The sequence below is a fragment of the Magnolia sinica genome, chromosome 16 (genome assembly GCF_029962835.1).
Source record: "Magnolia sinica isolate HGM2019 chromosome 16, MsV1, whole genome shotgun sequence".
In the NCBI taxonomy this organism is placed as follows: Eukaryota; Viridiplantae; Streptophyta; class Magnoliopsida; order Magnoliales; family Magnoliaceae; genus Magnolia; species Magnolia sinica.
This window is the reverse complement of record NC_080588.1, coordinates 7,872,455-7,944,543: the sequence shown is the minus strand read 5'-3', so window position 1 is coordinate 7,944,543 and position 72,089 is coordinate 7,872,455. Positions and strand designations below refer to the sequence as shown.

Sequence of the window (72,089 nt, the reverse complement as noted above, 5' to 3'; positions counted from 1 at the left end):
AAAAATCTTGATAAGTACTTTTCCCTTTTGAGTTTGAGGACTCTCCTTTAACAAACATAGGAGGAGTATACTTTTGTTTAGGAGATAGATTTTTATCATACCCCAACCCGGATCGATCGCCACATTTTCTTGATCCGGATAAAAGTTTTCTAACTTTGGATCACCTTGGGCATATTTCCATGTGTCCTTTAGACTCAAAAGAGAAGATACTTCAGTTTTAAGTTTCTCAATTTCATATTTTAAATCAATAATTAGTGAGTTTTTGAATTCCAAATCGCATTTTGATTTTTCAAAACAATCCGAAATTTGTGATTTTTCTAAGACAAGTGATTCAAAACAATTTTTGAGTTTAGAAAACTTTTCTTTTTGAAGTTTAAGTTTGTCACAATTTTACAACTTTCCTTATATAGGGCATTGTAAGCGTCTTGAAGATCATCTTCATTTTCACATTCACTATTGATTTTCTTCACTTATTGAGTCATTATCTGAAAATGTGAATTTGGCTAGAGTCATAAGAGCTTTAACCTCATTGCCCGACTCGGTTTTAGAATCTTCTGATAAGTACCTTCAGAATCAAATGATTCATCCCATGTAGCCAACATACCCTTCTTCTTGGGTTTGTCCCTTTTAGGACATCTATTTGCTAAGTGCCCATATTCTTGAGATTGTAACATTGACTATCTTTCAAAGATTTTCTAGATTTGGGTCTAAACTTCTTTTTATCATTTGATTTTTGAAAATCAACCATTTTCTTGCTTTTGAAAATCTTGTAAAATTTCTTAGCTAAAAGAGCCATATCATCTTCAGAATTTTCTTTTGAATTACATTTAGAAGATTTTAGTGCGATAGATTTACCTTTAGGAGCTTTAAAGTTTAACTCGTAGGTTTGTAGTGAACCAACTAGTTCTTCTACCTTCATATTATCCGTATCACGAAGTTCCTGGATCGCGGTTACTTTAGAATTGAACCGTTCGGGAAGTGAGCGTAATATTTTTGCACATACTTTACTTTCCGGGATTTTATCGCCAAGACCCCACATTGAGTTTACAATGTCATTCAATCTAGTGTAAAAGTCCATAAACATTTCATTTTCCTCCATATGAATTTCTTCAAATCTGGTTGTGAGGAGTTGGACTTTAGATTTTTGACAATTGTAGTACCCTCGTGTGTCATTTCTAATATATCCCAAGCTTGCTTTGCGGTATCACAGGAAATGATTCTTTTGAACTCATCCGGTGATAGTGCGCAAGTAATTCCATTTAGTGCTTTAGCATTTGCACTACTCTCACTTTTCGAAGAGTGGTCCATTGGTAATATGGTGTGACTTTCATAGATTTTGAACCATCGACCCCAGTAACTTCCATGATAGGAGGATTCCATTCAGTCCACTGTGGCTTGCCACACATTTTCATCCATTGATTTGAGGAAGATCCTCATTTTGGCTTTCCAATAAGCATAGTTGGAGCCATCAAAGGGTGGAGGCCTTGTGGTGAAAGGCTATCAAAATTTAACATCTTAAATAGCTTAAATCGTTAGCTTAAGGAATTAAATCCAAGAACTAAAAAGAGCTATTAGGCTCGATACCACTTGAAAAGGCCTAGCTATAGGTCCTAGAGAGGGGGTAAATAGGACAATGCCAAATAAAACTTATAACAATGAATTAAAAAGAATATGATAGCCAAAATAAATTACAATGCAAGAAAGTAAAATAACCTCAAAATTCAGATCTTGAGAGGTTGATACAAATGTTGTTCTAAGGACAACCTTACACCAAAAACCAGAGTTTATGGTAGGACAACCTTATTTCTAGAAAGATCTTTGTATCAAATCTCAAACCGAAGAGGAATACAGAAATAAATACAAACTGAATTGAAATAAATTGTACTCACAAATGTATTATTCTAGGGACAGCCATACACCATAAAAATGGCAGGGCAACCTTGCTGGAATAACTTTTAAAAGAAATAGAAAATCAAGCTGATAAAGGAATAGCAGAAAATAAATTCTAAACTATTACAGCATTCTCACAATGCTTGAATTAAATGATTACAACATTCACCACCATACATACATCCCACAAAAGAATAATTAAAGATCAGAAGTATAAATCATTCAACCACAACACAAGGGATTATAGTGGTTCGCCTGTGTGTTCACCAACTGTTAAACAACAGCCACACAGAATGCTACTCCACTCCTAATATCCTCACACAGGGGATATTAGCGTTCACTAACAAAATAGGTTTTCCCAGGTTCACCCAAAACCTTTACAATTGTGTCTTTGTCCTTGGGCTTACACACTTAAAAAAATCCACTTCTGAGTTTTCCTGGCTCTCCTCGAGATAACCAATACAACAAGATTTTTCCGCAAATCTTGAAAGAAACCAAAACAAAAAGGAATTTACAATTAAATGTAAAATACGATTATCTCCTTCGATGTAGCCGGTAGAACCAAATCAGAGTAGATGATTGAATGTCCAAGTTCAATGTCCAGTACTCAATTACAATGGTTCTAATTCTAATAGATTTTAAATTAAACCAAATAGGGCTTGCCTTAATTGATTTTGATTCCAAAGAAAGGGAATAACAATTCCTCTTATCAAATTAGATTGGAATAGCAAAAATAAAATCAATTAAATAAAGCTAAGGAAAGAGAATATTAAATAAGCACACTTAGCTTAGATGAAGCAGAGAATTATCTCTCAGAAGTTCGACGAAGATTGGCTTGAATGGATTACTTAATTCAATGATTTTTTCTGAGATTCGTGCACTATTTATAGGTGAGCAAATCGCGTTTTTGACTGGTCTAGGGAGCTCTTTGACTAGTCGAAGAAATAACAGATTTTTGAAAGATCCGGCGGGATAAGCTTTGACCATTCTACGACTGGTCGAAGGTCTCCTTCGACTGGTCGTAGGTCACCTACGACTGGTCGTATGTTTCCTTCGACCGTCGAAGAACCTATAAAATATCGTTGGATTTCGAGTCGAAGATTTTCGATGGTCGAAGATGCGTCGACATCGCTTCCTTCGATCGGTCGAATGCATTCTGGACTAGTCGAAGCCTAACAGATTTCATCCGAAATTTGTAACAAACTCTCGACTGATCGAGAAATTTCTTAGACTGGTCGAAGCAACTCTAGGACTAGTCGAAGAAGGCCTAGGACTAGTCGAAGAACAGACCAAACTCATGTAAAATAAACCTTCGACTTTTGTATCCAAAATGACCTACTTTTAAGGTCAACCTATGGTCAGTCAAACCTCAATCATGAAGTAAGGACATTGAAACATTAGGAACAAGTGACCTTGAAGTATGAGCCTTGAAGTCTTGATGAAGTTGAAATCTTGATGTAGCTCAATCTTGAAAGAGTCTTGAGTTCTTTATAAACTGCCTTGTACTCTTCTTGAAGTCTTGCAGCTTGAGTCTTGTCTTGTGAGCAGTTCTTGCATTCAAGATTGATCCTTGTAGTTGTGAGCTTTGCTTGTTGTGACTTTAGCTTGTTTATGAATGTTGATCAATGAGAGAGCTTCACTTATGCAAGTCATATATAACAGTGATTTTGGCACCACAAATTTGACAACAGACAGGGATATAAACTATAGCACTTACAAAAGCCCTTTGGAGTTTTGTTATTCGCATTATCTTGTATTTCCCTTCAGACGTATTGTACTTAAAGTTTTTGATCATAGTGGATTTTGTGATGGTGTTCTTGTGGTTATTGTTCGTGAGTTATGCTTTTGGTTATGCTCATTATAATTGAACTGATGATTTGAAATCCTCCTTGTAGCATCCTAGGATCAGAACCTGGTGTATAGGTACCGGGAACCGAGAATGGGTTACTACGGAGGCAGTCGGTGTCAGATTCAGCGATCAGAAATTTTGTGAGCCTGGTTTTCGAGTTTTGGGTATGACAGAAGTTGGTATCAGAGCATAACTTGGGAATAACCGAGAACAACATCACATGTTTGCTATGAGTTTAGGGTGATTAAGTTCCGAGTGCGAAACCTACCGTTTGAGTTCCCTAATGTGTGATTCTCAAGGTTGATTGGCATTATTGTTCTTTCCTATAGGACATGCCGCCCAGGAGAGTGACCCGAGCCCACCCCGCTCCACCACCTGATGCTCCAGCTTTACCACCTGTGCCTCCCGTTCCACCACCAGAGATCCCTGCTCCCCTGCTTGAGGATGACGTTCCTTCACCAGAGGCCGGTGCGGATCTGACCATGCCTGTGAGTGTCTCTCAGTTACAGCAGATGTTGTAGGCTGTGATGCTGCGCTTCAGGGGCAGGGCAGGCGCCCAGTTGTTTCTCCAGCCCAGGCTGACCAGGAGCGCGCGAGTGCCCTACTTTGAGAGTTCCGACAGTTTGATCCTCCGCGTTTCCAAGGCGAGCCAGATTTGACAGCAACTGAGAGATGGTGCTTCGATGTGGAGAAGATCTTCGATACCATGTCATGTACGACTAAGCAGCGAGTCCGGTTGGCAGTGTTTCTTTTCCAGGGTGAGGCCGAGCACTGGTGGACCTCTGTTACCCATGTCGCAGGACCTGACTATGTCTGGACATGGGAGGACTTTATCGACTGATTTGAGGAGCGGTACTTCCCCGACTACATTCGACGTCAGAGAGCACTGGAGTTCGAGACTCTGGTTCAGGGGGACATGACCGTGGCGCAGTACGCGGCCCGTTTCATGGCGTTATCGAGGTTTACACCATATATGGTTGATGATGAGGGGCGAAAGGCCTACCGTTTCGAGAACGGCTTGCGTTACGATCTTCGAGGCCATGTGATTGGGCATGAGCTTCCGACCTTTCAGGCAGTAGTGCGGAGGGCTCAGATCTACGAGACTGAGTGGGCCGGCTCGCAGGCCGATGGAGATCAGAAGAGGGGTTAGAAGAAGCAGACCCCCTCTAGTAGCCCCCAACAGCAGCGACGACTACAGAAGTATAGGAGTCACCCACCTGCCAAAGCACCAGTAGCACCGTCGGCACCCCCAGCAGCACCACCATAGAGATAGCTTTCTGACACTTGCTATGGATGCGGTGGGATAGGACATCGTAAGTGGGAGTGTCCCCGACCTCGGCAGCAGCAACCGAGAGCACCACATCAGCCTCCACAGCAGCAGTTGAGAGTACCGCAGCAGCCTCCGTAGCAGCAGTGACAGCAGATTCCACCACCGAGGCCCCCTCAGCAGCAGCACGAGTCTCCGAGACCCCAGCAGCAGAGGCAGGAGTTTCGAGCGCCTCAGCGACATCAGCAGCAGCACCATCAGGGACCTCATAGGGGACAAGCACCTCCCCAGCCAGCTCAGGCCAGGTTCTACGCGGCTCAGTAGGACCCGCAGTGATCCGGAGGAGTCGTCGAGGGTATACTTCCTGTCTCTTCATGCATCGCCCAAGTATTATTTGATTCTGGTGCTTCTCACTCATTCATGTCTGAGGATTTCTGCCGATTGACTGAATTTCTATTAGTGAGGGATTGACCGTATCGAGCCCTTGGGGAAGACCATAGTGTTGGGCCGTTTCTATTCATCTTTTCCTGTTCTGGTCGGTGATATCTTTTTGTCCGCTGACTTATTTGTGCTGCCGATGACAGATTTCGACGTTATCTTGGGCATGGATTGGCTTACCGAGTACCACGCTATTTGGACTATTCTGCGAGGACAGTCATGTTCTGCATACCAGGCTTGTCGCAGTTCCAGTTCATTGCCGAGCCCAGAGGAGAGCCGTTGTCATGCTTGATGTCCTGCGCAGTCGAGGAGCCTGTTGCCTTGTGTATTGATCGGTTGCCAGTGGTCTGCGACTTCCCCGACGTGTTCCAGGAGATTCCGGGATTGCCTCCGCGCCGTTATATTGAGTTCCAGATAAATCTTGTGCTTGGTACCGCGCCTATCTCGAAAGCCCCGTACCGTATGGCACCGATGGAGTTGCGTGAGCTGCAGTGACAGTTGGACGAGTTACGTGAGTTGGAATTTATTCATCCGAGCAGTTCTCCGTGGGGAGCGCTGGTACTCTTCGTTAGGAAGAAGGATGGCTTGTCGAGGCTCTGTGTGGATTACCGCGAGCTTAACCGGGTCACGATTAAGAATAAGTACCCGCTCTCAAGAATAGATGATTTGTTTGATCAGCTACAGGGTGCACAGTTCTTTTTAAAGATTGACCTGCATTCCGGTTATCATCAGATTCGTGTCCGAGAGGAGGACATCCCGAAGACGGCTTTCAGGACGCGTTACGGTCATTTTGAGTTTCAGGTCATGTCCTTTGGACTGACCAATGCACCCGAAGTCTTCTTGCAGTTGATGAACAGGGTCTTTTGTCCATATCTCGATCAGTTTATTGTGGTCTTCATCGACGACATTCTGATATATTCGAGGACCCGTGAGGACCATATGTAGCATCTGGAGATCGCCTTATAAACCCTTCGTGCCCTCTAGTTATATGCGAAGCTGGAGAAGTGTGAGTTCTGGCAGGAAGAGGTGAGATTTCTCGGTCACGTGGTGACGAGGGAGGGTGTCGCAGTAGACCCCTCGAAGGTTGAAGCAGTGCGTCAGTGGAGCCAGCCCACGACTGCATCCGAGATCTGTAGTTTCCTTGGTTTAGTGTGATATTATCGGCGTTTCATTGAGAGATTCTCCCGTATTGCAGCCCCATTGACCAGGTTAACTCGGAAGGGCGCAAAGTTTATTTGGAGTGACACCTATGAGCGAGCATTTATGGAGCTAAAGGACCGTCTGACGTTCGCTCCTGTCCTCACTCTTTCCTCTGGGAGTGATGGATTCGTGGTATTTACTGATACTTCGCGTATTGGATTGGATGCTGTCCTGATGCAGCACGGCAGACCTATAGCATTTGCGTCTCATCAGCTCAAGGTTCATGAGCTGAACTACCCCACGCACGATTTGGAGCTGGCAGTAGTCGTCTTCGCACTGAAGGTGTGGAGACACTATCTCTATGGAGTTAGGTTCGAGCTCTTCTCTGACCACAAGAGCTTCAGTATTTATTCTCTCAGTCCGAGCTGAACATGAGACAGAGACGCTGGATAGAGCTTCTGAAGGACTATGATTTTGACCTCTAGTACCACCCAGGTAAGGCTAATGTGGTGGTGGATGCCCTCAGCCGTCAGCCACGAGGCCTGGTGGCACATATGATGATTCAGGAGTGGAGGATGCTCGAGGATATAGAAGAGTACGACTTTGATTTTGGTCTACAGTCTTCTATCGTTCAGCTATCGAGCCTATCGATTCAACCCTCTCTTGTCGCAAGGGTGATCGAGGCTCAACAGACAGATGATTCGTTATAGGATTATCGAGCAGAGGTAGCATCTGAGAGTCAGACAGATTGACAGATTAGTTCTGATGGTGGACTTCGCTTCAGAGGTCCATTATGTGTCCTGGATATTCCTGAGTTGCGCAGAGATCTTATGATCGAGCACATCGATCGCGATTTTCTATCCACCCTGGCTTGACGAAGATGTACCGTGATATGAGGCGACAGTATTTTTGAGCAGGGATGAAGCGCCAGATTGCCAGTTTTATGGCCGAGTGTGACGCATGCCAGCGTGTCAAGGCCGATCATCAGATACCCCCTGGTTTATTACAGCCGTTGAGTGTCCCGACGTGGAAGTGGGAGCATGTATCTACCGATTTTATCATGGGTTTGTTGAGGACTCAGCGCTGTCATGATGCTATCTAGGTTGTCGTGGATCATCTGACGAAGTCAGTGCACTTTCTTGCGATTCGTGCGACTTGGCCTTTGGATCGGCTTGCGAGGTTATTCATTGAGGAGATTGTGAGACTACACGGCGTTCCAGTCTCCATCGTTTCTGACCGAGACTCGAGGTTCACGTCTCAGTTCTGGAGGAGCTTTCAGAGAGCTATGGGCACTGATTTACAGCTCAGTACCGCGTATCATCCGCAGACCGATTGCCAGACCGAGAGGGTTAACCAGATCCTTGAGGGTATGCTTCGGGGTTGCGTGATTGACTTCGAGGGTAGTTGGGATGAGCATTTGCGACTGGCTGAGTTTGCATACAACAAGAGCTATCAGGCGACCATTGACATGGCTCCTTTTGAGGCATTGTATGACAGATTGTGTAGATCTCCGAGTTGTTGGACCGAGGTTGGAGAGCGGCGTCTCCTAGGTCCCGAACTTGTACAGGAGACGTCAGAGGTTATCGATATCATCAGGCAGAGGATGCACATAGCTCAGAGCCGACAGAAGAGTTTTGCTGATCGCCGACATTGTCCCTTGGAGTTTGATGTAGGGGACCACGTGTATCTCAAGGTCTTGCCCATGAAGGGTGTTGTTCGATTTGGTGCGAAGGGCAAACTTGCCCCGAGATTCATAGGACCTTTAGACATCACTGAGCGCATTAGCGCTGCGGCCTATCGGCTTGCCTTACTATCTCAGTTGTCTGGCGTCCACAACATTTTTCACGTCTCTATGTTGAGGAAGTGTGGGTCAGACATAGTTCCTGTTATCGATTGGCAGCCATTGGAGGTTCGTGAGGACGCTTCTTATATTGAGCAGCCAGTACGTATCCTTGATCGGAAGGAGCAGGTCTTCCGAACCAAGGTCATTCCCTTGGTGAAGGTTCAGTAGGGTGACCATTCTGTCGATGAAGCATCATGGGAGCGCAAGGCCGAGATTTGAGAGCGTTATCCCCATCTCTTTGATGATTGATTGTGTATTGTATCCTGTATGCTGTCTTCGATTTGATATGACAATGCCTTGCTTCCTCTTCTATTATAATTTATGTTTTCTTACGATGATTGTGTGAATTTCGAGGACAAAATTTTTATTTGGAGGGGAGAGCTCTAAGACCCGTATCCTAGTCTGTACCGTTCCGTTAGCTTTCGCGGTCCTTCCGGTCAAATTCTGGCAACCTTCACACCGTATCCGACGATTGCGCGCGATCCTAAACCAAGTTGCGCATACCGAAGTCGGTTCGAGCTGAAACTTGTATCATAGTGACCGCATCGTCGCCGCGGTTCAAACGCTATGACTCGCGCACCAATCCGATACCCAGACCAGGAGATGTGGACCTGCGTTCATTCCGAAGAAACACCGCGTGTTGCGAATTTCGAGGGAATCTCTACCAAATGTCTCATCAATCAATCAATCACTCATGTCAAGTACAAGTCAAGTCAAACCTCACCCAAGTACAACAACCCATCCCTCTTTCTCCACAAAGTCAACTCTCTCTCTCTTCACCCATTCCTCTTTTCCCAAAATTTCAACCCAACCCATACCTCTCCTTACATCACCCATCACCCATCACACTTTACCCATCCATATCACTCCCATCACTTCTCTCTCTCTCATTTCTCAAATCTCCCAAACAACAAAAAATTTCACACATTCGAGCTTCCCTCTCCCTCCCAAGTGTGGTCCACCTTCTCATCTTCCATTTACACCCTCTCATCTCTCATCCACACCATCAATCTCTCATCAACCTCCATCAAAAGGCAAGCTTAGGAGCAAAGGAGTTTAAGGGATCAAGAAGGAGGCCAACGAGGTGGGTGATCCTCCATTAATTTCAAAATTTAGGGTCCACTTGTTGTGGGACCCACTTGATGTATGTGTTGTATCAATGGAGGGCCCATAGTGGCGGGGTCCCTCCTCTCCATCACCGTCTCTCTTGTCTCTCTCTCTCTTTCTCTTTTTCCATTGTGATGGTGTGGATCCCACCAAAATGTGTTATATCTACTCCGTCCACCAACATCAGACGGTATGACCCACCCTATTGCAGGTGGTGATCCACACCATCCATTGTTTAGATGGACCTAATATACCATTACTTCTATATATTATATATAATATATATGATATAATATATATATATATGTATATACATGCATGTGGGCCACGTGTATGTGGGACCCACCATGATGCTGTAGCCGTCCAGCATCTCTGGACGCTAGGCAGGGGTGGCTAACACGGATTGTGTGTACTTATAGGGTGTGTACTTTCAAGCTAACAAAGAAAGAAGGGGCTTTTTGGGTGGGCTACTTAGGTAGGCCCCACCTTGATGTATACATTTAATCCAAGCCGTCCATCCTCTTCCTCAGATCATTTTAGGTGTTGAGCCGAAAAATGAGGCTGATCTGGTTTTCTGGCGGGCCATGGTATAGGAAACAGTATTCCTACCATTGATATACTCCCTGATGCTCTTGTACATCAAAAACCACCCAATATTGGACTCGATGGGATTGTATCGAGCCACAGGGACCAGTCAGCTATGCGGGCCCCATCTGCTAAAAACCACAAAAAAACATTAAAAAAAAACCAACATACAGTAGTAGCTGACGCTGCTGCTGTCAGAGCACGTGCAGGCATGCCTACGCTTGGCAGACGGACGACCGAGCTGGGGCTCACGGCCCCAACTGTGGGCCTCACCTTGATGCATTTCGACCATCAACACCATGCATTTGATGGGTCCCCATGGACCAAGTGGTCACCCAAAAAACCAGCTGTATACGGAACTCAGGTGGGCCACACCATCTAAAATCATGTGAAGACATGCCAAAAACATATAAAAACACTTGGTGGGGCCTACCTGAAATTTGGATATAGCTGAAACTTGGTCTGAACAGTCAGCCAAGTGGGACTCACATAATGGGTGGGCTAGATCTGTGGATCACATCACGGTGGGCCCCCCAGACTGTGACCTTATGGTCAGTTTGGATGGCAAATAAATATTACAATGGGCCATAGGTCCACGTGACCCTCAACAGATTGGATGTAAATAAATATCACGGTGGGCCCATGGTCCACGTGACCCGTGAACTATTTAGATGGCAAACAAACATCACGGTGGGCCCCAATTCCACCCAGGTCCACGTGGCCTTGTGAACAGACTGGATGTAAATAAACGTTATGGTAGGCCCTGGTCCACGTGACCTTATGTACAGCTTGGATGTAAATAAACATTACAATGGGCCCAGGTGGGTGGAAAATAAACATTAATGTGGGCCCCAGGTTTGAGTGGCCTTATCAATGGGTTGGATGGAAAATAAACATTATGGTAGGCCCCACATGGGTATGTATTGTAATCCACACCCTCCATTAGAGTGGGCTCCATCATGATGCATGTGTTTCATCCAACTGTCCAATCATTATTGGAGATAATTTAAGGCCCATTGTTGAGGCCCATCTCGATGTATTGGTAGTCCTTGTTGAGGCCTACCTTGACTTGTATAAAGCCCATATTATGAGGCCCATTGTGAAGTATGTAAGGCTCTTGTGATTAGGCCCAACTTGATGTCTTTGTGGCCTGCCCACTAAGGCCCACTTGAGATATATGAGCCCATGGTTTGAGGCCCATTTGATGTATTTGGGCCCTTGGCTCGACGCCCAACAAGATCTATATAAGGCCTATTACAACGTGATTCTACCATGGTTCATGTGTTCACTATGTTGCGGGCTATGCCTTAGGAACAATGTTGGTTTGACGTCCACATTGTAAGGATGATGTTGGTTAGATGTCCACGTTATCGCTCTCCCTAAAGCCCACTGATAGGCCCATACTTGTAGTAAGTAGGCCGTCTAGGCCCATCTCCGTTATACACAGAGCCCATCTCTTTATACATGTTTAGTATAGATCCATGATTCATGATCATTCGCATCATATGTATGCCTGATGTTAGGAGTGACCGATCATAGCATATGCCTTCGGGCGGACTATTTATGGGCTCCCTGATAGGCGGAGTTGCCTTATATAAGTGCATGGTACACGCAGGACTGTTGCATGACTGATAGTGTGACTCATGCACTTGCATTTGTGTGATTGTAGTTACTGTTTACCCTAGCAACATCAGGGCCATAGCCTCCACAAACACATCGTGGATGGCAGAATTGGATACCAAAAATATTTGGTTCTAGCATACGGGTGCCATAGATGTCCATGGATGAAAATCTCTAAACCCGATGGTACCAGAGGATGACTCCAACGTCGAGATCGAGTGGATATACGAGCGCGCGAGGGCCGTATACCAGTAGTCTGCATCTCCCACTATGTCGTGGTCGGTTGGAAAGGGGTGTGACCTTACCCGCTTGAGTGAGGGGGAAATTTCTAGGTTGAGTTTGACCAGCTTGAGGAATCGGTCCGCTATCGACGAGAGCCAGGCCTGATATTGGCAGGTGGATAGTGAGGTCTCTTCCACCCTCCCAGTTGTGCGTCCGGATAGGGCAAGCTGGCGTAGAGTGTACTTGACCCCGGTGATTATCCATACTGAGAACTGCATTGATTTGATGCTCTCATGAGGAGCTGCATTGATATGTGGATGAGGATTGACATGCTTGACTTGCATTCTGCATCGCATGGCTTTGATGTGGCCGATCGCATTCATGTTTTGCACCGCATGACCTTAGTATGGCTGATTGCATACATGTGCCCATCAGCATGATCCCGCATTTCTCTGACCTTGTTTCCTGAGCACGCTCATATTGCGCACACACTTACACCACCCTCTAAGCTTTCTATAAGCTTATGCATGATTGATACGTGCAGGTGACGCCAGGTCACAGCCGTAGCATAACAGCAGCAGGAGTGTGCGGTCGAACCCTTTGGAGTTTTGTTATTCGCATTATCTTGTATTTCCCTTCAGACGCATTGTACTTAAAGTTTTTGATCATAGTGGATTTTGTGATGGTGTTCTTGTGGTTATTGTTCATGGGTTATGCTTTTGGTTATGCTCATTATAATTGAACTGATGATTTGAAATCCTCCTTGTAGCATCCCAGGATCGGAACCTGGTGTATAGGTACCGGGAGCCGAGAATGGGGTACTATGGAGGCTGTTGGCGGCAGATTCGGCGATCGAGAATTTTGTGAGCCCGGTTTCCGAGTTTGGGGCGTAACATCTACATTTGGAGCTAGGTAGAATCCGACCCGATCCGATCCGAATTGAAGGCCAGGATCATGTCGGTTCGAGTAGCCCACTCAGATCTGAATGTACATCGAGTCGAGTTCGGATCAGTGGCCAATCCAGACTGATCCGATCTAATTTGGTCATGTACTATATAATCAATATTTACTTTTTTATTTTCACTTTTTTACTATGCGCCTCACTCGAACGAAGCTCTAATCCCTCCCTTCTCTTTCTCTACCCGAACGAGGCGCCGCACTCACCCATCTCTCCTCCTTTCTTTCTCTCTTTCTCTCCTCCTTTCTCTCCCGATTTCCCACATCTCCTTCTTTCTCTCCTCCTTTCTCTCCCGATCTTGATTCAGCCTAGTCCAAATTGACTGGACAGACTTAACTCGATCCGACTCGATTCAGTTTCCTAGACCAAGTCAAACTCGGTTTGGGTCAGGCCAGCAAGGATTCAGATCGGATCGAGTGAGCCCTGCTGGACTTGGTCCGAGATCGGATCGAGTTCAGGTCAAGTTCTTGAAAAATTGGATCGAGTTGAGTTGGACCCAATACAGTTCGACTCGACTCGATGCCCACCTCTATCTACATCCCACACTGCGCGAGTGCGTACCGTCTCCGTGGAGATTTGAACCTTGGTTTTCAGTAGCAAAAATGCTTCCTCTTACTACTATCTAATGATTATTTTTTTAAGAAAGTTTTCATACGTAGTAAATACATTTATTTTCAAAAAGTAAACCTTTATTTTTAAATTTTATTTATTTTTATTATAAAAATATAAAAGTAACCTCTCAAAATTAACCCAACTTAACCCAATCCAACCCTTGACTTAGTTTTTAAATGGCTTCTATTTGGGCCACACTAAAATGAAAAATCTAGGGAAGTATTAGTTAATAAGAAAAGAGATTTGTCTGTGCTTTCAAAACATTATAAGTTATAGTTGCATTGGGATACTTGGACAATCTAATCCATTGATCTAGATTGTTCATTAGGTTCATTGTTTAAATCATGGGCTAATATGTAAACATCACATGGATTTCACAAATATGAACCATTTCATCAGTGGTCTTTAATATGGATGGTTAAGATAATTTATACAAAAGTAGGTCCAATCAATAATTGGATCCATCTATTTTTTTGGTCCATGTATAGCTTATAATTCTAAAGACTTACTTCTATTGGGCAATTGTAAACATTCCATCCATGGCTTTAAAAAATGGATGGCAATAGAAAAAAAGGTCATGTATAAAAATGCATTAGATCATCGGAACAACAAGGTTTTTGTATGGTATCTTAATGCATGCATTTAGGATGGACAATTTAGATTATTCGACTAAAATTCCAAGTGAATCAATGCAACTAGGAGCACTATTATAACTTATAGTGCTCTAAGAGCACATGTGCATTTTTCTAATAAGAAATGTTGTTGATGTCTTAAATTTGTAAACAATAGGGCCTGTAAATGCCATTGACAGATGCTCGATGCCATCAATTTTTTTTGAAAATTTCATGTTTTACCGCTAGAACATTTTGGTGTTTTCTCAATGCCATTGACAGACTGAGAATACCATCGAAGGTGCCATCGAGCATGCATACAGAATTGCGTAAGTGCGAGATTTATTTCCTATTTCGATTGTGATACGATTTTATGCTATATATAGCGGGTGTAATCGGGATTTGGGTAGCAAGAGAGGTGTTCTAGGTTTTCTAAATTTGTTCATAAGGGTATCAAGGGCATAGGTTGGCCTGTGAGGAAGATTCGAGACTTGTTCGAATCAGTAATCTCAATCTCTTGCAATTTTCTGCTTTCATAGTGCATTACTGCCACTTTATGCCATGATTTTTTCCTGCAATGATTTTTCCACGTAAAATTCGGTTTGTTTGTGTTTGAACTTGGTTGTGTGATTGGAGTACTTTGCTTGATTCATCTCTGTCTGCTTCTGCGGTTTCTCAATAAGAGGTATCAAAACTTAACATTAGAAATCAGATTGAATATGAAAGCATAGTATCAATGGCTTATAATCCTAAGTTTGATGTTGAAAAATATTTTGAAAAAAATAATTTTGAACTATGAAAGGTCAAGATGACCGGTTTCCTAGTTTAACAAGGATTGGATGATGCTCTCCTTGAAAATTGATTAGAATCTATGAAAAATGATGAATGGAATAAGATGGATAAGAAAGAGAGAAACTTTATCCAATTGTGCTTAACGGATGATGTCCTCTATAATGTCATGAGAGAGAAAACTGCAGCGAGTATATGAACGAAGTTAGAGAACATCTATGCGAAGAAATCTCTTGAGAATCGCTTGTACTTGAAGCTTTAGTTATTCAATCTGAAGATGGCTGATGGGGTTGATGTTGAGGCCTACATTAGTAACTTCAACAAATTAATTTGTAAATTGCTGGATGTGGAGGAAACGATGAAAAACGAGGATCGGGCATATATCCTGTTGAATTCTCTTCCGATTTTGTATGAGTCGTTCAAGGACTCGTTGTGCATCGATAGAACTACCATTAGCATTGATACCGTCATATCATTCCTTTAGTAGAAAGTTGTAGTGCCTCAAAATTCGAGGACCGAGTAGCAACTCGGCTCCCGAATTCCCAAGTGCCACGTGTGCATAAATGAGTCACAAATGCATACAATTATCAGATATTAGAAACAATGAAGAATTAAACTAAGCGTAATTACTATTAGATCATTTAGAAAGGATTCAAGTGTCACTATGTTAAATAAACATCTCAACATAAATTCATAACTATCCATAGACAAATAAATCCAATAATCTAGAATGTCATTGCCTAGGGACACTGTCCCTTCTACATATCAATCCCCAAAATGATTTGGGCTCTGGCCCAATCCCGCAGCCATCCATCGCGCTAATAAGGTCTGTCAAATGCTTGAAAATACATTCGTTCCTCGTCGTTGTCGGCACCGACATCGTCCAGTGCGTCCTGCTCAAGGGTACCCGCATCTATATCGGATTCTGGTTGGTGTTTTAGAATACTGTCCCAGACTGGGAGTGAGTATCTAATTCAGTGGTACCATTAGCAATAGGCCACATAAATTATCATATATAGAATACATTTAATAAATAGCAAACAATATAGAATCCTAAATACTATTGTTAATTCAAATGCATGACTCAATGATATGGTGCATGCTCCTCACTACCAACTCTCCCTCAAGCGCGACATCTGACGTTCACAATGACCAACTCTCCCTCAAATTACGACCTTGACTACCTAATCACCACAATAATAATGCAAATGTCATGAAATATGTTAGCCTAGTTGATTAATTAGATTCATTCGTCTAACAAGTTGGGAAAATCAGAATACCCTTAGTGAAGTTGTTGCCCTAACTCGATCGCGTGGCTCAAGGGCCGTGGTCATACGACTCTCGTGATCCTTAGCCTCATATGGGGTCGCCAATCCCGAAAACCATAATCTCAGACGAAACATAATTAGGACTTAAATGTCCTACTCGCGGTCATTATGAGAGGTCGTCACCCCAGCACAGGCTGACGGCACGGGCACAGTGTCCCATACCACCGTTCCCAGCTCACGAGTCTAAGTGCTCACTGGACACTATGGGAAGGCTCGTCACCCCAGCATAGGCCGACAACATAGGCATAGTGTCTCATACCACCATCCCAGGCTCATGAGTCTTTGTGGGCCGTAAATTATAGCTAATAGTGGGCGCAATGGTCTTAGGGTACTTCGGGTTCATACAGGTGTAATCAGACATAGTTAACATACAAGGATGGTTGACTTAAGAGTCAATATGCCCCGACAGGCTGAACCGTAGCTAATCGGCCTGAGAACACTGTCTCGTGTAGTCCAACTATGACTAACAACCTATAGTTCAACTATTCAGGCCAGATTACTCGCGGGCAGGTCCAACGAAAGGGGTTGCCCAAGTAATTCTAGGTAATCGGCCCATCCATAAGGGTTTAGCAATAATACACAACATGTATTGTCAAATTCAGAGATAGTTCACCCATATCAGACATAAATTAGCAATTTAAGTACATGGACAACAATATATCAAGTTCTGCTAACCCATACGGGTCATGTTCATCATGTTCCAACATATACAATCATAAGGGCAGCCATGCACCAATATACAACAACTAGTCTTCCATAAGTTAACATAAATTACATAATTCAGCTATAAATCGAGGAAATCAATCAAGTTGTTCAACAAATTAGCAATGTGACAACATTTCATGCCTTTACTCCTAGCATAATTGACATGTAGCAACAATTCAACAAACAATCAGCAATTTACAACAATTCATGTCATTGTTTAAGCATAGTTAGAACCAAATCAGAAAATCAACAATTAACTCACATAAATTTGGGGAAAGTTAGATATTTTCACCCTACATGAGCATGCAAATGCACAAGTCACGGATTTGGGGTATTAGGGTCTAATCCCTTCCATAAATTCAGCAATTTCTAGTCCATTATCATAATTATGCAGCTCAAATGAAAATTCAGCAACATGCACTAACAATGCACCACACACATTCACTAAACCTATGCTAGGCACGATAATCGGCCACCTAAAGGTAATGGTCCACATCTATTGTTGATCGGAAGTTGCTGAGATCGTCCTAACAGCGCTGGTGCGCAAGCTCGACGCGCCGGGGCCTTGCATTGCATGAAGTGGCGGTAAGTTACATGCGTGTGGCTAGAATTTAGGGAGAAATGGTCTGAAGCTCCATCTTACCTTAGATTGAAAGGGGTTTCGCTCTAACGACAATTGGGTCGGCGCTTTCCAACAATTGGAAGGTCTGGGTGCGGGGATTCCCAAATCCCAAGCACCACAAACCACAATCACCACCCAATCTCCTCACTCTCCCTCCCCCTTCTCTCTCTTAGAATTTCTTTTGCTAAAATTTCAGCGAAATAAGGGAGAGGGCTGGACTTTTATATATCGAGAATTATATCAGTCGACCCTGCTGTTTGATAATTTCCTCCAATGGCCATGTGGGCCCATTTTTTTTTATCATTGGGGCTGTCCTGATGGCCCCCTAGCCCTCTGATTCATGGAACACGTGCCCCACAGCCCGATGAAGGGTTGGGCAAAGTTTGATCGCAAACGAATGCAGGGTTTTGCTGCAACGGCCTGATTCGCGATCAACGGTCATCGTTCCACGATCAATGGTCAAATTTTGTGGGCAAGGGCAGAGAATTATTTCTGAATTTCGGTGTGAATTTAGAAGAAATCTGATGGCTGAAATGCCTGGATTTGCTGACTCAAGAAATAGGGCCAATTGATTTAAATTTCAGAATTTTCTTCTTTAGGCCTGGTGACTCGCGAGTTTCAAGTGCTGGTTATATGACACAGTTCACCCATTTCTGGGCATCGTCTGAGCCTGACATCCACGTGAGATCACAAGCCCAGTGAGGCCCTTGGCCTGCTAAAGTTTCAGAGTTTCTGGTCCTTCCTCGGGTGATACACGGTCCGTACGAACAGTCGCAAAGTGTAGCTTGGGCATCTGGCTTTATGGCCCGACCACGATTTGATTTAATCACATCAATGACTAAATTTGGATTAATTTATCAGTAATAGACCCACACATGCTGTCGAATCATTTGGTCTTGCGTCGGTTTGCACGTGAGCACCTCAGGACACTTCCTTTTTGGACGGAGCGTTACAAAAGTGATGAGAAAGAAAAGCGGTGACATAGGTGCTTTTATAGATGCACTGGTTACGAGGGGGGAAATTCTGAGTAGGACAATGGATCTTCACAATCTAGGTCCAAATCCAAGGGTAAGGGCAAAGGCAAGTTGAAGTTCTAGAATTGTGGGATGTCCGAGCACATGAAAAATGATTACACAAATACTAAGGCAAGGAAAGAGAATTCAGAAAATTCTTACAGGGAGGCCAAACACAATGGAATCCAGTGAGGAGATGAACGGTAGTGACATGCTCATCACATCAAAATCCAGGTACTTTGATGAAGAATGAATTTTATATATGAGGGCTTCGTACCACATGATCCCTTATCAGAGTTGGTTTACCAGTTACAGTGAGTGTGATGGTGGGCAAGTCTTTATGGGCAATGATAATGCTTATAAAGTAGTTGGTGTTGGATCGGTGTGTATCAAGATGTTTGATGGCAATGAGCGTATCTTGACCTAGGTGAGATACGTTTCTGATTGAGGAAGTGCACAATATCTCTAGGAGCACTTGAGGCACTTGGGTGTAGATTTATCGATTTTGATCGTGTCCTTAAAGTTTCAAAAGGGGCACTCATAGTCATGAAGGCACAACGGAATGGAAATCTTTACAGGTTGATAGGGAGCACTTCATCAGGTAGAGTTGTAACGTCTGTAGCGGATTCCACATCTGCACATATGTGGCATGCACGCTTAGGCCACATAAGCGAGCGGGTTATGAAGATACTTTTTTTTTAATTGTTGTTTAATTCCAGTCTTTAAAAGTATTGATTTTAATATATACGAGTATTGTATATATGATAAACATTTAAGGTTATCTTTTAAGTCTAGTAAACATATTTGTAAGGGTGTTCTTGATTATGTGCATTCTGATATATGAGGGCCATCACTCATGGTTTGTAGTGGAGGGTCGTCATGGTTTGTCACATTCATTGACAACTATTTCAGGAAAGCGTAGATTTATTTTATGAAAAGTAAATCTAATGTTTTCATCAACTTCAAGCAGTAGAGGGTGATGGTAAAAAAATAGATAAGGTGAAAGGTGAAGGTATTATGGACAAAAAACGATGGAGAATTCACTTATGGGGAGTTCAATCGGTATTCCAAAGATGAAGGGATTGTGAGACAAAACACAGTGCGCTACACACTAAAGCAAAAAGGTGGGACTAAGTGGATGAATCAGACTCTCTTGGAGAGGGAATAATGCATGATTAATAATGCTGGGTTGGGTAAGGAATTATGGACTGAGGCCGTTAACACGGCTTGTTACTTGGTGAATCGGTCTCCTTTTACGACCATTGAATGTAAAATTCTAGAGGAAGTGTCGAGTTGTCAGCAGGTAGATTACTCAGGAATGCGAGTATTTGGTTGTGATGCTTACTTTCATATACCGACAATTGAGAGAGATAAGATGGACCAAAAAGCTAAAAAATACATCTTTGTCAGGTATGGTGGTGGTGGTGGTGTGAAGGGTTACAGGCTGTATGACCAGGTCACACGGAAAATCATCCTCAGTCGAGATGTCAAATTCGACGAAGGATCCTTGTTCTATAAGGATGATCACAAGGAACCAAAAAAGTTGGTTGTGGATGTTCAGTTAGACAGAGATGATACACAGGCAGATACAAACACGTAGACAGAGGCACAAGAGTAGGTGGAGTAGACATCTATGAAAAGAAATCCGCCAAGGGATCGGGTTATTGGCGAGATACATGGATGACTCAAATGTCACATTTCACCTCATTATATATGAGGGGGATCCATCTACTCTTTAGGAGGCTATTGATGAGCCGGATGCCGAAAAGTAGAAAGCAATGATGAACGAAGAGATGAACTCCTTATACAAGAACGAGATGTGGAAGCTGTTGAAGCTTCCCTTCATTCGTAAAGCGATTGGGTGCAAGTGGATATTCAAGAAAAAACATGATAGGTAAAAGACAAGGTTGGTAGCGAAGGGATATGCTCAGAAAGAAGATATCGACTTCACGAAGATATTCCCATAGGTAGTAAAACAAGTATCTATCAAATTTGTGTTGGCACTGGTTGCCAATACAATCTCGAGCTGGAGCAGATGGATGTGAAAACTGTCTTCTTACATGAGGAATTGGAAGAGTAGATTTACATGAAGCAACTAAAATGTTATGAAATACAAAGGGCATAGAATAAGGTTTGCAGGTTAAAGAGGTCCTTTTATGACTTAAAACAATCACCTAGGTAGTGGTATAAAAAGTTTAATTGTTTTATTGTGAGTCAGAGATTTACCTGAAGTAAATATAATCATTATGTATATTACAAGAGAAAAATTCATTATCTTGGTTTTGTACGTCGATGATCTGCTTATCACCAGTCATAGCATGTCTGAGATCAACTTATTGAAGACACAGTTATTAGAAATATTAAAGATGAAAGATCTGGGGGCTGTAAAGAGGATTCTCGGCATTTACATACAAAGAGACAGGAAAGGAAGCATGTTATAGTTATCTCAAGCGGAATACCTTGAGAAGGTATTGATGAAGTGTGGGATAGACAAGGCAAAGTCAATCACCGTTCCCTACGTGGCTCACTTCAAGCTATCTTCAGAATATTGTCCTCAAAATTTATGAATAAAAGTAGGATATATCTCTTGTGCCTTATTCGAGTGCAGTTAGCAGCTTGATGTATGTCATAGTTTGTACTAGTCTAGATATTTCACATGCAGTGGGTATTGTTAGTAGATACATGTCTAATCCCGACAATCAACATTGGGAGGCGGTGAAATGACTACTTTGATACATTCGAAGTACATAGGACTACGTCCTACCGTTTGAGAAATCAAGGGATAAGGTGGTAGCTTATGTGGATTTAAATTACGTGGGCAGTGTGAATAATAGAAGGTCGACTTCCGGTTACTCGTTTGTGTTAACGGGTGGAGCAATCGGTTGGATGTCGAAGCTTCAGTCTGTAGTGGTTCTTTCCACAACCAAAGCTGAGTACATGGCGGTGATAGAAGCATTCAAGGAAGGTGTTTAGTTAAGAGGGATGATAAATCAGTTGGGGCTTCAGCGGGAGGCCGTGCTGGTTAATTGTGAAAGCAAAAGTGCGATCAATTTGGCTAAAAATTATGTTTATCACTCATGTATTAAATATATTGATGTATGTCACCATTTTATCCGATAGGTACTTGAGGAAATAGGCATAACTCTTAAGAAGATTCACGCGAGTGTGAATCTGACTGACATGCTCACCAAAGTGGTTCCAATAAAGAAGTTCAAGTTATGTGCAACTTCTCTGGTGTAAGACCCGTATTCTCGCCCGTACTGTTCCGTAAATTTTCACGGTCCTCCCAGTCGAATTTTAATGACCCGCAGGTAGCATTTGCGCACGCTCTTGAGTCACATCCTATAAACCCGAACTGACTCAAGCTGAGACCTATGTCATTGCGACCGCGCCGTTGCTGCGGTTCCGACGACGCGTCTCGTGCATCAATGCGACGCTCAGATTATGAGATCTGGCCCGTGCATTATCTCAGCCTTTGATCGCTTGATCGCGGGACCTACCTATCCCTTTGGTTGTACTTTCCTAGAAACATAATTATTATGATGTCACCCTAGGGGTGATGTGGTGACATCACCCTACCCTACCTTAGCCATAACTCATAAATAACCACCCATTCCCTTTTCCCCATAAGTCAACTCATTAATTACCTATAAACCATCACCTCTCTCTCTCTCTCTCTCCTATCTCTCTCCCTCCCTCTTTCTTCCTCACTCTCCATTGCAAAAGCCATGGACGTCCAACCATCCCAAAAATCCAACCACCATCTACCTTAGATCCCCACCAATCCAACCTCTAGATTATCATCTTCACCGTTGAAAGAGCTTCATAGAAGCATTGGAGTATATGGGAAGAAGAAAAAGAGTAAAGTGGGTGATTCTCTCTCTCTCTCTCTCTCTCTCTCTCTCTCTCTCTCTCTCTCTCTCTTCTTCCTTTATTTTGTGGCCCACTCAATAAGATGTGATGTATATTTGTCCATCAGATGGACCCCATGGTCGTCCAAGCTATGTGGGCCCTATCTTGTGGGTGATGGAAAAACCACAAATATCAAGTTGATCCTATAAGGTGGGCCACGTCAACGTAGGACCCACCTTAAAGAACTTTCATATTGACTTCGTCCGTCCAGCGCCATCCACGGACGCTGGACGTGCTTCACACAGCGGTTAAAAAAAAAGGAGGAGATTTTAAGGCTTTTGGGAAGGGTTGCCTATGCAGGCCCCACCTTGATGTATCGGTCTAATCCACACCGTCAACCCCACTTCCCAGATCATTTTAGGCGTTGAACCAGAAAATGGAGTCAATCCGATAATCGAGCGGGCCATACCATAGGGAATAGTGAGGATAACCGTTAAAACTCGCCTTGATGCTTTTACCCACCACAACACGCTGCATATTAGACTCGATGAGTCTGTCTCGAGCTATGAAATTCAATGGCTGGATTGGATTTATCTTAGGTGGGCCCCACCTACTAAAAACCGTAGAAAAACAAAAAAAAAATGCATGCAGCAGCAGCGCTGCTGCTGTCAGAACGCAGCAGACGCTGCCTGCGGCTGGCGGACGGCCAGCGAGCTGGGCCTCACGGCTCCAGCTGTGGGCCCCACCGTGATGCGTGTCGACCATCAACTCCGTGCATTCGATGGGTCCCTACAAAATATATGTCCATTCCAAGAATCAGCCTTATAAGAGACTCAGGCGGGACACACCATCTAAAATCATATGAAAACATGCCTCAACATATAAAATCATTTGGTGGGGCCTACCTGAGTTTTGGATGTGATTGAAACTTCGTTTGGACCTCTAACTTTATGGGACACATATAATGGACGGAGTAGATCTGGTTAATGTGGGTCCCACCTAGGATAAAAAATAAATAAATAAATAAAAAATGCATGCATGTACATTGACGTCCAGACTCTCTGGACGTCCAACGTTAAGTAGGGAGGGTCCCATTGGCCCCAATGGTGGACCCTACCATGATGTATGTTCTACATCCACGCCATTCATTTAATAGGTCCCCTTTTTTGATACGTTGGTTCTAAAAATCAGTTATAAAACGTTCTCGTATGGCCCACACCATCATCTTTCATGCGGTGGTATGTCAAGCCACATGGAATCAACTGCTGGGGTCCACATGCAGCTTGGATCCACCTGAAACTCTGTTTGGACCCTTAAATTGGTGGGACACACACAATGAATGGGTTGGATTTGTGAACTACATCCTGGTGGACCCCAAGATCACATAATCGTACCAAAAGTTTGGTGGACAAATAAATATTACAGTGGCTTAGTCCACATGACTTTATAAAGAGGTAAAGAGGTTGTATGGCAAGTAAACATTGCGGTGGGCCCCTGGCCCATGTGACTTTATCAACAGATTGGATGCAAGTAAATGTTGTAATGGGTCCAATGTCGTGTGACCCTAATAATAATAATAATAATAATAAATAAATATTGTAGTGGGCCCCAGGTCTATATGACCTTATTAACAGGTTGGATGCAAATAAATATTACAGTGGCCCAGGTTGAATGCAAATAAATATTACAGTGGCCTAGGTTGGATGCAAATAAATATTATAGCGGGCCCTAGGCCCATGTGACCCTATCACCAGATTAGTTTGGATGGAAAATAAACATCATGTTGGCCCCAGTTTGGATGGACAGTATGTTGGGCCCTAGGATGGGTGGAAAATAAACATTTTGGTGGGTCTTACTTAAGACCCATTTATGCATGTGTTGTGTCCACAATTGTGGACCTCCATGGCGGGATATGTGACTTATCTATGCCTTCCATCCCAATGGGACGCACCACGATGCATGTGTTTCACCCAACCGTTCAACCATTTTTGGAAAAATGATTTTAAGGTTTAGGATGAAAATAATACAGATTTATTTATCAAGTGGACCATAGTGCACGGTGAGGATTGAACGGCTATCTTTGAAATCTTGAGACCTTATGATTAGATTAGATGGGAAATAAATGTTATGGCGGGCCTTGAAAATTTTAGTAGTGAAAATCATTATCACCACTTATATTTGAGTGTGGCCCATTTGGTATATATGGGGCCCATTGGTGTGGCCCATTTGATGTATGTATGACCATGTTATGAGGCCTACTTTGATGTATGTTGTGGCCCATTTGTCAGGCCCACTTTGATGTATTTTTATCCACGCCATCCAGGGTAGGCACCCCATTATGATATATATCAGGGCTCAAGGGTCGAGGCCCATTAGTGCTGCCTATTTGATACAACCCACTTGATGTGTACGAGGCCCATTAGTGCGGCCCATTGATGCAAGGCCTATTGTGACATGTATTGGGCCCATGACGCGTGACCCATTTGATGCGTATAAGACCCATGGGTAGGGCCCACATATTATGTATTTGAAGCCCATGAGCAAGGCCCACCTGAGGTTTATATATGGGCCCCATTAATGTGGCCCACTTGTATTTGAGGCCCACGGGTAGCGGCCCATGGGTCGTGGCCCATTGTGATATATACTCGGCCCATACGTTGTGGCCCATTGAGATGTGTTTCCGACCCATTTAGTGAGGCCATTGTGAAATATTCCTACTCATGTGATGAAGCCCATCGAGATGTATTTCTGGCTCATTGATGCGGCCCAATGATGCCACCCACCGTGATGTGCATATTAGGCTAATGGAGCGGCCCAATGTATCGACCCACGGTGATGCGTAGGCCCACGTGCTGCGCGTGCAAGGCCCACCTGTGATGACTATTTGAGGCCACCTGTCGGATATTTGGGCCCACCTTATGTTTGACTCTACATGGGCCACTACTTGGGGGGCAATGTTGGTTAAATGTCCACTTTGACGGGCGATGATGGTTAAATGTTCATATTGTGACCTTCCCATAGGCCATGTTCAACCAATCAATGAGGCTGATTATTGACCGATTCTGATTGACATGACTGATTTGCCGATTCTGGTTATCGACTACCGATTATGATTGTTGTGGTCGATTGGCTGATTATCGACCAAGGCCAATCATCGTGGCCGATTGTGGATTTCGATTGTGATGTATATTCTGCCCGTAGGTTGAGGTCCACTATGATGTATAAAGGCCCATGGACGTAGCCCATTGTGATGTATATGTAGCCCATGTGATGCGTATTAGCCCCATGTGACGCAGCCCATTATGATTGTACAAAGCCCATTGTGGTGTGTTTGAGGGCTAGGCTATGGAGCCATTGTGATGTATGTTAGGCCCATGTGAAAGGCCCATCGTGATATGTATTAAGCTCTTGAGTAAGGCCCATGGTGTTCTATATTTGGCCCTTGTGTGAGGTCATAGGTCCACTATATATTAGGATCCATGAGGGTCATTCCTTGGGGGGCAATGTTGGTTAAATGTCCACATTGTCGGGGTCGATTGTCGATGCCGGTTATTGATACCGATTGAGTATGTGACAAAGATAGCATCATGATACATGCCCATACGCATCATCTGCATGTTTGTTATGAGATGTGGTTGATCATTGCATATGTCATTGAGCATGTTGTTATGAGACTCCCTGATAGGCGGAGGTTATCTCACTTGAACACGCAGTATGCACAGGATTGATGCATGACTGGATTGTATGACTCATGCTTCTTGCATTATAATTACTGTACGCCCTAGCAACACCAGGGTCGTAGCCTCCACAGGCATATCGTGGATGGCCAATGGGACACCGAAAATGTTTGGTTCTAGCATACGGACACCATAGATGTCCCTGGGTGAAAATTCCTAAACCTCCGTGGCCAGGAGAAGCGCCGACGTCGAGACCGAGTGGATACATGAGCGCCCGAGTGCCGAATACCACGAGGCCGCGTCTCCCACTGTGTCGTGGTCGGTTGGGAGGGGGTGTGGCCTTACCCGCCTGAGGGTAGGGGGCAATACTAGGCTGAGTTTGACCAGCTCGTGAATGGGTCCACTATCGACGTGCCGGATAGGTATTGAAAGACTATTGGCCAAGCGGATAGTGAGGTTTCTTACGCTCACTTGGACTGTGCGGCTGGGAGAGCGGCAGTTTGGAGTGTACTAAACCCGGTGATGATCCCGGAGATGAACCGTACCGATATGTGGATTTAGTGAGCAGAGTTGCATACTCATTCATGCATTCATTCATTCACTATCTACTCGGGTTGGTGGTATGCAACTAGTTGTTACGTGTGCCTTCGCAATGGCCAGGATTTCGGTTGGGGCGCGCGACTAACCTGAGATCAGGAGTTTACCACATTGAATCTGACTATCCAAATTTAGGTATGGGACTGGTTTGGATAGAAGTCCCTTGTGATAGACCCCATAGCCTGTGATACTACGCACTACCATCCCGACTTCACACTCCAGCATGGTCATTCCATTCGCACCGCATATTGCATTACATCTGCGGCATACGACATCTTGGGTTACTGTGCTTCTGCATTTATATGGTCTAGATATGGCTGACGTATTTGTGAACAAATAAGGAATTATATACCCCATTGCATTCTCGGCATTTGATATTTGGTTCTTTATGACTCCTCGTTTGCGTAGCTGTTATATATTGCGTATTCTGATATTGATTGGCTCATGAACTTGCTCGTATTTCCGCTTACTCTGTTATCGTATGATCTATGATCTTGTGAGTATTTCTGTTTACTCTGATAATTCCTGCTCTTGTCAGTATTTCTGCTTACTCAGATAATTCATGATCTTGCTAGTATCTTTGCTTATTCCGATATTGTACGATTTAGGGATTACCAGTACTTCCAGTTTTTATGATAATGACATTGTATTGAATACTTGGCACTTACCTTGTGCACACACTTACACCACCTCCTAAGCTTTCTATAAGCTTATGCACGATAGATGCGTGCAGGTGTTATTAGGTTGCAGCAGCGTTGAGCTTGGAGCGTGCAGTTGTATTCTGGAGCTTTGATTTCGATATATGTATTTTCCCTTTCAGCATTGTACTCAAATGATTATAGTAGTGGATATGTGATGATGATGATGTTGCCTTTGTCAATTAGGTAATCTTGTGGTTATGCTTATTATGGGTTAAATGTATATACAAAAAAAATCCTCCTTGTAGGATCCCAGGATCGGAATCTGGCATATGGACGCTAGGACTCGAGAATGGAGTACTACGGAGGCTGTCGGCACCGGATTCAGTAATCGGGATTCCTGCGAATCCGATTTCTGGGTTTGGGGCGTGACATCTGGGCTTGACGAAGGCGTAAAAGGAAGATATAGTATACATAAGAAGTAATGGTAGAGTTATGATGCAAGGTGAAATTAGAAATGAAGAAAAGAGTTACGAAGATTGAAGACATAGTGGAGATTGTTATTAAAGTCTCAAATCTGTAAATAACAGGGTTTGTTGACGCCATCAGAAAAATTTGAAAAATCCATGTTTTATCGCTAGAACATTTTGATGTTTTCTCGATACCATCGAAGGAGTTAGATGTCATTGACAGACTGTTGATGCCATCAAAGCCCCATCGAAGGTGCCATCGAGCGCGCTCCACAAAATTGTGTAAATGCGGGATTTGTATTCTATTTCGATTGTGATATGATTTTATGGTATATATATCAGGTGTAATCGAGATTTGGGTAGCAAGAGAGGTATTCTAGGTTTTCTAAATTCATTCTTAAGGGCTTCATGGGCATAACTTGACTTGTGAGGAAGATTCGAGACTTGTATGAATCGGTAATCTCATTCTCTTGTAATTTTCTGCTTTCATAGTGTATTACTATCACTTCGTGCCATGGTTTTTTCCTACAAAGGTTTTTCCATATAAAATTCAGTTTATTTGTGTTTTAATTTGGTCATGCAAATAAAGTACTTTGCTTGATTCATCTTTGTCTGCTTCCACGGTTCCTCAACAAGGAAGTCCAAACATTTGATTAATTCATTAATATTATCTAGGTTAAGTAATAAATAAGGACCCTTTGATGAGATTCAATGATCAATGTTAAATCTTTACAAAGTTAAAATCATAGATTTTTTCTTAAATTCTTCTTAAATTTATCTGAGATAGTATAGGATCACGTGCTCTCAGAGCTCAATGATTTTTGTTTTTCCACACTAACACACGTACCCACACCACATGGGCACTCAAAATCCATAACCTCAGTGTCAAAACACAGTACCACTGAGCCATGGAACTGGACTCGAAGCTCATTGACTTAAACCTTGATAGAACTAACATGTTTGGCTCATTAATACATTAAAATTTAGTTGTAATTTTATATCGAATTTAAACCTAACTGCACCGGCCATGAGATCAATGGATCAAGTATAGGTAAAGGAGGACCCACATCCAGCCCATGAGATCATAGGTCAAGTGTGGTACAAGACGACCTAGACCCAGTCCATTAAATAAATGGGTTGGCTTTTGTTTTGTTTTGTTTTATTTTTTTAATGTTTTTTACCCAACCTAGACCACACTCAAATGTAACAAGCCAGCGAAAAAGACTAATGAAATTCAAAATCTACTTTTGATTCGAAAGCTGTCCAATGCTGTTATAAGAGAACTGATTGCCCACAGTTAAGTTATGAAGACTTGTGGTACAATACCATCTTTTACGCCAACATGCCACTCGTGCAGGACATCAGATCCATGAAAATGGTAGGCCCCACCATGGAGATAACCTGGCACAAAAGGACGCGGATCAGGTAAGACCCAGGATCCACCTAGGTGGGTGGGACCCCTGACTGCAGGGCTCACAGCGATGTATGTGCCTTAAATCCACACTGTCCAACCATTTTGAAAGATCATTTCAGGAAATGATCCTAAAATGAAGTTAACTCAAATCTTTGGTGGATTACACCACAGGAAACAATCGTGATTGAATCCCCACCATCAAAAACTTCATGGATTCCACCGGAATGTTTATTTGCCATCCAACCTGTTGGTAAGGTTATAAACACCTGGATGAAGAGTCCATACAAATATCATCTTGATCTAAAGCTTTTATGGTCCACAAGAAATTTTTAATGGTCAATCTCCATTGATTCTTGTACAATGCTCCATCTGAGATTTGGAACTGTTTCTTTTTCTAGATCATAACCTAAAATGAGCTTTCAATACAGATGAACGGAGTGGATGTAGTCATATACATCACAGTGGCCCCCAAAGTCAGGGGTCCCACCCACCACGGTGGATCCGGGGTCTCACCTGATCCGCTCCCATTGCCCGGTGACCTATCGGGTGTGTTGACGTCGCCATGTTCTGTGGGCCCCAAAATGATGTATATATTATATCCAAACCGTCAATTCATGTGGCCAGATCATTTTATGGCATGAACCCAAAACTGAGGTAGCTGCAAATTTCAAGTAGACCACACCACAGAAACTAATGGGAGCAATGATTTCCACCGTTGAAACCTTACTAGTAGCCACCATGATGTTTACTTTCCATCTTACATGTTCATAATATCACACAGATTTGGATGAAGTGAAAAAACAAATATCAGATTGATCCGAAACTTCTGTGACCCGAAAAAGTTTTCAATGGTATATGTTCAATCCCCACTCTTTTCTGTGATGTGCTTCACTTGAGATTTGGATTTGTCTCGCGTTTGGCCTCAAGCACTAAAACAATCTCACGAAATGGATGGACAGTGTGGATATAATACATACATCACGTTGGTGCCCTCTGAACTTTGGTACGTTAATACACTCACCACGAATCAGCTTTCAGCACAAATAGCATTCGATTACTCCACAGCGTTCGTCTTCACTCTTCACCCGCATAAATACTCTGTATATTGCATTACAAAACAAGTTAATTTCGAAATAGTAATTTTTAATATATTTGGCCTATTAGCTCAGTTGGTTAGAGCGTAGGTTGTAGACCTACATGGGCCATTTTTTTCAATATTTATATATTTTGTGTTTTTTTTTTTTCTTCATTTGGTAACTTAAAAGTTTTAAATTATTATTATTATTTGCGTTTATTCATTTTGCAGCATGAAATTCTATATATTTATTTTGATTTCCAATTATCTTGTTTTGTAAATTTCTTTTTATTTTCATTTTATGAAAAATAAGGTTTTATTTTATCATTTTTTTTTTCCATTTGGTAACTTGAAAATTTTAAATTATCATCATCATCATCATCATCATTATTTTTGCATTTGTTCATTTTGTAGCATGAAATTCTATTTAATTATTTTGTTCTAGCCCATTAAGTGGTATATTGCAGTAAAAAAAATAAATAAATTTAGAAATAATAAATATAATTTATGTGGCCTATTAGCTCAGTTGGTTAGAGTGTCGTGCTAATAATGCGAAGGTCGCAGGTTCCACATGGGCCATTCTTTCAATATTTTTCTTTTTAACATGAAAATTTATTATTTGAATTCAATTATCTTTTTATTTTTAACTTCCTTTTATGAGAAATGAAATTTTATATCTTGTGTTTTGTTTTCTTCGTTTGGTAACTTGAAAATTTTAAATTATTATTATTATTTGCATTTGTTCATTTTGTAGCATGAAATTCTATTTATTTATTTTGATTTCCAATTATCTTGTTTTGTAATTTTCTTTTATTTTTTCTTTTTCTTTTATTTGTTTTTTGAATTTTTATTTCCATTATGTAACATGAAAAGTTATTAATTGAATTTGAATTTAATTATTTTTTCAATTTTATTTTCATTTTATGAAAAATAAGGTTTTATTTTAACTTTGATTTTTTATTTTTTTTTGTTTTTTGGTTTTCATTTGGTAACTTGAAAATTTTAAATTATTATTATTATTATTTTTGCATTTGTTCATTTTGTAGCATGAAATTCTACTTATTTATTTTATTCTGGCTCATTAAGTGGTGTATTGCAGTAATTTTTATTTTTAGTTAGAAATAATAAAGATAATTTATGTGGCCTATTAGCTCAGTTGGTTAGAGCGTCGTGCTAATAACGCGAAGGTCGCAGGTTCGAGACCTGCATGGGCCATTCTTTTAATATTTTTCTTTTTAACATGAAAAATTATTATTTGAATTCAATTATCTTTTCATTTTTAATGTAACGCCCTGAAAATCGGGGGTCGTGCATGTACTCGACTCCCGAGTTCCCGAGGTCACTTATAGCCAATTTTCATTAATATGTGATCCAATCTAAATGCGCAACCTGGAATCTCTTGGAACATGAAGTACATCCATACAAGTCCATTAAAATGAAAGAGACTGAATACAAATATATATATATATATATATATATATATATATATATATATATATATATACATGATCAAAAGAATACATAGGTCGCACAAGACGCTACCCAACAAAATCGCAAAATAATAGCAAGACCAAAAGAATAGGACTGAGCCCCCTGCTCAGTGACCCAAACCCGCCGATCAAGCTGGCGGAGAACCCTCCATCAGCTGAAAGTATGATAGCTCGCCCAGGCTCGTCTCGCGGCTCCTCCGCCTTGAGTCACTGCATCGTGAGCAGTGCGGTTGGTGTTTTAAAACACCGTCCCAGAGTGGGAGTGAGTGATTAACTCAGTGGGTGCTATTAGTCTTAAGTTATCACAGGCATCAATTATAATATGACATTAATGAAAAACAGTCAAGCATATACATCAAACTAATCTTATTAATGCGCATGTATGCAGCATGACATGATGCATGCCCTCACCACAACGCTCCCTCGTGCGACACCATCTAACGATCGCCAATGCCAACACTCCCTCAGTGCGACCTCGACTGCCGAGTCGCCACCCTAACTAGTGCGATGCAATGATCATGTTAGCCGTGTGATTAGTTAGGTCCATTCATCCAGCAGATTTGAGAATCTGGTACACCCCACGTATCAATGCCCTAAACGGGTTGCGAGGCCAAGACCCCCCAATGAGTGAGGCCGAGACCCCGCGGTCCGTGATCCCGTCGGGTTCCTCATCCCCGACTTCAAGCACATAAGGAGTGCCATGAGAAAGGGATCGCTCGCGGTCACTACGGGGAGACGCGGTACCCCAGCATAGGCCGACAGCTCTGACACAGTGTCCCATTCCACCATGCCCGGCTCACGAAGCTGTGGACCAAATTTCAAGTGGGTTGTTGATGAGCTACAATGGTTGTAGGGTGTTCCAGGTTCCATACAAGTGTGAACAAACAGGGTTAACAATCAAGGTTGGTCAGACAGTAGGCTAAACCACCTGAGTCGGGCGAACATGAGGCGAGTGACATCGGGCACAAAGGACCCATATAGTCGAACTACAGCCACCCGTACACACCTGCCCAAACGCATGGGTCTAGCCATAGCATAGTCCAACCGATGGGACTACCGTCACTTCTCAAATTCCTGACCAACCCAAGGATAGGAATAGGGACTCATAGCATGCCAACTGCCAAAGTAACATCAAGCATATTCAACACCATGTTCTCATGTTGCTCAACATACAATTCAAATTTCTCTAACAAGCAAACTATTATCATTATGAATAAAGTGTATGTGTGTGGTGTGGGTTGGTGAGGAAGTTAACACTTCCTCCATGTTGAGAAATCATGTACACAAGAGTAATGAAATCATACGTAATATGAAGCAAACAACATATAAAAATCAACACGGCATGAGCATATGATCATCCATACATCAAATCATGTGAGAAACATAAACGACATCATGAGAGAGAGAGCCAAACATATAAATCCATACCATTCCAACCAACATACAATTCCTAGGATTTCCCTAGGCTTTCAAATATAACATCCAAGCAATCAAAATCATTAATCTCGTATTAAAATTGGTGCTAGGTCACCTAAGAGCAATAGTCCGCACCTTCGAATTTGTTGGAGGCTTGGAAACGACCTAGGAGCGGGGATTTTTAGGGTTGAACGGCCGGAATCCCTAAAGCAAGCATTTGTATGTTAGAATCCATGCTAATCTCTCCTCAATACATGGATTTCAAGAAAAAGGGGTGAGGGATTTTACCTAAACGATCAACGGAGTGAATGTGTGGTTATGGTGGAGGGTTTTCTTGGAGAAGAGGTGGAGAGTTGCAAGGTTGAGCTCTCTTGGGCCCCACCATCAACAACATCCTCCTTCACTCTCTTCTTCCTCTCTCTTTCTCCTCCTTTCTCCTCTTTCTCTTCTCCTTTTTCTCTCTTCTCTCTTTCCTTCTCTAGGGCAAAATCGTATGGGGAGAGAGGGTGCCCAAATGAGGTCCTTTTATAATGCCAGATTTGGTGAAAATGGCCCCAAGTGTTGGGTTTTTACTATACTAGACCTATGGGACGGTCTTTTCAAGATCTAGGGCCCACTATAGGGTATACATATTGATATACACCGTAGGATAGTTAGCCCTAATGATGATCTACGTATGAACATGATCGGCCCGGCATTTGGATGCACCGATCGACAAATATGATTAGAAATCTGTTCAACGGTCACCGATGGTCGATCGGGGCCACAACTTTACGGATATGAGCAGAGAAATATCCTTACTCCACGTATGAAGTTTGGTCGCAAACCGACGGTCCGAAATCCTTAACTTTGCAAGAGTGGATGACTCAATTCACTTAAGTTCCAGCTCCTTTCTTTAAGGTATTTGCACTTCTCATGCACTCGTCCTTTAGCTCAAGTTGAGGGGTTCTGGGCAGTACCTAGGTCCGACTCCCGCGATGGACGTCGAGCCCAGTAAGACGAACATTACTCTATAATTTTGGAACTAATGGCCCACCAACGAGCGGTCTAGAGCTTGTTCGAAAAATCGGGGCGTTTCTGGAATGAATTAGGTATTGAGATTTCTCGTGGGCAATGATCAAGGTTTGGATTAACTATATTTATAGGGTGACCTATTTATAACTAGTGGAAGTGGATATTTGGTCATGATCACTCTAAACCGTCGGTTTTACACTAAAAGAGTAATGGGGTTGATTTGGTCTATTATTCAAGATCTGGGCCTATTATTCAAGATCTGGGCCTTACCTGACTCTGCCCCGGTTAGATCTTTAATTTAGTCGTGCTTGCCTTGATTAGTTAGAGAAGGGTCGGTTAGATTTGGGCCCTCTGGCCTTTAATTTCAATAAATTCCCACAATGGCCCTCTAGGATTCCTCATTGGCTTTGGGGCGGACCCAACACCCCCTTTGCCACCAAATTTGGTGTGTAAGTGCCTTATGGCCCAATGAGGGGCCATATAAAATTTGGGAACAAACGGATGAACGGTTATGGGGTTTGAGTCAACGGTTCTGATCTTTAAACGGCCCTGAGCGGTCCATTCTGGTGATTGGAGTGGTTCTGATGGCCCTCTGGCTATGAAATTTATAGGATAGATGCTTCATGGCTCGATGAAGGGTCATACAAAATTTGGGGATAGTCGGATTTGGGGTTTAGTCATACGGGTCCAATTTGCGATCGACGGTCACCATTCCACGATCAGGTCCCAGAGTTGGTGGACAGGTGTAAGAAAATTCATTAGACCTCCACCGTAAATGTGGAAGAGATCCGATGGTTAGATAGCCTGGTATCTCGGTTTCATTTGCAAGCGCTAGATTTCCGTCCTAGCAATGGTGGGGTGCATTCAGTCAATGCCAGATCCCACTTCTGGGTGTCCGCTGGGTCCATGGTCCGCGATGGTCCACAAGCCCAGTGAGATTTATGGTTCCCTTTATTTTTAGAATTTTCTGACCTTCCTGTGTCACGATGTAGCCCATACGGGCTGTCGCTAGGTGTAAACGGCCATCTGGCTTGGAGGCCCACACCAGGTTCTATCAGGACCCGTCTGGCCTAATTAATTGGGCAAATCTTGGTCTAATTTATATGTGATACATCACTACGAGTAGCTTAAACAAACGGTCTTGTGGCAAATCCTACGTGGACGTGTCACGCCCCAAACCCGGAAATCGGATTCATAGGAATCACGATCGTCGAGTCCGGTGCCGACAGCCTCCGTAGTGCCCCATTCTCGGCTCCTAACGTCCATACGCCAGATTCCGATCTTGGGATCCTACAAGGAGGATTTTTTTTATTTAACTCATAATAAGCATAACCACAAGATTACCCAATTCACAAAGGCAACATCATCATCACATATCCACTAATATAATCATTTGAGTACAATGTTAAAAGAAAAATACATAAATCGAAATCAAAGCTCCAGAAGACAACTGCACGCTCCAAGCTCAACGTTGCTGCACCTAATAACACCTGCACGCATCTATCATGCATAAGCTTATAGAAAGCTTAGAGGGTGGTGAAAGTGTGTGCACAATGTAAGTGTCAAGTAAGCAATATCGGAGTAATCAGAGTAAGGAAATACTGATAAACCCATAATGATACAATATCGAAACACTAGCAAGATCATAATCATACGAAATCAGAGTAAGCGAATTATATTGGTATGCCCATGAGTCATACGATATCGGAGTATGCAATTCAGACCAACCATATAAATGAGGAGTCAAAGAGAGCCAAATATCAGATACCAAAGGTACAAAGCAAGATGTAAATCTTGCTTAGTATGTAGGCCATATAAATGCGAAACATAGTAACCCAAAATGCTAAATCTGCGGATGCAATGTAATATACGGTGCGAATGTAATGACCATCTTGGAGTGTGAAGTCGGGATGATAGTACGTAGTATCGCGACTACGGGGTCCACCACAAAGGACATCTATCCAAACCAGTCCCATACCTAAATTTGGATAGTCGGACTCATTGTGGTAAACTCCTAATCTCGGGTTAGTCGCGCGCCCAACCGAAATCCTGGTCATGCGAAGGTACACGTAACAAATAGTTACGCACCACCCCGAGTGGATAGTGAAGGAATGAATGAATGAATATGCAATCTGCTCAATAAGTCCACATATCGATACGGTTTCTTCGGGATCATCACCGGAGTCTATTACACTCCAAACCAGACACGCCCCATCGCGCGCAATAAGGTGAGTGGAAGAGACCTCACTATCTGCCTGCCAATATCGGGCCCGGCTTGTCGATAACGGACCCATTTCTCGAGCTGGTCAGACTCAGCCTTACATTGTCCCCTCCTCTTGGGCAGGTAAGGCCATACCCCTTTCCAACCAACCACGATACAGTAGGAGACGCGGTTTAACGGTATATGGCCCTCATGCACTCATGCATCCACTTAGTCTAGACGTTGGAGCAACCTCTAGAACCAAGAGAGTTCTGGGACTTTCACCCAAGGATATCTATAACACCCCATGTAGAACAAATTTTCGGTGTCCCGTCTGGTTATCCATGATATGCCTGTGAAGGCTACTGCCCTGATGTCACTAGGGCACACAATGCAAGATGTATGAGTCACACAATCTAGTCATAAATCAATCCTGTGCATACCATGCGCTCATATGAGATAACCTCCGCCTATCAGGGAGCCTCATAACAACATGCTCAATGACATATACAAAGATCAACCACACCTCATAACAAACATGCAGATGATGCGTATGGGTAGATATCATGATGCTATGCTGTCACATACTCATAATTGGTATCAATAACCGGCATCGACAATGTGGACATTTAACCAACATTGCCCCCGAGGAATGATGCTCATAGCCTAACATATAGTGGACCCATGACCTCACACGAGGGCCAAATATACAACACATGGGCCTCACTCAAGAGCCACATATACACAACAGGTGGGCCCTGCTCATGGGTTTCAAATACATGACTTATGGGCCCTACACATGGGTCACGAATGCATCAAATGCGTCATACATCCTGGGCCTAATACATATCACAATGTCCTTGTCCATAGGCCACGAATACACCACAACGGGCCTTGCCCATGGGCCATGAATACATCACATTAGGCCTCAACTACGGTTTACATATACATCATAAAGGTCTCGATAATCGGAATCGACACTCGGAATCGGCCTCAACAATCGAGGTCGAACTATACAATTGACCTCGACAATCGGAGTCGGCTTTGATACTCGGCCTCAACAATCGGGATCGATCGATAATCAGAATCGGTAAATCGGTCATGATAATCAGCCTCGATCGGTAATCAGAATCGGCAAATCGGTCACAATAATCAGATAGATCGATAATCAGAATCAGTAAATCGGTCACGATAACCAGGATCGATCGATAATCAAAGTCAGCAAATCGGTCACGACAATCGGATTGATCGATAATCAGAATCGGTAAATCGGTCACGACAATCGGATCAATCTATAATCAGAATCTGCAAATCGGTCACGACAACCTAATCAATCGATAATCAGAATCGGCAAATTAGTCCCGACAATCGGATCAATCGATAATCAGAATCGGCAAATCGGTCACAACAATCAGATCAATCGATAATCAGAATCGGTAAATCAGTCACGACAATCGGATCAATCGATAATCAGAATCGGCAAATCGGTCACGACAATCGGATCAATCGATAATCAAAATCGGTAAATCAGTCACGACAATCGTATCAATCGATAATCAGAATCGGTAAATCGGTCACGACAATCGGATTAATCGATAATCAGAATCGGTAAATCGGTCTCTACAATCGGATCAATCGATCGATAATCAGAATCGGTAAATCGGTCACGACAATCGGATCAATCGATCGATAATCAGAATCGACAAATCGGTCACGACAATCAGGATCGATCGATAATCCAAATCGATAAATCGGACACGTCAATCAGAATCGACAATCGGTCACGACAATCGGATCAATCAATAATCAGAATCGGCAAATCGGTCTCGCAATCGGATCAATCGATCGATAATCAGAATAGGTAAATCGGTCACGACAATCAGATCAATCGATCGATAATCAGAATCGGTAAATCGGTCATGACAATCGGATCAATCGATAGATAATCAGAATCGGCAAATCGGTCACGACAATCGGATCAATCGATAATCAAAATCGGCAAATCAGTCACGACAACCGGATCAATCGATAATCAGAATCGACAAATCGGTCACGACAATCGGATCAATCGATAATCAGAATCGGTAAATCGGTCTCGACAATCGGATCAATCGATCGATAATCAGAATCGGTAAATCGGTCACGACAATCGGATCAATCGATCGATAATCAGAATCGGCAAATCGGTCACGACAATCGGAATCGACAATCGCGATCAATATTGACAATTGGGATCGGCCTCGATAATCGGCCAAACAAGGCCTAAGGGAAGGTCACAATGTGGACATTAAACCATCATTGCCCAACGATAACAATGTGGCCATTTAACCAACATTGCTCCCAAGGAGTGGCCCACATAGAGCCAAACATAAGGTGGGCCCATGGCCTCACACAAAGGCCTAATACCCATCACAATGGGCCTCACTCATGGGTTTCATATTCAACACGTCGGGCCTTGCCATACGGGCCACAAATACATCACATTGGGCCACATACCTGGGCCTAATACTTATCACAACGGGCCGCATGACATGGGCCTCAAATGTGTCACTATGGGCCATACCCCATGGGCCTCGATACATCACAATATGCCACAACCTATGGGCCTCAAACACCTTACAATGGGCCTCTCATGTAGCTCAATGTATATCAAGTGGGCCTCAATTCATGGGCTTCAAATACACAATAGGTGGGCCCCGCATATGGGCCTCATGGATGGGATACAAAGGTGTCACAATGGTCACACCATATGGGCCGAAAATACATCACATTGAACTGAATATGCATCTCGATGGGCTACGACCCATGGGCCTTAATACATGGGCTTCATCACATTTATAGTGGGCCTGATGGGGCAGCTCATTGTGCGGCAAAACAGATGGGTATACTTCAAGGTGGCCCTACACATATAGCAGGTGGACCTGTACCTCCAAATGGGCCACCAGATGAACAACTTGGACATATAACACATATCGAGTGGAATACAAAACATACATCATGGTGGATTTCCAACGGATGGATGGACGGTGTGACAACTCAAGCATCAAGGTGGGCCATTGCATAGACGGTACAGATGCAACACTGCATCATGGTGGGGTAGTACATGGCAATACAGATGGACGGCTTGGAAGAATACATGTATCACGGTGGACCCCCAAGCTACTGCTGCATGTGCAGCAGCTGTTGGCCACCATCAAACAGATGGATGGTGGGGATTCAGGACACATCTAGCACGGTGGGTCCTGCAGGAACACGTGGATATAAACCATACATCATAGTGGCCCCACACGTGGGGTGTGGATTCAAAACATTCATCAAGGTGGAATCCCAAAGAAATGGATGGCGTTGATGAGATACATCCGTATAGGTGGGTCCCACTTCCACACATGCTACATGTGTGGGGTGGGCCCCTCATCCCAAAACGGTTGGACGAAATGGATACAACACATGCTTCGTTGTCAAGTGGGCCACTGTGAACAGCGTGGAACTAAACACGTTCATTGCAGCAGTCATCCTGGACGGTGTGGATGTAAAACATCTGCAGGGTTTAGTCCAGATAGACGGTGGACAGAACCTATGCATTGGTGGGTCCCACGTGTGGCCCACCAGATGTGTATATATATATATATATATATATATATATATATATATATATATATATATATATATATATATATATATATATATATATATATATATACACCTCAACATCAACGAACGGTCTGGATTGCAGCAGCTGTACAGCCGCACATCTTCATGGCAAGTGGGCCCCACACATGTGTGGGCCACATGCGCCATCAAGGTGGGCCCACGTTTCTAATCAAGCAGATATTTGTGTTTTCACATCGTCCAGGCCCGCTGGACAGCCTGGATAAAATAGGTGGATGGCGCTGATACATACATCAAAGGTAGGCCTTACACGTGCAGCTGCTGGACGTGTGGAATTACAACACACACGTCACACGTGCAGCCGTTGGACGTGTGGAGTTACAATACATACATCATTGCAGGCTCTCGTCCAGCCAATGGACGGTGCAGGTGCAACGCACCAATCAAGGCAGCCCCACACAAACCGTTGGATGAAACACTTTCATCAGGTGTGGCCTACTAGCTCACCATCTAGATGGACGGTTTGGATGTCAGAGGTGGGTCCCATGCTGCATGGATGCAGCACACGTGTAGGGTGGGCAGAAGGAATACATACATTACGGTGGAATCCCACCATCCAGAAAACCTCCTGATGGTGAGGGTAAAACATATCAGTCACGGTGGATCCCACCGTCCCTGATGGACGATGGATATACATACCTCATAGTGGACCCCACACATCCAGCAGATAGACGGTGTGGTGAATCACATACATCAGGGTGATGCCACGTCAAGGGCCCACCCATTTTGGGTTCAAGCTGATATTTATGTTTTCAATTCACGTAGTCCAGCAGCCTCAGCTGCTGGACGATCCACTGCTGGACAGTGGATCCCATACGTCCATCAAGGTGGGGCCCACATACATGTGGCCCAACAGCTACATCCATCTAGGTGGCCAAAAAAAAAAGAGAAAGAGAGAGAGAGAGAGAGAGAGAGAGAGAGAGAGATAAAGAAAGGTCGGATGGTGGAGGGATCCCGCCACTATGGGTCCCTCAGAAGATCACAACACATGCATGAAATAGGTCCCACTTGTCTCAAAATCAAGGGTCAAGATCTACTATAGAACACCCACCTCAAGATCTCTTTGTCCTTCTTCCATTAACGCGTTCCATAGCTCCAAAGAACGTGATCCAATGGTTGAGATGAGGCTTTGATGGTGGAGATGGGAGCTAGGAGGTGGGCCACACCAAGCTTTCTCTCATGGAGGGGTTGAGACGTTGGAGTTGCTTGGAGAATGAGAGAGAATAAGAGAGAAATGGATAGGTGAGTGATGGGGCGATGGGTGAAGTGAGCGATGGGTGTACTTTGTATAAGAGAGAGTTTGACTTTGGGGGTTGCTTGGGGATGGGGTTGTACTTTGACATGTGAGGTGATGTGTACTTGAGTGATGGGATTGATGAGATTTGATGTGATGTTCTCTTGGGTTTGTAAATGCGCGGTGTTTTTCTTGAACTGAACGCGGGCCCACATCTCCTGGCCAAGGTATCACCTCGACGCGTGAAACGCGGCATCGGAACTGCGGCGACGGCGCAATCACAGGAGTACAAGTCTCGGGTCGAGCCGACTCGGGTTGACGGCATGTGACGCAGAGTCACGCGCAAATACCAGATAAAGGTCGAAAGTTGCCGGAATTTGACGGGAAGGATCGCGGAAGTTTACAGAACAGTACGAATTAGGATATGGGCCTTACAGGACGCCCCATGACACTGTTCTGGTTGGGCGGGACGTTACACTACACCTGATGTTCAAGTAATCGGGCGGATTCATTGGCTTCCTACGGCTGATTAATCGGACTGGTGTGGTTCTTTACTGGTACCACCTCTGTATACACTAACATTGAGTGTTAATGGTTAATAAGTAACATTATAAGTTAATTCAAAAAAAAAAAAAATTAACGGAATTTTGGAAATCCAAAACAGTGAAAATCCAGGATGTTACATTTAACTTCTTTTTATGAGAAATGAAGTTTTATATCTTTTGTGTTCTTTTTTTTTCTTCATTTGGTAAGTTGAAAATATTAAATTATTATTATTATTTGCATTTGTTCATTTTGCAGCATGAAATTCTATTTATTTTTTATTTCCAATTTTCTTGTTTTGTAATATTCTTATTTTTTTCTTTTTATTTTATTTTATTTCTGAATTTTTATTTCCATTATGTAACATGAAAAGTTATTAATTGAATTTGAATTTAATTATTTTTTCAATTTTATTTTCATTTTATGAAAAATAAGGTTTTATTTTATCTTTGTTTTTTTTTTTTTTTTTAGTTTTTGTTTTTGTTTAGTAACTTGAAAATTTTAAATTATTATTATTATTATTATTATTGCACTTGTTCATTTTGTAGCATGAAATTCTACTTTCATTAAGTGGTGTATTGCAGTAATTTTTTTTTAATTTTTTAAGAAATAATAAAGATAATTTATGTGACTGATTAGCTTAGTTGGTTAGAGTGTCTTGCTAATAATGCGAAGGTCACAGGTTCGAGACCTGCATGGGCCATTCTTTTAATATTTTTCTTTTTAACATGAAAAATTATTATTTGAATTCAATTATCTTTTCATTTTTAACTTCCTTTTATAAGAAATGAAATTTTATGTCTTTTGTGTTTTTTTTTCTTCATTCGGTAACTTGAAAATTTTAAATTATTATTATTATTATTTGCATTTGTTCATTTTGTAGCATGAAATTCTATTTATTTATTTTGATTTCCAATTATCTTGTTTTGTAATTTTCTTTTATTTTTTCTTTTTATTTTATTTGTTTTTTGAATTTTTATTTCCATTATGTAACATGAAAAGTTAATAATTGAATTTGAATTTAATTATTTTTTCAATTTTATTTCATTTTATGAAAAATAAGGTTTTATTTTATCTTTGTTTTTTTTTTTTCATTTAGTAACTTGAAAATTATAAATTATTATTATTATTCTTATTTTCGCATTTGTTCATTTTGCTGCTTGACTTAATTATTTTGTTTGGCTCATTAAGTAGTGTATTGCAGTAATTTTGGTTTTATATAGAAATAATAAAAATAATTTATGTGGCCTATTAGCTCAGGTCGTTAGAGCGTTGTGCTAATAACGCGAAGGTCGCAGGTTCAAGACCTGCATGGGCCATTCTTTTAATATTTTTCTTTTTAACATGAAAAATTATTATTTGAATCCAATTATATTTTCATTTTTTAACTTACTTTTATGAGAAATGAAGTTTTATATCTTTTGTATTTTTTTTTCTTCATTTGGTAATTTGAAAATTTTAAATTAATATTATTATTTGCATTTGTTCATTTTGCAGCATGAAATTCTATTTAATTTTTATTTCTAATTATCTTGTTTTGTAATTTTCTTTTATTTTTCTTTTATTTTTTTTCTAAATTTTTATTTTCATTATGTAACATGAAAAGTTATTAATTGAATTTGAATTTAATTATTTTTTCAATTTTATTTTCATTTTATGAAAAATAAGGTTTTATTTTATCTTTCTATTTTTTTTTTCATTTAGTAACTTGAAAATTTTAAATTATTATTTTTGCATTTGTTCATTTTGTAGCATGAAATTCTACTTATTTATTTTGTTCTGACGCATTAAGTGATGTATTGCAGTAAATTTTTATTTTTTAAAAAAAGAAATAATAAAGATAATGTATATGGCCTATTAGCTCAGTTGGTGGTTAGAGCGTCGTGCTAATAACGCGAAGGTCGTAGGTTTAAGACTTGCATGGGCCATTCTTTTAATATTTTTCTTTTTAACATGAAAATTTATTATTTGAATTCAATTATCTTTTCATTTTTAACTTACTTTTATGAGAAATGACCCGGCCCGAGACTTACACCCTAGCGACTGCGCCATCGCCGCGGTTCCGACGCCGCATATTACGTGCCAAGACGATACTCGAGCCAGGAGATGTGGGCTCACGTTTAGTTCGAGGAAAACGACGACGCGTTGCAAATCCCAAGAGAATGTTCCATCAATCACATCAAATGTCAAGTACCTCATCCTATTATGTCAAGTACAAACACCCATCCCCAAGCAACCCCTAAAGTCAACACACACTCTCTCTCCACCCATCAAGTACACCTATCCATCACTCACATCTCTCACTTATCACCTTTCTCTCTCTTCCTCATTTCTCTCTCATTTCTCCCAAGCTCCATGAGAGCAACTCACGTTCAAGCTTTCCTCCATTTTTCCACCCACTATGAAGCTTTATACCCCATCATCCAACCTCTAAAATCCAATCTCAACCATTGATTCTTTCTCCTTGGAGCTAGATTGCCCTAGTGCGGAAGAAGGAGGAGTAGTTTTGAAGGTGGGTGCTTTTATTTATTGATTTTTATGATTTGAGGCCCACATTTAATGGGACCCATTTGATGAATACATTGTGAGAAAGGGAGGGCCCATAGTAGTGGCGTCCCTCCCCTCCATCATGTTTCTCCCTCTCTCTTTCTATCTCCCTTTCATTCATATGGTATTGATGTGGTGCGTGGCCCACCTAATGGGTCCAACTGAAATCCAGGCCGTCCAGATGTTTTTAAGGCATCCAATTGGTGGAGCCCACCTCACTGTCCTATGATGGGCAGGTCTGGACGAAGGAACTATGGAAATCAGCTTTACCCAAAGCTTGTGGGTTCCACATGTGTGGACCCAACTTGATGTACGTGTGATATCCACGCCGTCAATCCATCTTGCTGTCCAGATGGTGGGAACCCACTGTGATATACTTTTTATTCATGCGCACTGTGCATCCAGGGAGCCAATGTGATGTATATATTTTATACATTCACACTGTCCACACACACATAGATCCGACTTTGATGTATGTACCTGATCCACACCGCCCACCCTTTTTCCCAGCTCTTTTTAGGCGTTGAGCCGAAAAATGAAGCCAATCCAAAGCTTTGGTGGGCCTTACTATAGAAAATAGCGGTTTTAGTTGATTTATACGGTTAAGGCCTGCTGTGATGTTTCTATACGTCAAAAAAATATTGTATATGGGACTCGTTAGATTTGCTACGAGCCGGGGGGACCGATGGTTGGCGTGGATTTTACTGATGTGGGCCCCACCGATGAAATATTCCTGGTAAAAAAAAAAAAAAAAAAAACGAAAGAGGAAAGCAAGACGCTATTGCTGTCAGCGTCTTGAAGACGCTGCAGCAAGCATAGTCCAGCGTCCTGGCAGAGTGAGACGGTGGGCCCCACCACAGGCCCCACGGTCATGTATGTTGAACATCTACACCGTGCGTTTGATGGGTCCCCTTTAATCAGCTAGTCATCCAAGGAAAAAATGATCCGTTCACGGCACTTAGGTGGCCCACATTATCTTAAATCATGTGAAGACATGCTTAGCATATGAACGCACTTGCTGTGAGGGCCACTGTGATGTTTGGGTCTTATCCACACCATCCAGATGGCTGGACGGTGGGACTCAGCATTGATGTATTTATTTTATATCCACGCTGTCGATTAGGTGGACCATTGTAGAAATCAGTGGAGATTGAACGTCCACCATTAAAGCCATTTTTTTTATGGGGCACAGAAGTTGGGGACCATATGAAATTTGTTTTTCCTTTTAGTTCAGGTCTCCCTGACCATATTTACAGAAGTGATGGAAAATAAACCTTATGGTGGGCCCCACGTGGGACCCACCTGTTAAATGGAAACTGATTGGCTGGTGTACGCTTGAAACCCCCCTTTCAAAAAAAAAAAAACAAAGATATAAATAATATAATATAATACATAATACATGATATAAATGCTATATACGAGGATATATAATATATGATATATATATCTGGTGGGCCCCATGTGGGACCCACCTGCTGAGTGAAACGGGCTGGTTGGTTTTCCACACACTAGCCATCTAGCTATGTATTGACGCAGCAGCTCCATAGGACCCACCTTTGATGTATCTGTCCCTCCACACCGTCCGTCTGGTGTGGGTCCCACGCAGCAGGCAGCTACCGCTGACATCCGTAGACTCCACTCACTGCACGTGTGCAATATCCAACCGTCCATTTGCTAGGCCTGATCTGCCATGCTACTGTAGTTACGTCAGCAAGATTTGTTGGGACCCACCTTAATGTATGTATTGTGTAGCAGCCGTCCATCTGGAAAGGCTGTGTGGATCCCCAACCGTGATGTATCTATTTTTTTTACATTCACATTGTCTGTCCATCTGGACCATCGATCACACCATGATATATATGTTTCATCTGAGCCGTCCGTACGGTGGGACCCGCCTTACGTATGGGTTGTATATCTGGTCCATCCATTAAATGGACGCCCCCTGGAACCACCATGATTTATATATTTTATCCCAACCGTGGACAGTGGATCCACGTAGGATTCCTTGATGTATGTGTCTTTCTCGTGATGTACATGGGCTAGGACGTGGGGCCCATATGATGTATATTCGTACCATCCATCCCCAATAAATGGGACCCACCTTAGTGTATATATTCTATATCCACCATCCGTCTAGTTTGCTAGATGATGGACTCCACTTTGATGTATGTATTTTATACTATCCTTCCATCTGCCCCAGGACGGTGGTAACCCACCTCATGTATATTCACGTCGTCCATCTGTTTTCTGAGGTGGAACCTAATGAATGTATTGTATTTCAGCACCGTCTATCTGGTCGTGTTGTGGGGCCAACTACGATGTATATGTTTGACGTGCACCATCCAGTTTGCTAGACGGTGAGCCCACCTACTGTGTATTCGCAGGGCCCACCATGTTGTACGTATTTCATTTATACCGTCCACTTATACGGCCCACCTTGATGTGTGTATTGCAGGCACACTGTCCATTTGTTGGGGCCCATTTGATATGTGCAAGGCCCACCTTGATGTGTTGTATATGAGGTCCATTGGCACGACCCATTGATGTGGCCGACTCGATGTATATGAGGCCCATGTGCAGGGCCCACCTATTTTATATTTATGGCCCATTTAGCGAGGCCCATTGTGATGTATTTTCGGCCCATATGCCATGACCCATTATAATGTAATTCCGGCCCATATGCCGTGGCTCGATGAGAGGTGTGAGAGGCTCATGCGATGTGGCCACTTGATGTGTATATGGCCCTTATGTGAGGCCACGAGCCCACTATATGTTTGGCTCTATGTGGGCCACCCTTGAGAGCGATGATGGTTAAATGTCCACATTGTGACCTTCCCTATAGTGATCCCGATTGTCGAGGCCGATCCCGATTTGTTGAGGCCGATTGTATAAGCCGATTCCGATCGTCGAAGTCGAGTATCAAGGCCGATTTCGATTTGTCGAGCCGATTGTATAGTCCGATTCCGATTTGTCGGACGAAACCGATTTACCGATTTTGATTATCGATCGATTCCGATTGTCGTGACCGATTGCCGATCGATTGGCGTGACCGATTTGTCGATTTTGATTATCGATCGATTAGATTGTCGTGATCGATTTCGATTAACGTGACCGATTTGCGATTTTGATTATCGATCGATTCCGATTGTAGTAACCGATTGCCGATCCTGATTGGCGTGACCGATTTGCGATTTTGATTATCGATCGATTTCAATTGTCGTGGACCGATTGACATGATCGATTTGTCGATTCGATTATCGATCGATCCCGATTAGCGTGGCCGATTTACCGATTCTCGATTATCGATCGATCCGATTGGCGTGACCGATTTGTCGATTTTGATTATGGATCGATTCCATTGTCGTGACCGATTGCCGAGTCCGATTGACATGATCGATTTGTCGGTCGATTATCGATCGATCCCGACGTGACCGATTTACCGATTTTGATTATCGATCAATCGATTGGCGTGACCGATTTGCGATTTTGATTATCGATCGATTGATTCCAATTGTCGATTGCCGAGTCCGATTGACATGATCGATTTATCGATTCGATTATCGATCGATCTGTGGCGTGGCCGATTTGTCGATTCTGATTATCGATCGATCCTGATTGACATGACCGATTTACCGATTCTGAGTATCGATTGATCCCAATTGTCGTGACCAATTGCCGATTCTGATTGCCGTGACCGATTTGCCGATTCTAATTATCGATCGATCCAGATTGATGTGACCGATTTGCCGATTCTAATTATCGATCGATTCCGATTGACGTGACCGATTTGCCAATTCTGATTATCAATCGATCCCGATTGTCGATGTCGATTATTGACACCGATTATGAGTATGTGACAGCATGACATCATGATATATGCCCATACACATCATCTGCATGTATGTTATGAGATGTGATCGACCATTGCATATGTCATTGGACAGGTTGTTATGAGACTCCCAGATAGGCGGAGGTTATCTCATATGAGTGCATGGTATGCGTAGGAGTGATGCATGATTGGATTGTATGACTCATGCATCTTTCATTGTGATCATTGTACGCCCTAGCAACATCAGGGTCGTAGCCTCCACAGGTATTTCGTGGATGGCCAGATGGGACACCGGAAATCTATTCTACATGGGGTGCTATAGATATCCCTGGGTGAAAGTCCCTAAACCCTCTTGGTTCCAGAGGTTGCTCCAACGTCTAGACCGAGTGGATGCATGAGCGCATGAGGGCCGTATACCATTAGGCCGCGTCCCCACTGTGTCGTGGTCGGTTGGAAGGGGGTACGGCCTTACCTGCCCGAGAGGAGGGGGCATTGCTAGGCCGAGTCTGACCAGCTCGAGGAATGGGTCCGCTATCGATGAGCCGGGCCCGATATTGGCAGGCAGATAGTGAGGTCTCTTCCACTCACCGTGTTGCGCGCGATGGGGCGGCAACCTGGTTTGGAGTGTAATAGACCCCGGTGATTTCCCAGAGAGTAACCGTACTGATATGTGGACTTATTGAACAGGAATTGTATATTCATTCATTCATTCATTCACTATCCACTCGGGCTGGTGGTATGTAACTATTTGTTATGTGTACCTTCGCATGGCGAGGATTTCGGTTGGGCGCGCGACTAACCTGAGACCAGGAGTTTACCACATTGAGTCTGACTATCCAAATTTAGGTATGTGACTGGTTTTAATAGAAGTCCCTTGTGGTGGACCCCATAGCCTGCGATACTACGTACTATCATCCCGACTTAACACTCCAGCGTGGTCATTTCATTCACACCGCATATCACATTGCATCCGTAGTACTTAGCATTTTTATTTACTATGTTTCTACACTTATATGGCCTAAACGGACTTAGCAGGATTTACATATTGCATTGTATTCTTGGCATCTGATATTTGGCTTCTTATGACTCATTTGCATAACTGATCTACATTGCTTCCTCATTATATGATATTGGCTCATTATGTTTTTACATCGCATATCCATGATACGACTGATAACGTTTATAGACTTACTAGTATGTTTCCGCATTACTCTGTTATTGTGACATTGTACGATTTATGGATTACCAGTATTTTCGGTGTTGTATGATTATGGCATTGTATTGAATACTTGACACTTACCTTGTGCACACACTTACACCATCCTCTAAGCTTTCTATAAGCTTATGCACGATAGATGCATGCAGGTGATGTTGGATTGTAGCAGTGTTGAGCTTGGAGCGTACAGTGGTCTTCTGGTGCTTTGATTTCGATTTATGTATTTCCATTTCAGCATTGTACTCAAATGATTATATTAGTGGATATGTGATGATGATGTTGCCTTTGTGAATTAGGTAATCTTGTAGTTATACTTATTACGAGTTAAATGTATAAAAAAAAATCCTCCTTGTGGGATCCCAAGATCGGAATCTGGCGTATGGACGTTAGGAGCCGAGAATAGGGTACTACGGAGGCTGTCGGCATCGGCCTATTAGCTCAGTTGGTTAGAGCGTTGTGCTAATAACGCGAAGGTCACAGGTTCAAGACCTGCATGGGCCATTCTTTCAATATTTTTCTTTTTAACATGAAAAATTATTATTTAAATTCAATTATATTTTCATTTTTAACTTACTTTTATGAGAAATGAAATTTTATATCTTTTGTGGTTTTTTTTTCTTCATTTGGTAACTTGAAAATTTTAAATTATTATTATTATTTGCATTTGTTCATTTTGCAGCATGAAATTCTATTTAATTTTTATTTCCAATTATCTTGTTTTGTAATATTCTTTTATTTTTTTTATTTTTTTTGAATTTTTATTTCCATTATGTAACATGAAAAGTTATTAATTGAATTTGAATTTAATTATTTTTTTCAATTTTATTTTCATTTTATGAAAAATAAGGTTTTATTTTTTATTTTATTTATTTATTTTGTTTTGTTTTGTTTTTTTCTTTTGGTAACTTGAAAATTTTAAATTATTATTATTATTATTTTCATTTGTTCATTTTGTAGCATGAAATTCTACTTATATAATTTGTTCTAACTCATTAGGTGGTGTATTCAGTAAATTGGTTTTTTTTTTTCTTATAGAAATAATAAAAATAAATTTTGCGACCTGTTAGCTCAGTTGGTTAGAGCATCGTGCTAATAATGCGAAGGTCGCAGGTTCTTGACCTACATGGGCCATTCTTTTAATATTTTTCTTTTTAACATGAAAAATTATTATTTGAATTCAATTATCTTTTCATTTTTAACTTACTTTTATGAGAAATGAAGTTTTATATATTTTGTGTTTTTTTCTCTTCATTTGGTAACTTGAAAATTTTAAATTATTATTATTATTTGCATTTGTTCATTTTGCAGCATGAAATTCTATTTATTTTTTTTATTTCCAATTATCTTGTTTTGTAATATTCTTTTATTTTTTCTTTTTATTCTATGTTTTTCTGAATTTTTATTTCCATTATGTAACATGAAAAGTTATTAATTGAATTTGAATTTAATTATTTTTTCAATTTTATTTTCATTTTATGAAAAATAAAGTTTTATTTTATCTTTTTTTTATCCTTTTTTTTTTTTTTAAAGTTTTGTAACTTAAAAATTTTAAATTATTATTATTATTATGATTAATTTTGCATTTGTTCATTTTGTAGCATGAAATTCTACTTTTTTATTTTGTTCTGACTCATTAAGTGGTGTATTGTAGTAATTTTTTATTTTTTAAAGAAATAATAAAGATAATTTATGTGACCTATTAGCTCAGTTGGTTAGAGCGTCGTGCTAATAATGCGAAGGTCACAGGTTCGAGACCTGGATAGGCCATTCTTTCAATATTTTTGTTTTTAACATTAAGAATTATTATTTGAATTCAATTATCTTTTTATTTTTAACTTCCTTTTATGAGAAATGAAGTTTTATATCTTTCGTGTTTTTTTTTTCTTCATTTGGTAACTTGAAAATTTTAAATTATTATTTGCATTTGTTCATTTTGCAGCATGAAATTCTATTTATTTATTTTGATTTCCAATTATCTTGTTTTGTAATTTTCATTTATTTTTTCTTTTTATTTTATTTGTTTTTCGAATTTTTATTTCCATTATGTAACATGAAAAGTTATTAATTGAATTTGAATTTAATTATTTTTTCAATTTTATTTTCATTTTATGAAAAATAAGGTTTTATTTTATCTTTTTTATTTTTTATTTTTTATTTTTTTCTGTTTAGTAACTTGAAAATTTTAAATTATTATTATTATTATTATTTGCATTTGTTCATTTTGTAGCATGAAATTCTACTTATTTATTTTGTTCTGACTCATTAGGTGGTGTATTGCAGTAATTGTTTTTCATTTTTTAAAGAAATAATAAAGATAATTTATGTGGCCTATTAGCTCAGTTGGTTAGAGCGTCGTGCTAATAACCCAAAGGTTGTAGGTTTAAGACCTGCATGGGCCATTCTTTCAATATTTTTCTTTTTAACATGAAAAATTATTATTTGAATTCAATTATCTTTTCATTTTTAACTTCCTTTTATGAGAAATGAAGTTTTATATCTTTTGGTTTTTTTTTTCTTCATTTGGTAACTTGAAAATTTTAAATTATTATTATTATTATTATTTGCATTTGTTCATTTTGCTGCAGGAAATTCTATTTATTTATTTTGATTTCCTATTATCTTGTTTTGTAATTTTCTTTTAGTTTTTTCTTTTTCTTTTATTTGTTTTTTGAATTTTTATTTCCATTATGTAACATGAAAAGTTATTAATTGAATTTGAATTTAATTATTTTTTCAATTTTATTTTCATTTTATGAAAAATAAGGTTTTATTTTGTCATTTTTTTTTTTCATTTGGTAACTTGAAAATTTTAAATTATTATTTTTGCATTTGTTCATTTTGTAGCATGAAATTCTACTTATTTATTTTGTTCTGGCTCATTAAGTGGTGTCTTGCAATAAATTTTTTTTTTGAAAAAATAATAAAAATAATTTATGTGGCCTATTAGCTTAGTTGGTTAGAGCGTCGTGCTAATAACGCGAAGGTCATAGGTTCGAGACCTGCATGGGCCATTCTTTTAATTTTTTTTCTTTTTAACATGAAAAATTATTATTTGAATTCAATTATCTTTTCATTTTTAACTTACTTTTATGAGAAATGAAATTTTATATCTTTTATGTTTGTTTTTTTCTTCATTTGGTAACTTGAAAATTTTAAATTATTATTATTATTTGCATTTGTTCATTTTGCAGCATGAAATTTTATTTATTTTTTATTTCCAATTATCTTGTTTTGTAATATTCTTTTATTTTTTCTTTTTATTTTATTATTTTTTTGAATTTTTATTTCCATTATGTAACATGAAAAGTTATTAATTGAATTTGAATTTAATTATTTTTTCAATTTTATTTTCATTTTATGAAAAATAAGGTTTTATTTTATCTCTTTTTTTTTTTTGTTTTGTTTTGTTTTTTTTTTTTTTTGTTTGTTTTTCATTTGGTAACTTGAAAATTTTAAATTATTAATATTATTTTTGCATTTGATCATTTTGTAGCATGAAATTCTATTTATTTATTTTGTTCTAGCTCATTAAGTGGTATATTGCAAAATAATAATAATAATAATTTAGAAATAATAAATATAATTTATATGGTTTATTAGCTCAATTGGTTAACGCGAAGGCTGTGGGTTCTAAACCTGCATGAGCCATTTTTATTTTTTTTTTATGCATTTTCTTTTTAACACGAACACTTATTTATTTGATATCTCAAATTTTATTTTAATTTACAACGTGAAAATTTATTTATTGAATTTGAATTGAATTATCTTTTCATTTTTAACTTGCTTTCATGAAAAAGGAAGTTTTATGTCTTTTATGTCTTCTTCTTTTTTTTTTTTTTTTTTTTTTTGCCTTTGTTCATTTTGCAGCAAGAAATTCTATTTATTTATTTTGATTTCGAATTATCTTGTTTTGCAAATTTTATTTATTTTTATTTTGTTTGTTTTCTAATATTTTATTTCCATTTTGTAACATGAAAAGTTATTTATTGAATTTGAATTTAATTATTATTTTCATTTTTATTTTTATTTTTCTTTTATGAAAACTAAAGTTGTGCTTCAACGCGAGCAAATCATTTAGCCTAACTATTCATTGGTTTTGGTCATGCTCGTAGAGACTTGAATGCATTGGAGGGGTTTGGGAGACTGTCCAATTGAACAAGTAAAGCTTCATCAGGGCACTTCAGGAAGTTGGGCTCGATTTCATTAAGTTGTTCATAAGTGACTACTAGATGAAAAGCAAGATCAATTGTCTACAGTATATGGTTTACTTGGAGTGTTGAATAGAATATCATTAATTACTTCGGACAATAGGACAGAAGGTCTTTGATAAAGGATTCCAAGTAAAAAGTTAGAGCATAAGAAAAAGAAGTTGCAACCATGATGAACTGCGAAGAGAAAATCGCGAAGAATTTGATGTAAGAGAGAATGAGTGAGAGGGGAGAAGCACCAACTTAAGAGTGACTTATATATCGGCCGTAATATGTGTGTTTTAATGAAAAGGTCCTCATGACTCCTCATGGGATACAATTTTATGCGACATGTCACATGGACAACTTAGAAGAGTGCGATATAGGATATCTCTTAATATGACACTGGTCAAGTAGAAGTAATGGGGAAACAACATGTGGATTAATGGTCGATTGTATTTATCATATTAGGCAACAAAACAACATCGCTGTCACATTTTCCTAAAGGCAAAGCGACGCATGGGTCAATATTGTTCCTTATTTTTGGCTATTATGAGAAAGCAATAGGAGGGCGCCATTTGGCATTGCATGAGGAACAAGAAGTGGATAAAAAGATCTTCAAAGATTTGGAGCACTTTTTATGGATTATGGCTGATGCAAATCTAGTTTTACACATCAGTGGATGATTGACAAAGTGTTGTGGTCGATATACAAGAAGCGTGGTCAAGCTGTTTAAGATATAAATGGCGATCGAGGGCAACAAAGTCTTGGTGAGCATAAGAGAAATGAACGGTCGAGAGGCATTCAGAAGTGGAACAGACAAAGAGAAATGTATTGAGAAAGATAAGAGGATTTGAAAAACTACGTGACAATAGTTTGTCAAATTTTCTATTATCGTATTTCTTTCATCATTTCTTCACAGAGATTGTACAAATATATAGGGAGATTAGCAATCCTATTCTTGGCTATACATAGATATTGTACAATCAATCAATGGGTTGTACAATCACAAATATAATCTTTCTGATTTTCTCTTAATTGACAACTCATTGATTGATTTGACGACAACTCACGCCAACACTCCCCCTCAAGTGAAAGCATCCAAATCTTCAATGCGTAACTTGTTTAGTGAGTTGTAGAAATCCTTGCTTGACACTGCCTTTGTAAGAATATCCGCCAGTTGGTCTTCGAACTTCACAAATGGAAACCGAATTATTTTAGCTTCGAAATTCTCTTTGATAAAGTGTCTGTCAACCTCCACGTGTTTGGTACGATCATGCTGAATCAGATTGTGAGCAATGACGATAACTGCCTTGTTATCACAAAAGAGGTCCATCTCGGATGTAGGAGCAAACCCAATTTCAATTAAAAGTCTTTTGAGCCACAGGAGTTCACAAAGTCCTTTAGCCATTCCACGGAACTCTGCTTTAGCATTTGATAATGCCACCATTTTTTACTTCTTACTTCTCCATGTAACAAGATTCCCTCCAACAAACATGAAGTATCCTAAGGTGGATCTTCTGTCTGTGGTATTCCCCACCCAATTTGCGTCTGTATAACCATTAACTATTATTTTTCGAAAGTATGAGCCCTTTTCCTGGAGAAGATTTTAAGTATCGTAAAATCTGGATCACCGCCTCCATATGATCTTTACTAGGCTGATGCATGAATTGACTTATTACATTCACTGCATAGGCAATATCTGGATGAGTATGGGAGAGGTAAATAAGTTTACCAACTAATCTCTGGTACCTTTCTTACCTTCCTTTGTCCGTTGGTGGTTTGGATATTCTCCGAGCTTGTGGTTCTGAATGATTGGAGTGTCTGCTGGCTTACAATCCAACATTCCAACTTCACATAGTAAGTCTAATAATATTTTCGCTGAGAAAGAAATATACCTCGCCTTGATCTAACAACCTCTATCCCCATGAAATATTTGAGTCCTCTTAGATTTTTCATCTCGAACTCGGCCGCCAATTGTTTCTTAAGCTTAGTGATTTCCTCCTTATCATCCTCTGTGATGATCATATCATCGACATATACAATTAAAGCTTTTACCTTACCCCGTTGGTGCTTCAGAAATAATGTATGATCTGAATTACTTTGGTGGAAGCTATATTTCTTCATTGCCAGACTGAACCTCCTAAACCATGCTCGAGGAGATTGTTTTAATCCATATATTGCTCGCTGCAATTTGCACACAACTTTAGCTTTTGAAGATGCTATGTAGCCTGGAGGAGTATCCATGTAGACTTCCTCTTCAAGATCACTATGGAGAAATGCGTTCTTTACATCAAACTGGTATAATGACCAGTTCAAGTTGGCTGCGAGAGATAACAGGACCCTGACTGTATTTAACTTGGCTACCGGCGAAAAAGTTTCTTGATAATCTAAGCTATATGTCTGAGTGTATCCCTTTGCGACTTGCCTTGCCTTGTATCGTTCTATAGATCCATTTACCTTGTGTTTAACAGAGAAGATCCATTTGCACCAGACTGTTTTTTTCCTTTCGGCAATGGAACCAAGGTCCATGTTTGATTCTTTAGTAGTGCTCTCATTTCTTCCTCTATTGCTTGTATCCACTTGGAATCAGTTAAAGCTTCCTAAATTGTAGTGGGAATATGACATGCGGACAGTTCATGTGAGAATGTCTTGAGAGGTTCAGGTATCTTTTCGGTGGAAACATATTTGGTAATTGAATTCCTCGACTTTCTTTCTTCAATGTCTGGAGAGTATCTGTTTAGTGGCTTGCCACGGTTATGACTGAAAGGTTAGGTATACTCAGCAGACGTATCTATGTTATTCATAAATGAGGGTGTAGTGAAGTTGCTTACCTCAAGAATATTTTCATAAGATGGGTCTGCAGGCACTGAGAGATGGGGGGATTCGGGTTCTTCTCCTGATAATGTGAGCTCAGTTGCCAAAGGTCCTTTATATTCAGAGGATATGTCAGGCCCTGAAGATGTATTTGTCGATTCCTCGCCAATCATTGGTGTGTCATTCCGATCTTCAAGCCATTCAAAACTCAGCCAATTCAACTCTTCATCTAGTGTCTCTTCCTGAAGAGAAGAAGTGGATGCCGAAGAAGGATAGAACGGTTCGGATTCCAGAAAGGTGACATCCATAGTCACATAGGTATGCTTAGTAGTAGGATCATAGCAGCGGTAGCCTTTTTGATGCGTCGCATAGCCCAAGAAGAGGCACCGAAGGGCACATGGGTTAAGTTTGGTGCGCTGGTTCTTAGAGAGATACACATATGCCACACACCCAAATATGCGAGGAGGGAGCATTAGGGCCGTAAGTAGAGAGACCAAGGCTGACAGAGACTGTAATGGAGTCTTAAAATTTAATATTTTGGAAGGAATGCGATTGATTAAATGTACGGCGGTGGTAATAGCATCGGGTCAATGTCGTGTGGGAACATGAGCGCCTAGAAGGAGAGCCCGGTTAGTCTCAAGAAGATGCCGATTCTTCCGTTCAGTGACTCCATTTTGCTGAGGAGTCTGAGAACATGAGTTCTCGTGAATAAGATCATGTTGTTGAAAATAGGAATGAAAGTGATGATTAACATATTCACCACCATTCTCAGAGCGGAGAATCCGAATATGAACGGAAAACTAGGTCTGAACCATAACATGAAATGACTAAAAGATACGAAACACTTCATCTTTATGTTTCATCAAATATAGCTAGGTCATCCGGGTGCAATCATCAACAAATATCACAAACCACCATACACCAGATATAGTAGATAAAGGAGATGGTTCTCATACATCAGAATGAATTAAAGCAAAAGGTGTATCACTTTTATTCATACTTAATGGATAAATAGTACGATGACTTTTGGCTAAAATAAAAATATCACAGTGAAATTCAGAAGTCTCCATATTAGAGAATAAATTAAGAAATAAATGCCGTAAATACCCAAATGACGGATGTCCCAAACGATAATGTCACAGCCAAATCTGTCGAGCCTTAGAACCAAGTGTAAAAGACATATGATACGCATGACCCAAATTGAAATCTTTCATATAGTATAATCCCCCCTCTTAGCACCACACCCAATTATCTCCTTGGTGAGAATATCCTAAATAAGACAAAAATCGGAAAACATTAGCACGACACAATTTAGATCTATAGTAACTTGGCTAATAGATAATAGTTTGTGAGATAAAGAGGGAACAAGTAGAGTGTTGGGTAAATGAAGAGAGGGTGATAGGGTTACAGATCCGGCTCCTGTGACAGGTGAAGTCACTGCATTAGCATTCGCAATGCCGGTGCGCCTTAGAGGTGAGTGATGGGAGAAATCTGTGGGATTAAATGTCATATGATCCGTGGGCCCAGAGTCGAGGAGCCAATCACTATTGTCCACATCATGACGACAACTAAGCAATGCATGACAGATGTTACCTAGATCCACAAGAGAGAAGTCCGATTTAGGTGAGGCAGTGGGCGAGATGAGAGAGATAAGTTTTGGCTGCAGCAGCCTTTCCCGCACCTTCAACCGTATCGTCTCGTTTTTTTATGGCTTAAAGCTCGCGCCACCAATCGGGGTACCCATGCAACTGGAAGCAGTTTTCACGTGTATACTTCATATTACCACAATGAGAGCATTTGAGATCATCGGATGAGGTACAGGCTTTAGAGGAAGATTTCCCAGTATGCTGAGAAGTCGATCCAGACAGTCCAAGCTTTAGGCCTTTTGAAGCAAGCATCGCCCTTGGAGGTGGTTCGTGGTCGCCGGTGTTCATAACCACTTGGCGAAGAGCCTCCCTGCGAACATGATCATATGCTTGCTCCATAGTGGGAAACGGGTGCATCTGCAACACGTCGCTGCGAATATTGTCCAACCTGTCATCAAGACCATCCAAGAATACATAGACCCGATCTTCTTGGAGAAGATTATTATAACGTTCAATATCAGCAGGGCACTTCATCAGATTAGGACGTCGAAAATCAATCTCACGCCAGAGGCCTTACAAATTGGTGTAATATTTTTCCAAGGAGCCACCTGCTTGGCGGAGATGTGAGATGCGCCACCGCAGATCATAGACTTGAGAGGTATTGCCACCATCAAAATAGGTGGTAGCAACTGAATCCCAAACCATTTTGGCCGTGGGAAATCGAATGAAATTATCGATTAACGCCAGATCCATGAAGTTAATCAGCCATCCTTTGACAATGGCGTTGTCAGTACGCCATTTGCGGAAGGACAGATCGGTCGGAGATGACAGAGATAACTCGCCATTGATGTAACCTAACTTGTCTTTGCCAGAGATGTACATCTCAACAACTTGGGACCATAAAGCATAATTGGAACCATCCAACTTGATGCCGATCGGGACAGCCGCAGGTTCAGAAAGCACGGTCGGGGCCTGAGCTTTGGACAGAGCTTTGGCCATTTTTGTGGTGAATATTTCAGAGAGGAGCGTATTATGGTTGATGGAGGAGTCATTGGACTTCGTCGGGGTTTCGGTGTCTCCCATATGTGAAGGTGGCGGCGGAAGAAGGCTATGAACCAGGGTTAGACGTAAACCAAGAGCCAGAAATCAACTAGCTTTGATACCATGCCAAATTTTCTATTATCGTATTTCTTTCATCCTTTCTTTACAGAGATATTTTACAAATATATAGGGACATTAACAACCCTATTGTTGGCTATACATAGATATTGTACAATCAATCAATGAGTTGTACAATCACGAATATAATCTTTCTGATTTTATCTTAATTGACACCTCATTGATTGATTTAACGACAACTCATTGATTGATTTGACAACTCATGCCAACATAGTTTAGATGTCATTGAAGAGAGAAACATCTAAAAGAATTAATACTACATGTCATCAAACGACCGATGAAAGCAATGCTGCCGATGTATGGCCGATGAACGATTAACGACTAAAATAGAGCTTGGTTGAGTGGAAGAGGAACAATCACAAAAAAATGGATCTAAATAAGAGAAGGATCCAGAGAAATGATTTTTGACTACCATAATTGTCGTAGTAATGGAAGAAGAATCTAGAAGTTGAAGTTGAATAGCATAAATCTATAAATAGTAGAGGAATGTGATTGAGAAAGATATCTCTCAACCAACCCAACAAACAACAAACAAATCAATTGATTGGTTGTGAGGGTTTTTTTTTTTTCATACTGGTATTCCGAAAGTCTATTCTTGTGAAAAGCACGAGGTAACCCATCTTTAAAGGAAATAGCCCACTCTCATATTATTGTCTTATTGTTATAAACTTCTTCTTAGAAATTGATCATATACATAAAATATTGTATATTCTGGCACGCCTAAGCAACAAAAAACAGAACAGAGGGAGCGACCAACAATGTTGAAACTCTGCTTGTAATTTTATACCACTTCAGATCCAATCTAAACCCAGCCAAGCCGACCATGAGGTCAATGGGTCAAAGTATGGGTAAAGGGGGCACCACATCCGGATCAGGAGATCATAGGTCAGGTGTGGTACAAGAGGACCCTCATGAGACCATTTTCATGTCAACATCCCACTCGTGCAGGACATCAGTTCATGATAATGGTAGGCCCCGACCATGGAGATCACCCGGCATAAAAGAAAGCGGATTCACCCCATACCTACGTGGTGTGTTGACGTCACTTAATTCTGTAGGGCCCACCATGATGTATGTATTATATCCGCACCGTCCATTCATTTGGAGAGATCATTTAAGGCGATTAGCTCAAAGCTGAGGCAGATCCAAAGCTCAAGTTGATCACACCACAGAAACTAGTGGGAACAATAAATTCCACGGTTAAAACCTTCCTAGTACTCATCAGGATGTTTATCTCCCATCTCACCTGTTCATGAGGTCACACGGACTTGGATGAAGTGAAAAAACAAATATCAGATTGATCCGAAACTTCTGTTATCCCCAAAAAGTTTTCAATGGTATATGCTCAATTCCTACTGCTTTCTCTGGTGTTTGGCTGAACCACAAAACAATCTCACGAAATGAACAAACAGTGTGGATATAATATATACATCATGGTCGTGCTTACGTAACTTTGGTGGCGTGAACACGCTCACCACGGAATCATGCTTATCATCACCATACTCTATATATTGAAGTAAAACATAAATTAATACATAAATAGTAAGACTTAAATAATTGGCCTATTAGCTCAGCTGGTTAGAGCGTCTTGCTAATAACGCCATTGCAGGTTCGCGACCTGCATGGGCCATTATTTTCATTATATTTTTTTAACATGTACACTTAGTTATTTGACTTCTCAATTTTATTTTAATTTATAACATGAAAATTTATTATTTGAATTCAATTATCTTTTCATTTTTAACTTTCTTTTATGAAAAATAAAGTTTTATATTTTTTTGTATTTTTTTCATTTGGTAACTTGAAAAGTTTTAATCTATATATATATATATATATATATATATATATATATATATATATATATATATATATATATATATATATATATATATGCATTTGTTCATTTTGCAGCATGAAATTATAATTATTTATTTTGATTTCCAGTTATCTTGTTTTGCAATTGTATTTTTATTTTATTTGTTTTCTGAATTTTTATTTCCATTTTGTAACATGAAAGTTTATTTATTGAATTTGAATTTAATTATTTTTTCATTTTTATTTTCCTTTTATGAAAACTAAAGTTTTCTTTTATCTTTTGTGTGTTTTTTTTTTTCATTTGGTAACTTGAAAATTTTAAATTATTTTAGTTTTTTTTTTTTGGGAATTTGTTCATTTTGCAGCATGGAATTCTATTAATCTATTTTAATTTCTAACACCTCGTTTTTCAATTTTATTTTATTATTTCCTTTTTTAGCATTTTACATTTTAACACGAACACTTATATATTAGATTTCTGAATTTTTATTTCCATTTTGTGACATGAAAATCTATTTATTGAATTTGAATTTACTTATTTTTTTCATTTTTATTTTCCTTTTATGAAAAGTGAATTTTTTTTATTTTTTATTTTTATAAAGCATTTGTTCATTTTGTAGCATGAACTTCTATTTTTTTTTAATTTTGATTTCTAACTATATTGTTTTGCAATTTTAGTTTATTTTTCCTTTTTGAAAAGTGAAATTTTGTTTTCTCTCTTATGTTTTTTCACTTGCCAACTTGAAAAGTTTAAATTAAAGTTTTGCTACGGCCTGCACCTTTGCCTTCACGAGACGTCAGCAATGTCCCCACTTTTTCTTTTTCTTTTTTCCTTTTGTTCATTTTGCAACATGAACTTCTATTTATTTATTTTGTTTTGCAATTTTATTTTATTTTTCCTTTTTATAAAATAAAAATTATTTTATTATTTTTTTCACTTTAGCAACTTGAAAATTTTAAATTAGGATTTTGCTAAAGCCCTTACCTTTCCCCTCATGCCACGTTAGCAATGTCCCATAAGCTTTATATGTGAGTTGACTGATCACCAATCTTAGGAGATCATTCCATTCATCATTTCAGCTACATCATTTTATCGAGGATTCATGGGGATTGTCTTCTGATGCTTGATGTCATTCTTTATGTAATATCCTTCAAATGACTTTAAGATATATTTCTAATCATTATCTGTTCGGATACATCTTAACTTCTTACTTGCTTCTCTTTTAACCTTTCTATAAAAATGTTGAAAACTTTTATAAACCTGATCTTTTATTTTCATGACATAGGTACAAATCTTCTTAGACTAAGCATAAATAACTATGATAAAACATAATGCATCACAAAGAAAATTTATATTTCATACGACCATAAACATCATAATAAACCCAAATTTAAAATGCATGTCTTTTTTTTTTTGAAAAGAATTTGTATTGCTTGCTCAGTAAGAAATAATGCAGTGGTTGAGAGATGTACGTTTGATGCTAGAAAGAAGCCATTTTTTTTTTTTTTTAAGAATCCATATACTCTTTTCATTCGTATGGCTAAACCGCTTATACTATAAAATTATTAATCATATATCTTCAACAATATTTACACCATTCTTGCATACCTTTGCTTGGGTCATACAAAATTTACAACATGCCTTTCCTCTTACAATAACAATCGACCATTTGATAAGCTTCCAACTAACTTTTTCAAAATTGCTTTGATAACCTTATTTATCTAGTTTGATTTAAGTTGAGCCGAAGGTCAGGAATATGTCCCACATTTTTTAAAGTTAATGTGTAGCCCACATTTATTTTGATGTACATCACTTAGTCCCAGTATTTTTGAATCACTATTAATTCTCATCTTTACAACACCAAAATTACTTAATTTTATGTTTAAAAGAAGTGTCTTTTTGAAGTAGCATAGCGAAGCACATGTATCAATACATATTCAGTATCCTAATACCTACTATGGAGACATGCAACTTCACCTAATGTAAGTATTAAAACATCGCCATCAAATGCAATAATAGTAGTATCTTTGATTTTTCTCATCATGTTTTTACCCTTTACCTGCTTTCTCTCTTTCAAGGATTTCACAGTTTCTATTCATATGATCTTCTTTTCCACGTTGAAGGCATTTGAATCGATTTCTAGAGTATGATCTTTCTTTCAATCATTTACATGCTCTCTCTCTTTCAAGGATTTCACAATTTCTTTTTATATGACATTCTTTTCCACTTTGAAAGCATTTGACTCGACTTTTAGAGTATGATCTTTCTTTCAACTATTTTACTATCATATGCCTTTTTACTCTCACTTCTTACTGAATAGATGAGATGATTGGATAGATGAATATGATAGATTGATTTCTTACGACAACATATACTTGTAAGCCTGATTAAATTAAAACTTATAATGTCTGCATTTTTTATAAAAAAAATTTATTCCTAAATATGCAAATTTGTGTATTTTAATATATCATGATATTTCTCTGGCAATATCAATATTGTTTCCATATCTCCCGTTAGTGAAACTTATAGTAATACCGATGCTTCGAACATTAGTGGTTAATGGCTTAAATTTGTGGGCCCCATTGTGATGTTTATGACTTATCCACACCATCCATCCATTTTACCAGCACATTTTAGGGCATGAGCCCAAAAATGAGACAGATCCAAAACTTAAGTGGATATGGGGTTGACATGAACCCTATTTGATCTTTGCATGACGTATAAACGGGCTTTCTTATATGTATGGTTTAGGACACTTCTTATATATATATATATATATATATATATATATATATATATATATATATATATATATATATATATATGGGAAATGGTACTATGAGGTTGACCTCATGGGAACTTCCCATGAGGTCGAGCTCTGTGGGCCCCACCATATGTGTGTTGAACATTAACCCCATCAATCATATGCACCATTCCATGTGGCCCACGGGCTTAAAAATCAAGTCAATCCATGACCTGGGTGCGCCACACCACATACAATAGTTGAGAGGAGTTACCCTCCCATTAAACCATACATAATCATTATTGGGCCCATCGAGATGTGGTTCACAAATCTAGCCCATCTATTATGTGTGTCCCACTTGGATGAGGGGTCAGACCAAGTTTCAACCGTATCCAAAACTCAGGTGGGCCCCACAGTGATTTTATATGTTTTAGGCATGTATTCACATGGTTTTAGATGATATGGCCCACGGGAGTTCCGTATTTGGCTAATTTTTGGGATATCCCATAAGCTAGAAGGGACCCATCAAATGCACAGTGTTGATGTTCGACAAACATCATGGTGGGCTCACACAACTTGACATCATGGGAAATTCCCATGAGGTTGAACTTATATATATATATATATATATAGCACCATTAAAACTAATTATACTCAACTTCACCCAACCCGACTTTAACCGCATCCATGTGTGATGGACCCCACTCAAACCCAACAAGACCTGACTTTTAACCGGTTCCAAAAGATGAGATCAACCCAATTCCTTAATGGGTCTAAAAGATGGGACCCAAACCCGCTAAAATTAGGTCATGTTATTCGGGTAACCGCAAGTCTGGGTATCCATTGAAAACCCTTATGATGATGCCGCGATTGACCCGTTGGACCGGAGGTCAGACTGGTTTAAACTGACCACCCAGGAAGATGGATCCGGTTTACAACGTTGATAAAGGGTGTGTTTTAGGGCCTGTTTGAATTTACGTATACTATTATGTTGCATTGTGTCCATCTATTGTTGAAGGATACGTTCAACCAAAATCGAAATACATCCACATAACCAGAGGACAACGAGTGTTTGGATTAGATTGCTTGTTGGGCAAGTATACAAATGCATCCAAGTAGCCAATATTTGGATACGACATATATGGGCCACGTAGTATATATACCTTATATATTGAAGCCGAAACACATTGCCTCTTCCCACTGCCCAAATTTGATGGGTTGATGGTCAGTGCTATGTGGGCCCCACAATGATGCTTGTGACCGCCTTCCATCTATTTCACACTTGTCAGATCATGAATGAATTAGGCCCTTGTAGCCAAACCATCCCGTCAGCCCATCCATGATGGGGCTTAGATAGCATCCATCATTACGCACGGATAGAGGTGAGGGAGGCAATCCGATTCGGCTGCTAGGATCTACTACTTGTGGGACCCATCAGGATATGACCCAATGCTTCATTCCGTACAAACTCAAGGAAGATACGAGTAATACCTCCATCAATGATCAGCCTGAATGTACCACGGTCTTATTGCAAAAAAAACTTCCCAAAAACAAATGGTGTAGAAGAAGAAAAAGGAGTGCGGGTTTTTATAAACCGTATACTTCTTCAAATCAAGGTCTATCCATGCCCTTCACTTACCTTTAATGGCCGCATGCATTGGTCATATCCCATCTTCCACACTTACTGAAGAATATTGCAAAACCCTTTGATACGAGGTCCTGAGATTTACCTGAAAATCTCCTGATTCGGCGGTATACCCAGATGTGGAAAGTAAAAAGCTCTTTCACAAACAAAGGTATATACACAGACCGTATACACCCCACTGGAACATGGGCTACTTGAGTTTGAAGAGGCTGGTGCGACCTAACTCCTGAATCAGGTCATTTTTTCAAGAAAGAAGCATACCGATACGGATTCGGGAAGGAGGACATCAATTCCCGAATGATCTGGTTTTAGAACTCAGATCAGGGAAAGGAAATCCCAGATCGTCCCGTTCCAACTCTCCGAAATGAGTTTCGCTTGTGATATGAATCGCAAACCTTCGAAAGAGATTCGGAGGAGGTGACTAACCACATGCAGTAGAAGGCGGACAATGGGGAGAGGTGAGGGAGTACCATGCAATGGTCATCCACAGATGCAGCTTCTAGAGTTGGGCAGAATTCGACCCGATCCGACGGATCCGATCCTATTCGGCGGATCCAATCCGAACCGAAGGCCAGGATCAAGTCGGATCAAGTAGCCTAGTCAGATCCAACTGTACATCGGATCGAGTTCGGATAAGTGGCCAATCCAGACCGATTTGATTCGGTCAGGTCATATGAAGTTAAAATAGAGCCGTTGGATGTTTGCATCTTTAACAGTTGAGAAATAAAGGGCCGAGGTAAACCATTTCCCAAAAAAGTGACGTGAGGACATTGACCAGCGGGTGGAGCATTGATGAAGCGTGCGTTGGGCAGGTACCTTGAAACTTTGTTCAGAATGGATTGGCTAGTGTAACACGGAAGCGGGAAGCAGATTGTGTACCAAGTAAACTTTGTGGGCCCAACTATCATTCATTCAATATAACCACTCCGTCCATCTATTTTAACGGATAATTTTATGGCTTAATCCCAAAAATGGGGTGTATCCAATCCTAAAGTGGGGTACACCACCGAAACAGTGTAAATTGAACATCTACCATTGAAAATTTATTAGGGGCCAAAGAAGTTTTAGATCAAGCCTATATTTGTTTTTTTTCCCTTCATCCATGTATTTCTGATCATATGAACAGGTTAGATGACAAATAAACATCACTGGGCCTTATAAAGCTTTCAACGGTGGAAATTAATACTTCTACCTTTTCCCATGGTATGGTCCACTTGAGCTTTGGATATGCATCAATTTTGGGTTCAACCCCTAAAATTATCTGGAAAAACGAATGGACGGTGTGGATAAACCACATGCATTCACGATGGCCCCAATTGAGTTTACTCAGTACAATAAGAGTGTACTCGGCAACTCAGTACGCAATCTGATTGCATGTATCACACACCAGCTATACAACTGCTGTAGATACGATGTCATGCAAATACGAGCGCGAGTGCGCCACGAGCTCCTAGTTGTAAGAACGACTCAAATGAGATCAAAGTTACATGGGCCCCACAATGATGTATTTATTATATCCATAATGTTTATCCATTTTTCGAGATTATTTTAGAGCATTAGAAAAAAAATGAATCATATTGAAAGCTCAAATGGACCACACCAAAAATAGCAGCGAGGACAATGATTTTCACCGTTAAAAAATTATAGAGCCCACCATAACATTTACTTTCCATCTAATCTGTTAATAAAGTTAAAAACTTAAAAATACATGGATGAAGAGGAAAAACAAATTTCATATGGATTCGAAACTTCTGTGATCTCCAAAAAGGTTTCAATGGTAAACGTTCAATCCCCCACTGTTTGTTACAATGTGGTCCACCTTATCTTTGGATCTGTCTAATTTTTCGGCTCAAGCCTTAAGACGAGCTCTCCAAATGGATGAACGGTTTGGATATAACACATACCTCATAGTTTGACCGACAAAACTTATTGACATCAATACACCACAAGCCAATCCGCTTCCGGTTTATGAAACCGGACTTGTATTCCACCCACTTCTCTCTCCTCTGCCTTGATCTGTTGTCTCCCTACCCATTCCCCTTCCATAGCTAATCCGATTTGAACCGTACCCAACCTGATCTGACTTGGTTTCTCTGACCGAGTCTCAGTTCTAGTCAGGCCAGTAGTGCATCGGATCGGATCGAGTCACTTGATCTGAACTCGGTCCTAGATCGGATCGAGTTCGGGTCAGTTACTTGAAAATTTGGATCGAGTCGAGTTGGACCCAATCCGGTCCGACTCGATTCAATGCCCACCTCTAGCAACTTCCATTCCGTCCCGGATGTCTTACCCAATACTGCATCATGAGTGCGTTGCACTGCTCGATGCACTCGCCTCTGACAATACTGCACCGCCATCTCTTAATCTTCACTCCGTGATGTATTCGCAGGGATGGTATACCCCGGATTTCAACTCCGTATCAAACATAGTATATGGCCTATTTCGATATTTAATACAATACAAACCAATCCCGACCGTCAATCCAAACGGGCCCTTAGGTTTAAGATAGAAGATCTAATGCCTCAGGTAAAATTATGTGCCATCGTACACCGCTCATCATGATGATCCAAAGTTCCAGACCATGCATCACATGTGGATCTGCCATTGATTAGCCAGGAACAAAAGATTACCTTGATCAGATTTTCCAAAACCATCCAATCCAAAGATTTCTTCCTTCCTATTAAATGTGAATCATTGATTTTTTGTTTATATGCCAAAATTAAAAGGTTAGGATCATCCACATAATGTGAATTTTGCTGCGGTCCATTCAATAGAAGGTAAACTTAATGAACATTTCTGATATCGTTTACATATGCTAAGTGCACCCTTTTTTAGGGTCCATGGGCATGGGGCATTGGAGGACTTTTTTTAATTTTATTTTTGGTACTCTGCCAGCATGTGATCGCTGATACGCAGGCTCTCAGAAATTGTGCACATGGTGTACTAATCTCTAATAAATTGGTCAAATTGTGGGACCCCCATACTGATTCTTGGGCCATGCGATTTACAATGTGGGGCCCACCCAAATGTTCCCCCACAAAGGTTATAAGTTGGTAAACAGCTGCTGGTAGCGTTTGCAATTCCTCGAACTAGTCGTTTGAGGAGAGAGCTGGGAATCATTATTATTTAGGTTTGGACTGCACCATCTCTTGCTGCACACCACCCTCAAACTCCGAACAGGCGAACGGAAAGGAATCCGAGATTAAACTTCCATCTTCCCATTTCTCTCTAGTTTACAATGACAAGTAATCTCAACTCAACTACTGAATCATAAATGAACCAGTTTGAAATATAATTGTAAATCTCAGAAAGTTGACTCAAAACTCTTTCAACTCGATGAGAATTCAAGCCAAATCACTAGAAAACTCATTCACCACTGCAACTTGATCTTGAATTGACTAAGCTGGCGCAATTGATTCGGTGACTCAAGCACAATCACTATTTAGTTGAATCATTGAATACCAAGTCGAATCAAGTGATGCCTTCCTCGATCATGCCTCAAGTCAATTCAACCGGGCTGGAGACGATTCAAATCAAGTTTTTGAACCATGGTTGGAAACTGGCTTAGACCAAGCTGCTTCATATGCATCAAGTCTAATAACAAATGATTTGTACACAATTGAAATGATTAGTCACTCTAGATAAAGTGGGTCAACAACTGTTATTGTAATTTGTTGAAACTTTTTAATTATCACAATCTAATTTGGTTTTGCATCCAAACACAACCACATCATCCTAACAGGAATTACACTATCAATCGCAGTCCATCACATTCAAATTGTCATTTATAGCCCAAGAATCTGAGCTCTATTCTACACAGACCCAACTTGAAACTTCACAACACACACACACACACACACACACACACCATATTTGTGCTGAGCATAAGTGTCCTCAAGCCTTCAGTTTGCATGATTGGGGCTCATGGCTTTGTCATGCAGACCATTGTCCTGATGGGACCCAATGTGATAGGCAGGATATGCCTACATCCCCCATGCCTTGCCAATTGACGGATTAGAGATTTTGTGGGAAGTCCATCCACATTGGAGCCTTTTAGATCAACGGATCTGATCACCTTGCCATGAACCCCACTTGTACAAACTCAAGACTTTGAGGTTACTGTGCATATCCACAGGTTGAAATTCTTATAAATGCCACCTTTTTTACTCTCCTAAATAGCAGAATCAGTGAGAGAAGGCCATATTCCGAATTCAGAATACTCATCTTCGGTAGCACATGCACGGAACATGCCTGTTGTGTTGAATGGCATTGTGACTTCTCCTGTAACAGAAACAGCAACTAAGCCAGCAGTGCCTTTTGGAGTGCACTGTTCTATAACGTAAGCAGCCGCTTCCTTGAGAGAGAGTCCTTTGTACTCCATAAGGGCAGCAACGTCCCGGGCCACAGTGGCCCTGATGATGAACTCACCTTTGCCTGTTGCTGAGACTGCACAGAAACTGTTGGCATATGTGCCCGCACCGATGACTGGAGTATCACCAATCCTACCCACCATCTTGTTCACGAACCCGCCTGTGGAAGTTGCGGTAGCTAAGTTTCCGTGCCTGTCGACAGCCACACATCCAACAGTCCCGATTTGGCTATCTCCTTCATTGGCTGCAGGGTCCTGTGGTTCATCTTTTGGAGGCGGTGGTTGTGTATAATCAAGCTGCAAAGCACAAGAATTTGAGAGCTTTGGTCGCAGCATGAGCAAAAATGATTATTATTATTATTTTTTATACCTATCTCTTTCTTTTGTTTCAGTCGTAGCATTATCCTGTTCTCGAGCATGAAAGTTTTGCTAAAATTCAGGCTAGACCTTGGTGTGTGTTTGCCACATTGTGTTAAATGTAGTGACTCAATCCACCGTAATTGTGGCATCCATGCCTCAATCCAGATCGTCCCATGGAGCACAGCATGAAAATCACATTGATTGAACAATCATAACAGTTGGATTGATGACTACCAAAAGGACAGCTGATGAGCTGCAAATTTTGGCACAACTAATGGCTGTTCTTAAAGATACAGCCAGGCATCCCAAGTTCTGGGGTTGATGGTATGATTTGGGAGAGAGAATCAGATGGGGTGTTCTCTGTTAGATCCTGCTATGAGCTCCTTGTATCAGAAAAGACTTGCATTTACTACATTGTGTTAAATGGTAGTGACTCAATCTACAGTAATTGTGGTATCCATGATCCTATCCAGACTGTCCTATGGAGCATAACATGACATTCACACCAATTGAACAATCTAACTGTTCATTGAATGACTATCAAATGGACAGTTGAGGAGCTGCAAATGCTGACCCAATTAATGGATGTTTTTGAAGAATCATCTGTACATCCCAAGTTGTGGGATTGGCAGTATGATGTGGTAGAGAGAATCAGATGGGCGTTCTCTGCAAGATCCAGCTACGAGCTCCTCGTATCAGAAAATGAATCAATGGCGCAGGTTTTCTCATGTATTTGGAGAACAGCTATCCCTCTAAAAGATTACTGCTTTCTTTTGGACCATGATGCGGGACAAAATTTTCATGTTGGACCATCTAAAGACTAGCTAATTTCTTTCCCAACTACTGTATGCTATGTTACAATCAGGAAGAATTAGTTCATCATCTGCTAATCCTCTGCAATTTTGCATGGAAAGGTATACGCAGTTCTGTATTCACTGGGTCTTGGAAGGATAGGTGGAAAATCTTTTTTCTCGGTATGGATTAGTCAGAGGCCTTCTCTCCTTTGAGAGCATGCTTATGGAAAAAGATCCCGCAAGCTATCATTTGGGCTCTTGGGCTAGAGCTTAATCGGAACATATTTCGCGATAAGTTTAGCAATGCGCTGAAAGTGTTTGATAAGCTCGGGATATTATTCTGGACTGGAGCAAGATGGACAGTAAATTCCACACAGTATTTCGTAGCAAATGATAAGAGCTAATTGTTTAAAAATAAAAATAAAAATGTTGTACAGGAATCATGATGATAAAAGAATGATGGTTTCCTTTTTATAGGTCCACCTCAGAAAATGATCAGAGCCATTATATTTATATTGCTTGGTATTGTTTGAGGTTTATTAAGTGTGGCATCTCGTGCCTTGTAGTTGTTGTAAAAGTTTGAAGCCATTCATCAAAAACAGAAAGGACAGTTGAAAAAGGAATTGTGTCAACGGTCCAAATTCAATAGGGAAAAATCAGATGCCTATCCTGTGGATCAGTGTGAATTTCAGGCTATGTTCCATCATTTAGACGGGTTTGATTGACATACATGGTTGCCACATGTAAGGGGGATGAGTTTCAACATTTCAGTAAATCGGTGTCAAATGCAGACCCTAGAATTGTCAATTAAAACTCACTATCCAACAGCTCATGGCTTTCAAAACATAGAAAATGTGTTGAAGGTTGTTCAATGAAATGAAGAATTATAAGGCCTTGATGCATTGAAATGCGTCCTGTCTTGATGCATCTTTTTTTTAGTGGGGCCCATGTTTTGGTGATCTAGATGGTAGATATGATGGGCCCACCATTGATGGAGTATAGCCCAAAAAGTTTTCTAGATTGGATGATGTCCGTCCCGTTTATAACTATTATTGAGACAACCATTTTGTTTTTCCTAGATGGTCTGGTTATGTGCAATGGAGACCAAGAATT

General features: G+C 40.5%; 1 protein-coding gene and 6 non-coding genes across 8 annotated transcripts in view; 6 read left to right on the top strand and 1 right to left on the bottom strand.

Moving 5' to 3' along the window:
* The first annotated feature begins 31,463 nt into the window (after positions 1-31,463).
* Positions 31,464-31,537, top strand: TRNAI-AAU (transfer RNA isoleucine (anticodon AAU)). The gene has a single exon. It is a non-coding gene; the product is annotated as a tRNA-Ile (tRNA).
* An 11,596-nt stretch (positions 31,538-43,133) lies between these two features.
* Positions 43,134-43,207, top strand: TRNAI-AAU (transfer RNA isoleucine (anticodon AAU)). The gene has a single exon. It is a non-coding gene; the product is annotated as a tRNA-Ile (tRNA).
* Positions 43,208-43,739: 532 nt separating this feature from the next.
* Positions 43,740-43,816, top strand: TRNAI-AAU (transfer RNA isoleucine (anticodon AAU)). The gene has a single exon. It is a non-coding gene; the product is annotated as a tRNA-Ile (tRNA).
* A 6,091-nt stretch (positions 43,817-49,907) lies between these two features.
* TRNAI-AAU (transfer RNA isoleucine (anticodon AAU)) lies at positions 49,908-49,981 on the top strand. The gene has a single exon. It is a non-coding gene; the product is annotated as a tRNA-Ile (tRNA).
* Positions 49,982-51,173: 1,192 nt separating this feature from the next.
* TRNAI-AAU (transfer RNA isoleucine (anticodon AAU)) lies at positions 51,174-51,247 on the top strand. The gene has a single exon. It is a non-coding gene; the product is annotated as a tRNA-Ile (tRNA).
* A 1,170-nt stretch (positions 51,248-52,417) lies between these two features.
* On the top strand, positions 52,418-52,491 carry TRNAI-AAU (transfer RNA isoleucine (anticodon AAU)). The gene has a single exon. It is a non-coding gene; the product is annotated as a tRNA-Ile (tRNA).
* Positions 52,492-69,089: 16,598 nt separating this feature from the next.
* LOC131229279 (isoaspartyl peptidase/L-asparaginase 1-like) overlaps positions 69,090-72,089 on the bottom strand; it is a 12,878-nt gene continuing 9,878 nt past the window's right edge. For both annotated transcript variants that reach the window (XM_058225180.1, XM_058225181.1), the window contains exon 4: positions 69,090-70,119. In XM_058225180.1, coding sequence (XP_058081163.1) covers positions 69,625-70,119 — 495 coding nt within the window. In that variant the 3' untranslated portion in view covers positions 69,090-69,624. The remainder of the gene's footprint in view (positions 70,120-72,089) is intronic.